This window comes from Henckelia pumila, unplaced genomic scaffold, assembly GCF_033568475.1.
Source record: "Henckelia pumila isolate YLH828 unplaced genomic scaffold, ASM3356847v2 CTG_461:::fragment_3, whole genome shotgun sequence".
Lineage (NCBI taxonomy): Eukaryota > Viridiplantae > Streptophyta > Magnoliopsida > Lamiales > Gesneriaceae > Henckelia > Henckelia pumila.
The window spans coordinates 8,088,430-8,160,518 of NW_027331831.1; the positions used below are offsets into that span (position 1 = coordinate 8,088,430).

General features: G+C 31.4%; 1 protein-coding gene across 1 annotated transcript; it reads left to right on the top strand.

Annotated features, from left to right (window-relative positions):
• The first annotated feature begins 25,659 nt into the window (after positions 1-25,659).
• Positions 25,660-34,353, top strand: LOC140872299 (uncharacterized). Its single transcript, XM_073275121.1, has 4 exons — positions 25,660-26,832; positions 26,971-27,021; positions 27,163-27,235; positions 33,892-34,353. Exons 1-4 carry the CDS (start codon positions 26,015-26,017, stop codon positions 34,054-34,056), a joined length of 1,107 nt encoding a protein of 368 aa, XP_073131222.1. The 5' UTR covers positions 25,660-26,014; the 3' UTR covers positions 34,057-34,353.
• Positions 34,354-72,089: the final 37,736 nt, after the last annotated feature.

Here is a 72,089-nt window from a genome sequence, read left to right on the forward strand (position 1 = left end):
CATTCGACATCCATAAATCATCCAAACATCATGCATAATCCAATACAAAGTATTTCTAGAGTTATACAATCTCGAACTATTAGAACATGCTTCAGTCTAGCTTATTCAATGCAATACAATACAAGTTCGAATACAATCTAAGTTCGATTACATATTCGACTTCTGAAACACCAAGGCCTCACTCTATCAACTCGTCCACCTAGCCATGTGATCTCCGACTCGGTCTTGCCCCACCTGCTACCAAGCACACATACAAAGACAATACAACAGCCGGATAATCCGGTGAGAATAATATTCCCAGTAAAAGAGACTGACATGCAATCAAATAAACATATCAAGTCATGATATGAATTCATTCCTCATATAATCAATTAATCCATTCAAGTACTGAATTAAAATGATATGCATGTTTTTAAAACTTCTGGATTATCAGACTCAGATAATCAAATGGAATTCTTCTTTCTTTCTTCGATTTGGGATCCCAAGGTTAAAATATCCAACAATCACACCGAACTCCCCTTTCGAGGTGGACGAGATATATTTTAATCCTCTAGACCCCAGAGCATTATAGAGAGTTAATCGATACTTGTAGTAATTCGCCTACCAAGGCCACTCAACTATAATCTTCAGATCGTCTAATTCAAAACGAATAATCATTCAGCTCAATATGAATGTATATGTCATCTCATACATTCAATCATATTTTCAATCATCAATTCAAATAAACATTCAATCATGATTTCAAATAAGCATTCAATCATGATGTCAAATAAGCATTCAATCATGAAAGTATGTAAATTTCTTCGGAACACACGAATAAATTCGGATTTGAGTTAATCGTTCCATTCAAGTCTAAGTCATATTTTACCTTATTCGCTTCGAAGGTACTTCAATCTGAAAAATCAATAATAAGGATAATAATCAATATCCAATCAAATTCATTCAAAACTCAATCAAACTTCTTCGATCGATAAATAAGAAAATCGATACTGTACCGACTTCAATCTTCCAAACTGTCCAAAGCTGCTATCTCGTAACTCTGCTGACTTCAATTCAATCTATCAGAAGGAGTCATAAGGATCAATATCGACACCAAAAGCTCACTCAAACTCGATACGATCAAAACATATAAACGATATCCAAAACTCAAACTGATGGCATAACGACTATAAACTGATCAAACCGAAAACGCACATAGCAATTCAACACTCCAATAAACTCATTTCAATCAATACATATCATTTCCAATCAAATCCCAACACATCTCAAATTTAAAGATTTCGAAAATCACTAAGAAAATCATAACAATTCCGATCGTCGTTAGATCTTCGAACCGTCTTAGATATACTATCACAGCAACCTCAAGAACATCCTCTCCGAATATCAATCAATTCTAAAGACATTCAAAAATTCAAACCTCCTATAAATAATAGAAACTTACTTCCAAACGGAGCACTCGACGCTGTGATCGCAGATATCTACTCGAGATTGAATTCCAACGGACGGATCGAGCTAAAATCAAAATCACACAAGCTTGGGAAAGCTTTTGTCGCTTCAATGGAGGGAGAGGCGGTTGGAAGGGAGAAGATGGAGTGGAAAGAAAGATTCAAAGCCTCTTAAATATTTAACAATTCCCAAATTTACGTTTTAGTCCCTGAAAATTCTGAAAATTGCATTCTAGTCCCTGATCCAAATCGAATCGGCCCCCGACTTCTAAAATATCTGATTATCTCAAATAAAGTCCATTAAGATAATTTTGGTGCGTTACAAAAGGACTCATTTTGGATATTAGAAATGGATAGAGAACTAACTAAAGATGTGTGGATGGTTATAGTCCTATTTTTTTAATTTAATTTCAATAGATAAATGTCCAAAGTCGATCAAATAATAAATAATTATAACAATAATAAGTGTTTTCATAATCGAATTGGTCATCCATCAAACTGATAATTTTTTCTAAAAGGGTTCAGCACTTAATTAATTCAAAATAAGTATTTTTTTTAAAAGCTCATATATATACTATACTACCTATATAAAAGAGTGAATAAAATGCCAATATTACCTATATAAAAGAGTGAATAAAATGTCAAAATTTTACCATTGTAAAATAACAACGTTGTCCTTTATTTACACTATAAGTAAAATCACATAAAAATATATAGGGTTATAAAAGTAAAAACAACACTTTAGTTATAGGATATAAACGTAAATTAATATTATATTATATGTAAAATAAATTATTATGATAAAGTCAAAATTGACAAAGTGTGTGCAAATTAGATAATGATTCAGTTTACAAAAAGATTGAAATACTTAAATACTTTGTTTTTTTATTTTCTTGTAGATAAAGTGATCAATAATTATAAGTAAAATCGATTATCATGATAAGATCAAAATTGAAAAAAATATGTGCATATTATATAGAAATTCATTTTTCAAAAAAATTGAAATATCAAAAGAATTTATTTTTTTATTTTCTTGTAGATAAAGTGAATATATTTTTTCCACAAATATTTTTAAAAATATTCACAAAAATATTAATTAAATACTATTCAGTTTCTTAAAATATTGAAACACCAAATTCTTGATTTTTATTTGTTTTTATATTGAATAAACATATTTTTTTAAAAAATCATATATATTTTAATTTGTGTAAGGACCTATTGAAGTAAAAAATTATATCATGAGTTCATATTTAAATATATACAAATATTAGATTTGAAAAAGTTATTAATATATATATATATATTAATTAAATAATATACAGATGCTGAAATAAATCAATTTAAATATAGTCAAGTTTTAATATAAAATAATAAATAAAAAAATACATCAACACACACATATCATATATATAAAAGTTGAAATTAAAAATTTAATTAATTTTCCTTCACATAAAAGCTAAAACCATTTAAAAAATTATGAGATGGTCTTGCAATTAAAAATATCATATTTCTAATCTTTTATAAAGTATTATTTATAAAGTCACGTGAAATACCAATTGTAGGACCCATGTAGATCCTTGCAATCAATGATAATCGAACTCATAACCTTGATTCTGATACCAATTGTAGGATCAAGCTCTTGCCGTTTTATCAATAGTTATAGATGATGGTAATGAAATACCAATTGTAGGACCCATTTGGATCCTTGCAATCAATGATAATCAAACTTATGACCTTGATTTTGATACCAATTGTAGGATCGAGCTCTTGCCGTTTTATCAATAGTTATAGATGATAGTAATGATGTAACATAAAGTTTTACCATTGTGAAATAATAACGTTGTCCTTTATTTATACTATAAGTAAAATCATATAAAAATATATAGGGTTATAAAACTAAAAAACAACACTTTAGTTATAGGACATAAACGTAAATCAATATTATATTATATGTAAAATAGATTATTATGATAATGTCACACTACAAGAAAAAAGCTAAAAGACAACGGATTTTATCCGTTGTCGTAGGGGGTCTAAAACCGTTGTAACTGATGGTGTTGTTAAAACTGCGCACCTACGACAACGGATAAAATCCGTTGTCTTTTCCCTCAAAGACAACGGATTTGTGTCTACGACAACGGATAAAATCCGTTGTCGTTTCCCTCAAAGACAACGGATTTTATCCGTTGTCTTTGAGGGCAACAACAACGGATTTTATCCGTTGTCGTAGGGGCGCAGTTTTGACAACACCATTAGTTACAACGGTTTTAGACCCCCTACAACAACGGATTTTATCCGTTGTCGTTTTTTATATAAAAAACAAAAAATAAATAAATTTTTTTATATAAATTCTAATATTATAAATGATCCAAAATTTAAAATTTCATAAATAAAATTTAATATACAATTTTTTTAGTATTACAAATCACTCGAAATTAAAATTCTAATTCAATACACAATGCAAATAGAAGTATCCGACGTCTTTCCTCATTACAGCCTTCAAACCTCTTGTTCTCAATCTCTGGAACAACACAAATCCAAGAAAAAGACAAAAAAAAATTTGTCAGCTTAGCCACAAATGTATTGAAAATCTAGAAACAATGAAACTAATTAACGTCACTGTAAAGAAGAATTTTTTTTGACATATATTTAGCATCTCGCAATATCCCAGAATACAGTAGAGAATTAACTTGAATAAGTACTTAATTTGTACCAATTAACTAAATAACAAGGAGACACTAAAATCTTGGTCCACCCCTTGGTAAAAACTTCAAATCCTAAAGACAAAATCTAAATCCACTATGCAAAGCAAATAAAGGTTTTACCACCATGCAACTATGCAAGTTACCATCTTTCTCAACTCAACTTAATGTTTAAGAGTGATTAACCATTAAATAAGGGCAGAGGGGCCAGGCATAACATAAACATATAAAACTTACAGTATTCAACCACACATTGTAGAAGACACAAAGGTTTAAGAGATGAAATATTTAAAGTTAGCCTACCATTAAATCGGACAGCGGAACCTTGACTTTTGTCAGCATGATTTCACAATTGTATGCCCTTCGTATCTCAATCTGGAAGAAAACATATGCTTTAGAAATTAAAATGATAAAAAAAACTACAGCTTTTCTAAAAAAAGGAAAGAAAAATTCTAGTAAATGCATCAGCTATAGCTAATGAAATAAATAATCAGATGAAATATAAACAAACCAGAAAAGAAGCCAAATGAATAAAAATCGAAATTAGCCACTTTACCAGATGGACTTTCTCAGATTTGAAACCTGAGGCACGTCCACTTTGTTTCCATTGGCGCCTCCAAGATCTAAATTTGATATATCGGCTTAAAAAAGGCTCTCGAGTTCCGACATGTCTAATTCAGGAGCTCTAAGATGGATGATACAAGAGAAGACCAAGTCATGACACATGCATATAATGCGTTCTCAAAACAATAAATCCTTAAATCACACATATCTCGTAATGCCACACACAAAAAATCAGGTCCACTTTATTGTCCTTGTAACTTGAGTTTCCTCATTGTTGTTCTCATCTGCAACCAAAAGTAAAAGCAGCTAGCCATTCAATAAAATATATACATATTTCGTAAAATATTTGTTATAAAAAGAAGGTAAAATTTGGATACAGACCGCCTCAGACATGAAAGCTTGCTCGGGGTCATTGACAATGGGGGAAAGGGTTCCATCGTAGTCCAAAAACATAACTATTTGCTTTCCCTTTGAGGTTTTTGTTATCTGCTCGAACATGTCCAAAGCCGATGGATGCTTCACCTGCAATTTTATTTATTAATTTTTTATTATTATTATTATTATTATTATTATTATTATTATTGTTATTATTATTATTAGTTTTGGACAGCCAAAATTAGTACATGTATTCCCAAATAAGCCAAGTACTCACACGTGTATGCATGACAACAAACAACCAAAAAATGTTCACATGTCATAGTTTCTGCCCATGCATATCCCATCCAAACTCACTGAGGCGGTGAATACTAACTTGGGTATCATCAGGTCCACTTTATTGTCCTTGTAAGGCTCAAAAACTACAGATCCAAAAATTACAGTTAACATAGTGTTTGATTAGTCAATAAATCACATAGCAGTAAAATAAGAATAAGAAGCAATTGATTTATGAAACCTTACTTTTGTCTAAGAACATGGAACTTATAGTATATAGACAAAAGGATGACATGCTAAAACACTAAGCTAACAATAAAACCTACCGTGGTACACACAGATTGCAGCAGAAAAGATCACAATGACAATAAAACAGCAAAATTAAAGATGCAGAGTTAATCCCACATGCTTAAAACTTGCAGAATAAGCATGAGCATTAAAAGACACTTCTACTCATAGTTCATTCAGATAAGCGTACATCAAGTACTGATTAAGAACCAAAACAACTTCTCAACAAAATATCTACACGGCTCAAATCTTACAATTGTAAACATCACAAATGACTTCATCAAATACACAAGCACAAACATCAATGAACACTAGAAAATAAAAAATAAAGCTATGAACTAATTTTTATAAATAAACTTGGAACTCTTTTTTCATCAATCATCATTGCTTCTTCACATCCACCTATGAATCTGAAAAAAAAAAAAAGAATTTCTTATTTCTCTCTTCTATATATTCATAGGAAAAACCTAGCAAAAATACAAATAATGACAGTAAATACAGTAAATACAGAACAAATATGCACATATTATAAGCAGGAAAATTGAAAAAAAAAATACCAAATATTTCGAAATTTTGATTGGTATAAGCAGGAAAATTGAATAATCTTGCCTATGACCAGGTGTAGCACGAACCTGTGAAAGAGAAGATAAATTCATGCATCCAACATGAGGATAATCGAATGCATCCTACAGAACTGCAAATTCAGGATATCACAAGGACATAATCGACCTAATTAAACAGGTTACATTAACAGGTTGATGAATTCATACCTCAACTTATTCTATTTAGTAGCATGATTGGTAAATCTAATTTGTGCACCGAATTCAAAGGAAGAAATTAACCCATATATCACATAATTTTTCATTCACGAAAATAAATAAACAAGATCATGTTTTCCTCTTTGTTTACATGTCATCACCATAAATATCTGGAAAAAAAATAACAGGGAGTAAAATCTGAGCTGTCACAAAAGCAGCTCACAACAGCAACTCAATGCTATGATGCAAAAGAAAATATAGCAGGAAGCAGCCAAATTAATTTTTATTCTTTAAGTCGACAAGCCAATGTTTCGATTCTTCAACAGAATTTTTCCTTTGTTAGTGAAAAAATTAATAGCTGTATTAATATTTGAAAAGGTACATGAGAAATGGCAACATAGCGAGCTAGACCCCAAAGATGCTTCTTTAACAGCCAAAGCTGATGGACTGCATGGTACTTCCCTGATCTTGCTGAATCAAAAGAACTAACATTGAATCTAGAAGCAACATAAGCAAACGAGAAATCAAAATTCAAGAATAAATGCTACAGAGTCAACTTAGTTGTTAAAAGCCAAAGTCATATATAACACTAACCGATCCATGACCTTCATCTCGACACACAGTGCCGAAAGACCCTGCCAAAATAATAAGAAATTTATTATTCTCCTCCAACACAAGAAGCTTGAGCTGAATCTTACCCTTGAAATCATGCTCCAATATATCATTATTGGGTTTTCGAGTCACGCCGACCATTCACTGACCTGAATCGAATCCCTTGCTCGAGTCCATAACAACTTTTTTGGTCACTTGATTTTGTAGTCACTTGAGTTGTACGAACATCTAATAAAAATCACCTCAATTGTAACAATCATCGAGTGAAACAGAGCAATTACTTTTTTTATCAAACAAATTTGATGATTGAGCAAAGACAAACAACGAACCATTTGAAAACTACTGATTGTTAGACATTACTTGTAATATGGAGCCTAGATTTTTTTTAGAGAAGGGTGGAGACAGATCGTACATATACCCAATACTAGAATAACGAAAACAGTGGGTAGGTGAGGATGCGAACGAGATCTTGAACGAATAGAAGACGCAAATGGAGCTGCTATACTTTCTGATGTGCGTCTGGATGAATTTATTGGCCTCCTCGCCATCGACATCGCCATTTTTTTTAAGAAATAACTTCGATCATGAGAGACTATCGGAGAACAACTGCAGCGGCGGCGAGGTGGTGGTGTTTACTCGGCTGGAGTATTGTGCCGGCGAGGTGGTAAGCGAAGCGAGCGGCTAGGGTTTGATAAATACATGCGAGAGAGAAGGAAAGAAGCCTGCGATTTGTTCTCTTCAATTTTAAGCGTTTAGGTTGTAATATATATTTTTAAAATTTTAAATATTAATTTTATTACACAAAATAATAAATACGACAACGATTTTAAAATCCGTTGTCGTAGGCCATAAAAAACATGCTCATAGACAACGGATTTTAAAATTCGTTGTCGTAGGCCATAATCTGTTGTAGTTGTTTATCAAAATAAAGCAAACAACAACACTTTTTAATAAATCTGTTGTGAAAGGTCAAGAGACAACGATTTTTTCACAAAACCGTTGTCTTTTATATGTTGTTGAAGCTAAAACTTGTTGTAGTGTCAAAATTGACAAAGTGTGTACAAATTAGATAAGGATTCAGTTTCCAAAAACATTGAAATACTTAAATACTTTATTTTTTTTATTTTTTTGTAGATAAAGTGATCAATATTTATAAGTAAAATTGATTATCATGATAAGATCAAAATTGAAAAAAAATATGTGCATATTATATAAAAATTCAGTTTTTAAAAAAATTGAAATATCAGAAGACTTTATTTTTTTATTTTCTTATAGATAAAGTAAATATATATTTTCCACAAATATTTTTAAAAAAAAATTCACAAAAATCTTAATTAAATACTATTCAGTTTTTAAAATATTGAAACACCAAATTCTTGATTTTCATTTGTTTGTATACTGAATAAACATATTTTTTTTAAAAAAATCTTACATAGTTTATTTGAGAACCTCGATTCTAATCGGCTAATATCGAATAATCAATAATTAAACATCATTAATCAAAATCCAAAAAAAAATAAAATAATTTTTTTTTATGAATAGTGTTTCCGAATGAAAAGTGCCGCGCTCGATCCTACGAGTTCGTAGGATCGAGCGCACCATTTTTGCAAAGTTACTGCCTCAACAAAAATAAGGGCCGCGCTCGATCCTATGAACTCGTGCGATCGAGCGCGTCCTCTGCCCAGAAAAACATCAGAACAGAGCAGGCTTTCTACAATTCCAACACAATTCAAAAACTTCAATCTAAAACACGCATCAACACATCTAACATGCATATTACAACACAAGATAGTTCTAAAGTTGTACATCCAATCCAAACTAAAAGAACATGCTTTCAATCTAAGTTTACAATCCAAAATACAAATCGAGTTTGAAATAAATTCAACTCCTAAACTGATCCTCACTTCTACATCATCTCCCATCTATCCATAAGTTCTCTGGCTCGTTCATGCCCCACCTGTTGCCAAGTACACATATAAACAAAGACAACAGCCGGATAATCCGATGAGAATAATATTTCCAGTAAAAGAAACTAGCATACAATATCACATAATATATCAAAACATGATATATAATCAAATTCCACATATTACTCAAGTAATTCATTCAACTACGGAATTAAAATGATATGCATGACTTTAAAACTTCTGGATTATCAGACTCAGATAATCAAAAGGAATTTTTCTTTTTTTCTTTCTTCGGTTTGGGATCCCGAAGTTAAAATATCACACAACACACCGACTCTCCCGATCGAGGTGGAAGGTGCCTATTTTGATCCTCTAGACTCTGGGTCATTCAATAGAGAGTTGATCGACAAATGGTAGTAAATCGCCCACCAATGCCACTCGACTATAATCCCCAGAACGTCTAATTCAAAATGAATAATCAATCGGCTCAATATGAATGCATATGAAATCTCATGCATTAAAATATAAATTCAATCATAACTTCAATTAAGCATTTAAACATGCAAGTATGTGATTTTCTTCTAGGACACTCGAATCAATCCGAATTCGAGTTAATCGTCCTATTTCATTTCAAAGTCGTCTTATACCTCTTCTTTGGTTCGAAGTATCTTCCAATTAATCTCGATCAAGCTACAACAAATAAGAATTCCAAATCAAAATTCCATTCCAAAAAATAATCGACGAAGAAGGTAACTCAATACCAAACCTCAATCCACTCTTCGACGATTCGAATACTACAAATTCTGAACTCCAAAATCTCCAGTCAAATCTGTACGGATACATAAGAACATTCAATATCAATTAATCCAATTTAAGTCCATTCAAATACTTAGTTTCAACTCCTAAAATCCGAAAATTCAAAAACCTGGAAATGCAGACATTATAATATCAATCAAAACAACTCCAAACAACCATAATTCATCCATTTCCATCAAATCCCAAAAACACCAATTTCGAAATATACTTCCAAAAAATCACAACGCTCTTTTTCAATTTCGTCTGAGAATAAACGATCAAACTTAGCTCAAGAACAACATATCCAAATTTCATTCGATTCTAACAAGATCCAAAAATTGAAGTATACTGGATCGGAGAAAAACTTACTGCATAATGGAACTCTCGCTGCCGTGATCGCTAATCTGCCTTCAGAAATAAATTACAACGGATGGATCGAGCTCGAGAAGAATTCTAAAAGTTTGGGAGCTCATGTTAATGGAGGTTGGAGGCGTGAGAGAGGGAGGGAGGAAGAAGAAAATGGAGTGGAGAAGTCAACTCCCCAAATAAGTATCTAACAATTTCCATTTTTGCATTTTAGTCCCTGAAATTTCTGAAAAATGCAAAATAGTCCCTGATAAATAAAAAGTCGGCCCTCGAATTCTGAAATCACTGATTATCTCAAATAAATTCAATTAAGATAAAACGGGGCGTTACAATTATATTCGTGTAAGGACCTTATATATATATATATTTGTGTGTGTGTTAATTAAATAATATACAGATGTTGAAATAAATCAATTCAAATATAGTCAAGTTTTAATATAAAATAATAAATAAAAAAAATACATCAACACACACATATCATATATATAAAATTTGAAATTAAAAATTTAATTAATTTTCTTCACATAAAAGCTAAAACTATTTAAAAAAATTATGAGATGGTCGTGCAATTAAAAATATCATATTTCTAATCTTTTATAAAGTATTTTTTATAAAGTCACGTGAAATACCAATTGTAGGACCCATGTGGATCTTTGCATTCAATGATAATCGAACTCATGACCTTGATTCTGATATCAATTGTAGGACTGAGCTCTTGCCGTTTTATCAATAGTTATAGATGATGATAATGAAATACCAATTGTAGGACCCATGTGGATCCTTGCAATCAATGATAATCAAACTTATGACCTTGATTTTGATACCAATTGTAGAACCGAGCTCTTGCCGTTTTATCAATAGTTATAGATGATAGTAATGATGTAACACAAAGTTTTACCATTGTAAAATAACAACGTTGTCCTTTATTTACACTATAAGTAAAATCATATAAATATATATAGGGTTATAAAAGTAAAAACAACACTTTAGTTATATGACATAAACGTAAATCAATATTATATTATATGTAAAATAGATTATTATGATAATGTCAAAATTGACAAGGTGTGTGCAAATTAGATAAAGATTCAGTTTCCAAAAAGATTGAAATACTTAAAAACTTTATTTTTTTATTTTCTTGTAGATAAAGTGATCAATATTTATAAGTAAAATCGATTATCATGATAAGATCAAAATTGAAAAAATATGTGCATATTATATAAAAATTTAGTTTTCAAAAAAATTGAAATATCAAAAGACTTTATTTTTTTATTTTCTTGTAGATAAAGTGAATATATATTTTCTACAAATATTTTTAAAAACAATTCACAAAAATCTTAATTAAATACTATTCAGTTTTTAAAATATTGAAACACCAAATTCTTGATTTTCATTTGTTTGTATACTGAATAAACATATTTTTTTAAAAAAATCTTATATATTTTAATTCGTGTAAGGACCTATTGAAGTAAAAAATTATATCATGAGTTCATATTTAAATATATACAAATATTAGATTTGGAAAAGTTATTAATATATTTATATATATATATATATATATATATTTGTGTGTGTGTTAATTAAATAATATACAGATGTTGAAATAAATCAATTCAAATATAGTTTAGTTTTAATATAAAATAATAAATAAAAAAATACATCAACACACACATATCATATATATAAAAGTTCAAATTAAAAATTTAATTAATTTTCTTCACATAAAAGCTAAAACCATTAAAAAAATTTATGAGATGGTCATGCAATTAAAAATATTATATTTCTAATCTTTTATAAAATATTATTTATAAAATCACGTGAAATACCAATTGTAGGACTCATGTGTATCCTTGCAATCAATGATAATCTAACTCATGACATTGATTCTGATATCGACCAAGCTCTTGCCATTTTATCAATAGTTATAGATAATGGTAATAAAATACCAATTGTAGGACCCATGTTGATCCTTGCAATCAATGATAATCAAACTTATGACCTTGATTTTGATACCATTTGTAGGACCGAGCTCTTGCCGTTTTAACAATAGTTATAGATGATAGTAATGATGTAACACAAAGTTTTACAATTGTGAAATAACAACGTTGTTCTTTATTTACACTATAAGTAAAATCATATAAAAATATATAGGGTTATAAAAGTAAAAACAACACTTTAGTTATAGGACATAAACGTAAATCAATATTATATTATATGTAAAATAGATTATTATAATAAGGTCAAAATTGACAAAGTGTGTGCAAATTAGATAAAGATTCAGTTTCCAAAAAGATTGAAATACTTAAATACTTTGTTTTTTTTATTTTCTTGTAGATAAAGTGATCAATATTTATAAGTAAAATCGATTATCATGATAAGATCAAAATTGAAAAAATATGTTCATATTATATAAAAATTTAGTTTTCAAAAAAATTGAAATATCAAAAGACTTTATTTTTTTTATTTTCTTGTAGATAAAGTGAATATATATTTTTCACAAATATTTTTAAAAAAAATCACAAAAATCTTAATTAAATACTATTCATTTTCTTAAAGTATTGAAACACCAAATTCTTGATTTTTATTTGTTTTTATACTGAATAAACATATTTTTTTAAAAGAATCTTATATATTTTAATTCGTGTAAGGACCTATTGAAGTAAAAAATTATATCATGAGTTCATATTTAAATATATACAAATATTATATTTGAAAAAGTTATTAATATATATTTATATATATATATATGTTAATTAAATAATATACAGATGTTAAATCAATTCAAATATAGTCAAGTTTTAATATAAAATAATAAATAAAAAAATACATCAACACACATATCATATATTACCAGAACGACAACACTTCAATAAAAGTGATGATAATGAACGGGTCTAAACGTAATCTTGTATTAAATCCGTCCCGGGGAAACGAGTTTAGACTCGTCCAAACATGTATACAAACAAGTTCAAGTGGGTCTTCGCGTTTGGTCAGACCCACCATATAAATTGTTGTTAATAAAGAAGATAAGAATATTGATTTTTTCATAGAGAAAAAATAATGCATGATAAATGAAAAAAAAAATTGTGAAATAGATAAAAATTCATTATATAAAGGAAAATATTTATTAATAATTTAAATTAAGATTTAAAATGTATTATATATGTTATTATTTTTATTACATAAATTAATATTTGTAAAACAAGTAATTAACACATAAATTAGAACATTACACATAACACAGACCTATCCCAGACTATTTATCCAACCGATGTGGGACAAACTAAACACACCAACATTTATCTACACATAAAATTATTACAGCTTTTACTTGAAAAAATAATTTTAAAAATTGATTTATAAATTATAATGTTTTTGTATCCAACCGGACTAATTAACAAACCGAATAACACATGTTCTCGCACGAGAAGCTTTTGTGTTATCATCTAGTGTACAATGATATAATGGAGAAATTTCATCTTTTATTAACTCTACTGGATTGCAAGACCTTATGAAGTAATGCAATCATTTAATTTTTTTTCAAAAAAAACTAAAGGGCCAACGATTACTAAATGAATATTAATTTCCATTATCTCAACATCTCATGTGAGATAATAAGATCCTACCATGGTATAATTAATTTCATAATTTCGTCGAAACATGTTTGTACTTAAATTAAAACGAAAAATAATGGGAAAAGTTCATATTTAAGATAAATCATACATAAGTAAGATATAATTATTTTTTAAATATTTTTCGTTGAGCTTAATTATTAATTAGCTAGTTCTCCTCTGGAATGGACCGAATGGCAACGAAGTTGCACTAAACTTACAAAAGATCAAGCAGCCCGTAGAGATTACCAAAGTCCAAATATAAAGCCAACGGCCCAATCAGCCCGTAGAGATTACCAAATTCCCCAATTGTGAAACAAAGCCTTTCACTTTAGATTTGTAGTGTTAAATTTGAACCATATTCATATAAATTTTGAAGCATGGTAAAAAAGCAACGTCACAAACTGATCATAAACGGCCAAATAGTTGGTAAAGACACTTTAAACCATTCAAAGTATATAAGAAAAATAATAAAAAAAAATTCCTACAGCTCTCTCGGATTTACTAAAAATTTTTATCAGCGCCGATCGTATTAGTTTTTTGGCTTGAGTCTAACTTAAAAAGGCCCTTGTAAACACTCATAATACTTCATAACAATTTTATTAAATTAAATCAACAAAACTAAATACAATATTTATCACAATGCAATATTTCTATTATAACTAAACAATCCAAACATATTGGAAATGGTCACTTAAACACAACTCGCCTAACAGTTTTGGTAGCAAAAATATTAATCAAATCTGTATAATCAAGTTTTTCAATAACTTCATTTTCAATTGATAACATAACCAACTCATTCAATCTTTTTGTGACATAGTCGATCCGTTTTGATAAGCTTCAACTTTGAAAAACCTCTTTCTACACAAGATTTCTCCACTAATCTTGATAAATTATGATAAATAACTTAAAGTTGCAAGCCTCCAAAGCAGAGAAATATTTTTCTCAGAGAAACAAAAGGCAGAAAAGAAACTCCTCAGTCTATCCTTCACGTAAAATGACAATGATTGAATGAGAAAGAATCTTGGCCGATTGAATTGGGACTACAATTTATTTTAATATAATTGAGTCTTTTCACAATCACAAAATTGATGGACTTGTATTTATTATTATTATTACTACTATATACCTATATAAACCCAAAAAAATGGGCCCTAAAAAAATTTTAAATTTTGGGGCCTGAGTCCATTGACTCTTCAGCCTAATGGAAGGATCGGCCCTGATTTTTATCCTAGCGACCTCGCGATCCAACGAACAATTTTAATATAATAAAAATTCAAAATCCAAATTCAAGCTTGGATTCTTTCGATGATATGAGTTTGTATTTTGGCAGGTGGGAAGGGTGATTACACTCAATGCTCTCAATTTAGTCTTATCTCTAGTATGTTAGCTTTCAAATTTACAATATCAATGATATCCAAAAAATTGTTCAATCTAAGGTACAAGTCCAACTTAAGCTCAAATCTTCAAATGTGGAATAAACCTGAAACCAATCAAAGAGTGTAGAGAGAATAAGATAATATCTTGGCGTAGTCCCTCCAATACTCAAGTCAGAGTCGAAAAATAAATACGTGGAGAAAAGAGCTTGGGCATCTATAAAAAATGAAAGTAACCAGCACAAATAAAATGAACAAACTCGATATTTATAAAAGTGAATGCAGGGGACCACACCTTTGGTACAATGCCACGCACATGTAGTTTGCACACTTCCTCATATGCAGCTCGCCCTTCTCAGACGGTCCAAAATATGTGAGAAAGACTAGGGCCTTGAGGCTCGCCCCCTTGGAGCTTACTTTCCTGGGGCGAGCTCCTCCTCTGCTTTCTTCCTCCACACCCCAAAATTTCAACTTTTTCTACACTCTCCCCTTCATTCTTACAATTCAACTTTTCAACTCTTGGCTCACCTTCAACTCTTACGACTTGATGTGTCTCTTCCTCATGTCTTGGAAATCAACATGCTTTTCCCCCAACACTTATCTTATGGGCCGACCCTATCTTTTAGAATGAGACTTTAGCTAATTTAGTCCTTGGTTTATGAACCTCCATTGAGTTCAAGCCTGTGATGGGCCAACTCGTGAATTATTAAATAATTTTTTTTCCTACATGCATGATTTACCTACACTAGATTCCTCATTTAATAAAAAATCATTTTCACCCCTTTCCCTCAATTTCCTTGCTCCGTTAACGTCAATGGATCTTTCCATGAGCTGAATGATTTCGGAGTTGCCCTATACGCAAGATGGAGCATCAGTACTTCAAAGATTGTACCACCATGCATGTGATTAAACAATAATAATAAATCTATAGAATGGCCCCTATCACTCTATAATATTATTGCTTTCGAAAACATTTCAATCATAACATAAAAAAATAATCATAATATGCACACTAATACTTAAGATTTCTCATTACTTTTTTGAAAATTTTGGATCCCACAATTTTTTCCATCAGAGCAAATGATTCACTATATAATATAGTCATCTTTTCCATTTTATACTTGTGCTTTTTGTCACCCATCACACCACTCTCTTATAAAATGGTCAATTAATAAATATTCTTTATTTTGTTAATAATTCGATTGCGTCGCGTGAAAATGAGAACTTGAGATAAATAGATCTGAGTCAGTTCCCTTTTTTTTTTTTTTTTTTTTTATATCTTACTATATTATCATAGTAAAGATTATCTAATAAACTAACTTTCAATTAATTGGTGAATATTGATTTGAAATTATCTTTATATCCTAATTTAATTTTTAATAAAATCAAAATTATTAGATAAATTAAACATTTTATATGAATTTTTCTTTTTTGGCCATTAGATGCTTTGTTATTTACCAAAATGACACTCATTTTGTTGCCTTCGATTTTTTTATTTACAAAAATGTCACACATTTTATAAAATTGATATATCTATTGCGTTTTTGTGAATATTTCTATAGGAAAAACGCTATATTTTTTGTATTTTTTTAAAATTTTAAAATTTATTTTTATTTTTTGTTCTTTAAAAAACAGATTGTACGAACACACAATACAAATAAGTTATAACGGAATACTAGTATTTTAGTAAGCATGCCACGACTCAACCGTGAAAAACCCATTTTCATATTTCTTAAATATTTCACTTTACCATCAACGTTAAAACATAAAGAAATTAAAACAAACACAATCATGATTGTTATCTATGTATTCTTTTATTATCTGGAAAATCGTATTTTCAGTTTTGTACCTTTCATCTTTCGTGATGTTGCTTATTTATGTTGTCAAATTTAATCTAGTTACGTGTTTTTCAATATTCGATAATTTTAATAATTTTTATCGAAAGTGTTAATATGACATTATACATGTCAATTTCATATCAATTACACATTGATGTCATATCAACATCACATCGAAAAAAAAAAATAAAATTACTACAAAAACAAAAATAACAAACTAAAAAAGCTATAATTTTTTACGTTTTCTGGACAAGCAACGAATGTTGGATGTTGGATGGAAACCCCACCACAGAAAGGAACAAAAACATAAAATAAAATACAGAAAGGTGTAGTTGTTTAACTCCAAACTCCTGCCAAAATTCTCATCTTGTGAATATAATATCATTAAATGAACAGTAAAAGTGCTGAAAACTATGAATAAAGCATTTGATAATAGAAAATTAATAGCGTAATTGGACATATATAAGAGCAGGGCCCACAGAATAGAGCCCCCATGAAAAGCGGGCTCGCACGCGTGTTCAGAGAATGGGGGCCCACAAAGAAGCCCAGACCACGCATATCCATGCAGGCGTGGAAGTTCATGGCCCCCCTGCATTGTCGGGAATTTATAGGTTTGTGCCGTACGCCGCTATTTATATTCTCCCGCATGACGACTCCTTCGACTTTTTACGAGGACGCCATATGCTAAATAAATTTTAAAATTGGTGATTATATGTAGATGCCAAAATTTTAAATTTGAAATGAAATTTCGAGCATAAATATATACATATATGTGTGACTAAGTGACTTGACGGAATCTTCTAACAAGAATTGAGAAGTCGACGGACCATCGCCATCGGGAAATCGTGTCCGTTTGATTTGGAACGAACAGTTTCCGATTTACGGGTTTCATAAAAAAATATGTGGGGAGGTAGTAAAATGAAGGATCCAATTAAGTATTAATTAGTAACTTATGAGTTGAGGTATGGTTATTCTTGATTATTATGAGAAAAAGTGTAGCTAATATATATAAACAAAGGGATGGAATAGCTGAGAAAATAATGATGGGGACAGAAAAGAGAGGAATATTTAGGGGTTGGTGGCATGCAAATAAAAGGCACTGGCCTTGAGCATAATGCGTTACTGCTTGTTCCATGGTTCCCTCCCTAATTATATATTGGCACGTACGCATATCAAGGGATTCATAAATATTATTTTTATTGTGGAGGAGTGTGTTGTGTTTCAGTACGTTCGACGATCCAACCATTTTTTTTATTTTTTTTGGGAACGGATTAATTTAAAATTTTCATGCCCAAGTTTGCCATGCATGTTTTTCAATGGATGCAAATTAAGATTCTGTCATGCTAGTTGTAGTTTGCACGAGATCGATCGATCGTAAATTTACCAGGCTAGTTGAGGGAGAATATTGTTATAGTCTCATGGATATTTATACATGAAATGTGTCAGCTTGATCCATATACAAACTAAAAAATAATACGTTTAGCATAAAACTAATAATTTTTCATGGGTTAGGGTCGATTATGTAAGAACTCGAGTTCAGTTTTAACGTTAAAAAATGATTAAAAAGGTCATTAATTAAGAAAATGATCAGAGCAATTCGGTATAAATATGATCGGGACCACCGAAAAGAGTTCAGAAGCACCGAATAGATCAGATCATCAGAAGTTGCATGACCAAGAAGATCAATGAGGTGTCAAAAGCAGTGGCGGACCTACATGATCCCGAAAGAGTGCGACCCTGAAATTATAAAATTTTTTAGTACTATATACATAATATATCTTTTAAATACAAATTTAATTGTGCGACCGACCCTTTGAAAGTTTTTAAAAAACTTAGTACTATATATATAATATATTTTAGAATGTTGATTTAATTTTATATTGATTAGGATGATATTTGATGAATAAGATAAGAATAAATTTATTTTAAACTATAATAGATTTGACAGTATGCTTTGTATTGACACATATTTGTTTTTGGAAAACGAAATGTCTTTTATGCTTGAATGTGATATGAGAAATTTGATTCTGTTTAATTTTATCCACCTGATTTTTTATTGATGGATTTAATGCATCTTGAGTATCAACTTCATAACTTTATTTTTGACATGCAAAGTATCAATCAGTTCTCTAAGGCTGCGGGGATTAGCATTGTTATTACTTATTGCAACTGCTATCGTAGAGAGAGTGTTTTCAACAATAATAAAATAATCAAAATATCACCTCGTAATCGGTTGAGAGATGATGTGTTGAATATGAATATGCAGTATGAGTGATAAAAAAAATACATGAGGCATAAGATAAGTTATGTATGTAACTGATTATATGAAGCTTGGTGTATATGTTAAAATGCGAGTTATGCAATTAATGATTATTTTATCATTCACATCAAATAGTATATCAGGTTAAAAGAATTAGTGATCAGATTGTCACGAGATGTCTAATGATAGACCGAGATGATCATTAATTTTTCGTTTTTTTGTTTTCAAAAAATGATGACGTGTATATCTTAACTGGTATCTACTCATTGTCGGGAGTAAAAGAAGATTAAAATAAATTTTATAAGAGAAATATTTGAAATTTAGTTCAAATAAAACTGATGAAAATTGTTCTTCCGATTCTTGGGTTAATTAGTCCCTAACAATACTTAATTTGTATAAAATATTTTTTGTGTTGTTTCATGTCACGTGGGCACAAAATAATGTAACATTATAGTGATGCTAAAAAAAGACATGGGCACATAACAAAAGATATGTTATTGATGGATAGAATACCTACCCCACCGGCATGAATTATATAAACTTGATTTGAAAGAACAATAATATGTAAGTTGTGCGTGGACGTGAGGGCAACGTTCTTGTTGAGAATGCAACATGCAATGCAAAAGTGCAGCCCTGAAAAAGAAGGGGAGACTTATAGAAAGTTGGCTCTCTTTTGTGTTTGCTTTGAAATCATTTTAATTCCCACTATCTACAAACTCAAGAAACAAAAGTAATTCTACATTACTATGAGTGGGTTTGGTTGATTAAAATATTTAAATTTTTTTTGTTGAAATCAAGATACTAGAAAATTAATGTACGTCAAATGACATATCCCTCTCATCTTAATCTTTAAAAAGAAGAAAATTATTGTATCCAAACACAAAATTTCTTCTATTATTATTTTTGGAAAACTACAATTTTTTGTCCCTTTTTGTTATAATATTAGTTTTTTTTCATTGAAAGTGCTGATATAACACTGCACATATCAGCGTCATGTCGAAAAAAAGACTAAAATTACAATATTAAGAGTCCAAGTATGAAATTTAACAACATAGAAGATCAAAATTACGGATAGACAAATATACATGAAAATTATTTAAAATTTTCCATCATTTTTTTTATATAAACTAAAGCACTAAATGCAAAGCATCGTTTCATAAAATTTTCAATATTTAAATCTAATTTTTTTCCCCAAACTAATCCAACATCTCGGGTTCCATTATTTGTATGTGCATATTTATTAGACATAAGTGTTATTCGTTTATGGATAACACGTACATAAAACTTAACAAGTTGAAATAAGAAATGTGAATTGGCATCAAAGGCTTCTCCTATCCCTTTGTGTATATATTTCATTAATAATAATATATTCTATGCTGTCCATGCCACCCATAGAAGACATATCCCTCGCTTTCTCTTTAAGACTAGTCGATATCATAAGATATTTACCCCCTTTTTCTGAAAACAAAAAAAAACGACGTAGTATCAAGAATGCAATAATTTAATTATATGCATGATTGTAATTGGTAACCATTTTTGGTCCTACATATTATATTATATTTGAGAAAAATTACATTTGGATGATTGTAATAGGTAGAATTTTTTGGTCCTACAAATTATATTTGAGAAAAATTACCGAAACTTATATGTTTTTTTTTTATTTTTGTCACGTTCTCGGTAAATTTGCAATCTTACTCCTCTAATTTGTATTTTTGTTTATTTTAGTCAATTTTCATCGGAATTATGCTGGAGTTTGTTGATATGTCAGATACCCATGTCAACACTTAAGGGAAAAATAACTAAAATTAAAAAAATGCTAGTATACTAAGACTGAACTAATGGATGAAAATGCGCAGGTTATAGAACGAAAAAATGTAATTTCCCAACATATTTGTATCTTTGAGATTTTAGTGTTTTATATTTTTAAATTTATGTTATAGTATGTTATCTTTGCATTTTTTTTGGTCATTTTAGTCTTTTTTTCGACGCGGTGTTTACTGACACCGACAGACATTTACGTGTGTAGTGACACATGATCACTCCTGATAAAAATTACTAAAATTACTATATATTGAAATATATAAGACCAAAAGTCAATTTCGACACTATCAAGGATCAAAGTTACAACGAGAAAAAAATATATGAGGAAAATTATAATTTACAAAAATATGCTTGATTAGCGTGAACTTAGGCTCCGCTTGAATAGAAATATTTTAAATCCATGGCTTTCAAATGCATTTTTATTGTTTAGAGAAGCAACACCACAAACATCAAATCCACTTCTTTTATGTTTATATGGTAATTCATGCTAGTTAGGATGAATTTTAAGTTAATCTAATAAAGTGATGATTTAGAATCCATTTTAATCCATCTAAATAATGTGTAAATAATTAAGTTATAAATTTGAGATTCCTCTATGTTTCATTGTTAACACTAACATTATAATCGAAATCCATGGATTTGAAATACTTCAATCCAAGCGCAACCTTAATACATTTGATAATTGCATGCCGGCACCTGACCACATATGACGTATATATATACCACATGCAATGCTTTATTGATCTTTTCGATCTTTCTAGTTTATGATTATGAACTAAACTCTTCCCTCGATAATAACATAATGTCCCAATTAATTAAGCACATATTTCATCTATCCCAAGCACTACATCACGCAACCTTCAATTATTCAATGAAGTATATATATATATATATATATATATATATATATATATATATATATATTTCTCAATCTTTATGCAAGTTACCGATATTTTTTTTTACCAATGAATACTTGAGACCTCCGTCACCCACACAATGAAAACGATACGTAAAATATAAAGTCACGAAGGTGATGATTGTATATTATTGTTGTATATAAAGTTTATCATGAAATATAGCAAGAGAGAAAAAATTTGCTGGGATCGCACTAAAAAATAAATATGGAGGAGCTATGATGATGGCACTCATGATATCATCATGACGAGATATTAAATTAGGGCCATCCCTTTCCTTATTCCATTGCTTTCAACTGTAGAAAAGTGCGAACCACTTTTTCTCCAATGCGCCCAAACATGCAAATTGGCCCATTTAATCCCTTCTCGATGCAATAAATATCTCGTTTTGGGAAAAAAATATCATTGCAAAAATAATAAAGAAAGAAGATAATGAATTCCTTTCTAAAGTATATTAGAGATCGAGTAGATTACAGATCGAATGCGCCCCTCATTAATTCAAACACAAACGGATGATATATGATGAAAAAGTGACGATATATAATTAAAGCATCCCATGCATGCATCTACGCTCCTCTCATCATTATTCGTGCCATTTAATTTGTTTGTGCTCTCTGCCACGTATACAGGACGAGGGAATCTTAATTGTCGTCTCAATTATTATTATTATTTTTTTAAGGTTGTGAGTTTGTGTAAGAACGAACACATATCATTTAACCAAAACTTATAGTAGTGGATGGTAACGTACATGGAACTTAAATTTTTTATATCGTACAACTCAAATAACATGTTTTGATAGTTTTACTCAACATGAACAATTCGGTTATTTGTCGGTTTTAGTGCAAAAATTTTGATCTTTTGTTCACTTTTCGTCCTTAATCTGGCAAAATGGTGATGTATGTATTGATCAATACATCAATAATATTCGATGTCATTTCAATACTCGGACGAAAAAATTAATAAAAGAAAAGCAAAAAAAAAAAAAACAGAAGACACGTACAGCTCACGCTCTGTCGCCCCCTCCAAATTGCACCCATATGTTTAGGGCTACCTGTCTGTACTTATAAAATAATAATACATATGTGCAGCACAATTTCTATTGGGGTGGAATAAGTTCAGATGGTTTTTCAGGTAGATGGCTCACGCTCTGCCTCCCTCCACTCCAAAGATCGTGAATATCTCGTAAGAATTTAATATTTTTTTTATAAGTTTTTCGCGTTAATATTTATTTCGTGTCTATGATTTTAATTATGACGGATTTTTAAGAACAATATTGCAAAAAAAATTTCTTCAACCACATTATAATGTGTAAATAGATAAAATAAAAAGTTGTAAATTTTTTGATACATATAGACGTTAATAATTACAAATATAATTGTGGTATTTGAATATTATAATTTTATATTTGGTAATCGAGAAGGAACAATCGACAGTTAAATCAAGTGTAGAATGTGGGAGTACCGAGGGGTGGGTAGCACATGTAATTAGTATATTATACAAATTAGATCGAATGCCATACATATATAATATAAGGCCACGTCGCTAGCTAGATATATCTATAATATTATTTTGTTTATGGGAAACATAATCATGCATGCCAAAAACCCCATCATTTCTTTATAATTCTTCATTATAAACTCAATTATATAAATTTGACATTATATGTTGATTAGTTAATGTTTTCTAACTATCCTAAAACACGGATGCCTAGAATAATGTTATTTATATTAGCATGGATGATAATGCGTTAATTTGGTGATTTATCTCTAAAATTTCGAAGATCACCGTTACACAATTCATTATCATAAAAAAATGATTAATACGATTTATCGTGACCACCACACGTAGGCTATTCTCTCTGTACATATTAAATGTAATATCTGGCAATATTAATTGGCATGAGGATATGGAGAAAAGCATGCCAGAGAATGTCGGGAAAGCGTCCCCAATCTCAAGTTAAAATAGAGAACGAAATAATCTATAAAAAAATATGTCGTCTTAATTCGTATGAATTATAATTGGCCGGCCTTTAAAAGTTTGACCTACCACTATTTATGCATATAGAATATGATAGATACATAATTTTGAATCCATAAACAATATTCGGATATAAATTCAATTTACAATAAAAAAAAGATTTATATGATCTGGAGTGATATGTATCATCATCCGTCTTCCCTGTCGAGAAGGAGACAAGACGAGATAAATAGTAACATTATATAGGAGCGTTTGGGTGAGACAGTCTCTCAAAATTTTTTGTAATACCATATATATATATATATAAAGTTATGTAACGGTCTCATTATATCATACCTTAGAAGTCAGATTAGATATTGGAGAAATCGAGCCTCAAGAGTGGCAAGATTGTCATTAATGATACGATGTCATGAATTATACAACCAATGATTGAGTGCCACATAAATGATGTGCACAGAGGTGAGTACGGTTAGTGTGCAGCATAAAAAAATTATATATATATATATGTATATATTCATATATAAATACATATTTATTTATTCATATATTAGATGATAGTGAGGTTGGTGGAAATTAAGCTGGCATTCATGAGTTTCATGCATTTCGTCAAAGTATCCGAACTTGGAAAATGAATAGAAAACAAATAGACATTTCTAAGACGTGATAACTTATAATTAAATCTGACTAGGGTCGTCCCATATATAATATGGCTTCCTTCACCATGAGATTTTGATGATGCTTCGTATCTATTATATACATACAATAATTTTTACTTTGTATAACAATTTAATTAAATAATTAATATAGTTAAAATAAGGAAATTTGACCGAGTAATTACGGTTGGACAAACCTTGATTTGGCAATCGTATATTTCTCTATACATTTATTTTTTTGTACCTCGCATGAGATATTGCACGTATATGGGTCATAGTTGTGCTTAGTTATTGACTTGTAACATAGATTTCCTAATTGGTCGGGTCCTATGCATTATGATAAATGTTACTTTTAGGGAGAAATGTGTGCCTCGTAAGAAAAAAAGTGGCTTGTCTTTAATCTTTTCAGCTCCAATTTGCAAACCGTTAAAGATTGAAAAAATTACCCACTTTTCTCAAAAAGAAAAATAGACCTAACATTAATACCAAGAATACTATATATCTTCACAGATGGAAACAAATAAAAATATTTTAATTTGATACATGGCCCTCGTCTCTAATTCCCAAACCTTATGGATTGATTTGTTTCCGGAAATGTATTTAAGACTAATATGAAAATCACTCCACGTTTAATTGAATATTGTACTTAAGTTCTGTCATTTTCCTAACGCTATAAATACTTGATTTGTAAGGCAACACACATGATTCATGGGGAATTTGGGATGTATATAATAAATTCTAAAAGAATAATGTGTAATTAATTATTTCCAAGCATCCGATGAACCAAAAGACCCTAAAAAGGACCTTTTGTGATATCCAAAAAGAAAGTAGCTGAAATTGTAAATTTTGGTTTCTTGGAAATGGCCCTAAAAGTTTGAGCCCTCCCTCCACTCCACCTTAATTCATGAAAAATGAAAAGTGGCTACGTGTATATTTCTACCTTATTAATCAAGCCAACAATGTTAAAAAACAATAAAATAAAATAATATGTGTGTGTGTATTATTCTCATGACATTACAGCAATATAAAATAAAATTTAAACGACTGACCACCATATCTCTCTATGTATCCCTTCGAAGACTACTTCGTAATCCTTCAAAACAATTAAAGAGATGGTTTTTGGCAAGTTTTGTTCCTTTCTTGTATGTATAGTCCACTGATTCATTTTTCCCACCATACACATGAACTGCAAATATAATTGATATATATGGTCATATATATATATTATATATATAGACATTGATATATAATTGTAATTATCTGCTGGTCAATGGGTATATTCAACCGATTTGATTCCCCTGCAGCAGCAGCACTATGCACCAGTCGTTCATGGAAATAACAGATCTCTATTATTTCCAAATCACGACCAAGTTTCGAAGAAGCAGATCATCATCCCCACCATTTAATGGCTTGTCCTGAAATCAACAACCTCGAATCTCTTCCTTTGGGGGTTTGTTGGTTTCTGGGGTTGTCGAGATGACCATGTTTTCGGCTCAAAAACGGGGGTTTTCTTGCTGTTATGTCGGCGGCGGCGGCGGATATGCTCACGGTTTCGGTACTGCTATGAACCAGCTACAGGCTTATGATCATCATCATAATCATTGCAATCATATTGAAGCTTGCGTAGGAGGATCTGATCCAATATCTGTGATGGCGGAGGAAGAAGAATCAAGAATCGACAACGAAGGCTCCACCTCCAAGGATAATACTACTGCCAAAGAAGAAGGAGACGACGACGGCGGCTGGTTACGGCTCGGTATCGGTATCGGTAGCCATAGTCATGAAACCAAGCAAGATGAAGAAGATCAAAAACGGAGAGAGCCGGGACCGATCGAGCTCGAGCTCATGCCTAGCAACACTAGTACTAGTATTCCACCACAATCACAAAATATGATGAGATTGCCTGAATTTAGAACCCCAAGGACATTGATGAATTTCGGAAGTGGCTCAGGGTTAAATATTGTAAGTCCCTTGCAAAACACTAGCACTTCAAGTTTGCCTCAACAATATCAAGAAACAAACACATGGACAAATAGGAACTTTCCCATCAACACAACATCAGCAGCAGCAGCTTCCATTTCTATTTTGTCTTCTTCTCCTAGTTTACTACAGCCTCCGTTAATGCCGTCGGGGACGTCCTACGTCGTCTCCCGGCCATTTCAACAATACATGACCGAAGCAGCGCCAGGCGGAGTAGATATAACTCGGAGGCCGGCTATAGATTTCAGAGTTATTCAACCTCCCATGAGACCATCTTCTGGTTTATGGCTCATGTTACAAGCTTCTCAAAACCAGTAAGTGATCAAAATACACCCTATATATTGCACACAGAAAACATACAGTTTTTTTTTTTATGTTTCGAATTAAAGCATGAACTTTTTTGTCATTCATGTGTCCCCACGACTAATGTCGTCTTTTTTTTGGCTGCACAGAGAAAGAGAACCATTTTTGCCGCAGCTATCCAAGAGCTACCTGAGAATCAGGTAATTTAATTTCTTTTTCTCAACCTATATAAATATATATATTTCATTGAACAACGAACGTAACATATATAATCAGTCCATTATTGGTCTAGGGTAAGCATTTTTTCAATATTTGTTTGATTAATATTTGGTTTCATTTAGGGATGGCATGATGACAATTCGACTGGTTATCAAGTACTTGGTTATCAAGCTAAGACTCGAAAGCGAAACCGAGGTATGTAAAACTCATCTGTTAACTCTCACAATATTCTTCTTCTTGATCTTCTTCTTGTTGTGTTTTAATTTTAGTTTTTGGCCAAATTATAAACACGTATTCTATCGTTCCATTTCGCGGTCTGGTAATGCTGAATTATTCTCTAGTAGACACAACGGAATTAAACGCGAAAGAAATGGAAGAAGACAAGACAATCAACTAATTAATCCCATTATTGAAGAAATGGTTGGTAAAAGAAAGATGATGGTAACAGCAGAACTATAAAAACTTCCTTTAGTAATATATATAACTTAAGAAAACTTGAGATAACAACACAAGTAGGTACGATGTATATTTCTAGGTAGCCATCTTAAGTAGGATATCTTTTTTGTCTCATTAGCTTAATCCATCATACTTAATTGTGGATAAAACAAGGTTTTGGTCTTATTCAGGAAATGATTTGGTCATTATGCGTTTTAAATATGGTGTTTATAGTTAGTTATTGGTAGAAGAATTGGGATTAAGGTTTAGGGTTAATGCAACGAGCAAAAACAACGTGCTACCTTAATATAATATCAATAATTATCAGCAACAAAAAATCAAATCAATGGCTTATAATTTCATCACTTGCATTTAATTTGTTTTGTTGTTCAAAAAACTATTATTTAATATAATGAGAGACTAGCTAGTTCGATCTATAAAATGTATGCGGGATTTAATGAATGTACAATCACAAATAGGTAGATGGTGTAAAATATAATTATTGTGTGTTTAAAAATTAAGAGCTACAATTGGAAAACAAAAAAAAAAAAGGAATTAAGAAGATACTATATATATACGATATTTTTTAGAGAGGTCAATCCATTATTACATTCCCAATTTCCTTAATTGTAACTTGTACCCAGCCAAAATTTAAGCATCACATCGTACTAATATTCTTGCTGTATTTTTATAATCATATTGGCCTGCGATTAAGACAACTAACTATTTACAATTAATGTATATATACTAATGATCGCTTAAAACTTAGATTCTGATTTAAAAAATAAATCCTTCAACATTTATATACTTGGAAAGTATTAATTCTTTATGCATGGTACATTTGGATTGACAAGTTTGAAAATGTCAGTAGGGAGGGACATTAAGGAAAACATGTTTTGATTTGTCTGTTTTGAAGAAAATGTAATAAAAAAAATTAAAAGTCCAAAGCATATATTAAATGGATTCTTTCTGGCTTAAGTTAATTTAAGTAGTTTTTTTGGTATAATGTACATCTGTACTTGGATAGATATTTATATTTATAGATATAGATGGTGTAATCCTGATTTTAATTTTCTTGAAATTAGAAATAACAATTAATCTAGCAATAATTTAATATGACAATAGTATTAGAAGATTTTGTCAACCAAAAGAGTTTAATATTCCGACTCTTCATGTATTATATGCTAAAATACATATGAGTAATGTTTGACGTACCGGAAGGATACACAGAGTTATATGTTATATTTCAAATTACAAAATTATTTCAAATGCAATGATGAAAAGATATCTTATTATGATAGTTTTGTAATTTCAAAAATAATATATAACTGTTCGTGTAACCTTCATTGTACGTATAGTGCTTTCAAAACATATATGATATTTAATTTATCCTACATAGAATTTCTCATTTGCTCCATAAAGTTGTCGAATATAATTAAATTAATTAAATACTTAAAGTCTTCGAACCATTCCCTTCAATGTAGTATACAATATGTTCCATAATTAAATAACTCTTGGAAAGATAATCTGAAATAAATAGAATATGTATATTAATATTACCTCCAATAACCTGCGCCAAGAATCGTGGCATGGCCAACGACTACAACATTCTATTTGTTTCCTCTTAATCCTATGTTCCGAATTAATGGACATACTAATTTATTTATTTTTAGTTTCTGGAACTCTAAATTAGAATCTTGATGTCAGATGAAATATAAATAATCAGTATGGACGTATCAAAACTATTTTTGGGAATAAATCATGATACTTACAAGGACACTACTGCAATGATAGATTTAAGAATGATCATTCATCAATACATGCGAGATCCATTGAAAAAATAATGGACCCCACATATAGTGATAAATGTAAACCGTTTGATGTATTTTAAGACAGTGTCTTTATAGGTAACATCTACTTAGTCCCTATTTTTGTTAGGTCGCAATAATATAATTAAGGTCAACTCTTTGATCAGTAAATTTATATTTATGATTGGGGTGCCTGCAGATCATTCTCCCTATCTACCATAAAATATATAAATTAATTAACGTATACAATATTAAGAGTCAGACTTAATTACATAAAAATAATGCCATAAAAATTTCAGCCGTCACAATTTTATAAGTATAAAAGTGCATTTCATGGTTACGTGAACGTCAACCTCCCAAAGATACATGACAAAATTACATAAATCAACGCTTGATTAGCTTGCTCATTAAAACTATTCAAGCTAGTTTAATTACAACCCCTATCGTTCCATGCGGCCATGCCATTCCTAATTCAACCCTTTTTATTAATTATTTCTTTAATTATATATGTAGATATATATAGATAGATCTATGGCATGGTCAAACAATAATTGATCTAGAAGTCATGATGATTTAGACAAACATGCACGCACTCTTATGAAACTATATCACCGGTTAATTTTGTAAAATCGATCTCTTAATCGATCCGATCATAAAAAAAATATTATTTTTATTTTAAAAATATTACTTTTTATTATATATATAGATCGAGTCAACTTATCCCGCAAACAAATATCCATAAGACCGTCTCAATAACAAAGACCTACACAATGACATATATTAATATCTGGATTAGGAGGTAGCACAAGTTTTGCCATGTTCATATTGGCTTAATAATGCACATTTATTTATTTATTTATAAAACAAATAGCATGCAACAAAATTGGCCAATGATTGAGATTATGAGTGGGTAGGGGATATGATTAATTAGCTCACTTTTCAAAATTTGCATGTTAAATTGAGATTCTGATTAATCTTCTTTCGGTTTCAATATACGTATGTATATTCTCTAGTTCACACTCATCATGTCCATTAAAAAAGTAAAATAAAATCAATCAATCTTTTCCAGCTTATAAATATCTTTATTTATATATCTTGCATATATATCATGCTTGACGCATTAAGAATAGACTTTGTATCCTTTTAATTATGATTGTTATTCATAATACGTGACAACCATTGATATTATAGATCTGTCACATATATGCATACAATATATTAAAGTAGTAATTATTTTGATATACTTTCATTGACTTTTAATTCTTAAGTTGAAAGACTCTTCACCCCCATGAAATAAATCTTAAGTTATAAAGAGAAGAAAAAATACGAGGGTTTAAAATAAAAAATAAAAAAAGATAATATAACTCCATTAATTAAATTTCACACGTGGACCCGGTGGCTCTCGAAAGTAACTTATCTGCATGCGTTACGGTTTTATATCGTCATGCTTTCGAAGGTTTCAACTCAATAAATTGTAGGCCCTTAATTGTCTTTTTCTACGTTTTTGTGCTAAAAAAGACACATCAAATGGTGCACTTCCATGCTAATAAAAAGTCGCCTCTCCATCAAATTTTAATTTTGCTATCTTTTTTTTTTTTCTAAAAAAAATTGTAATTTTCCTGACCCAGCGTCGAATCGATGTCGATGCAGTGTTGAGACGTTTTTTGTGTCATTAGTATTTTCGTGAAAAAATAACTAAAATTGTAAAATAATATTGATTAGTAATTTTTATTATTTTTTCTTGATTTTATTTGATTTTTTTATTCATGAAATTCCTTCGCATATGTGTATATATATATATATATATATATATATATATATATATATATATATATATATATGCATTATTTTCTTTTTGGGTTTATATATGAAAGTTAGGAAGAATAGTTTTTTTGTCTATTAACTTGTTTATTTTTTAGTTTTGGTCCACTAACTTTTCAAAATTTGATTTTGGTAGACTAACTTTTAATTTTCGGCGATTTTGGTCTAACCGCTGATGTGGCACCAGAAAATTTTGATATGTCGAAAAATGATGACATGAAACCGAAAAATGCTGATATGTCAGGTTGTCACATCAATAATTAGATCAAAAAAACCGAAAATTAAAAATTAGTATAACAAAATCAAAATTTAAAAAGTTAATAGAGTAAAACCTAAAAATATGAAGTTAATAATCGAAAAAGCATTTTTCCTGAAAGATATTGGCCAAACACGCGTACATAATCGATCTTAAGCGTGCGTTACTAGAAAAGAGTCGAAAATGTCTTACGTTGGAGGATTAGAAAGCAACATTGCATGGTAGATAATGCATAGCAGCATCATTTCGTATAGATAAACAAGAAACAAACACGTACAAAAGTAATAATTAATTTTATTATTATATGAATTTTGTGTGAATGGAATGTCAATTCCTCATAATTAATAATTCCCATGTAAGTTAATTAGTTGATGCCTAGCCAGTTTTAATTATTATTTAAAATAATAATTGAGCATCGTTGAAGATATGGAATGTCAACATGGAGGGGGTCTTTTTTTTTTTTTTTTTTTTTTAGTTAGAAAAAAATAATTTGAGGCCGTGATAGATTAATAGTTTATATTAAATGTGTACTAATTAATAATTGTTGATTATTATATGTATGTATAGGTCTACAAATATATATAGATATTTACCTAACGGAGGGGGAGAAAGCAACGTGATCGGAGGAGACTTGCATTCAAAATGCACATAACGTCAAATACATGTTATGTAAGAGTTGGGTGAAGATCTATGCAAAAAGGATAAATATATAAATATAGGAAAAATAAGTTTTTTGGTTCAGTAATTTTATCCCCTTTGAGTTTTGGTCCATTAATTTTTTCGATGTGAGTTTTGGTACACTAACTTTGCATTTTAAGTGTTTTTTGGTCCAACTGCATATATGTCAGCTTCTGATTGGTCCACGTCATCATTTTGGATCAATAAAAAATTGACACGTATGCAGTTGGACCAAAAAACACTGAAAATGCAAAGTTAGTATACCAAAACCCACATCTGAAAAGTTAATGGACCAAAACCAAAACATGAACAAGTTAATGGACCAAAAAACTTATTTTCCCATATATATAATATAGTAAAATAAAAATGAGAGGTTCCAATAACATACCGAGTCCTATAATAAGATTCATGAATTTATATTCGGGAGACGGATCAATCCGACCCAGTACAACAAAAAGTTATATTTTTAACACAAAAACTAATATTTTTTCATGTATCGAGTCGAATAAAAAATCCGTCTTACAAAAATGGCCTGTAAGAACGTCCCCCTACTTAGTTCCCTTAGTTTGTATAATTATGACGTTAATTATTAACACATATATATATATATATATTACGGAATAAAATGAAGTCTAAAGTATAATGATTTAGGCTTAGGTGCAAAGTCTGAATGGGCCCCCAATTAAATTAATTAAAAAGATAAAAAGAGGAGTAGTTTTCCATCGTGTGATGGGCGGCCTCAATGGGTCGGTTTCAATGATTCTTTGATTGGATTAAATGTCTAAATATTGCACATCTTAAACATAGATATTTTTAATTGAGAGATTCCTTGTATTTAGACGTTAATGACAAGAAATTAACCTCAATTAATGAATTAATATATTTAGATAGTATTTGAGGGATAATTTCATCCTACCTTATATATGCACTACCCCAATGATTTATTTAAGGGTAGTGATTTAGCAATATTTGTGGTCCACTTAAAAAATAATAGGACGCACATATATTGATAGATCTCAATCCTTAAATCTACATTGAGGTAGTGTTATTTTTCTTTCTTCTAGTTTTAGGTAATAGTTAATTAACTTTGACTTCACCAAGGCACCGAATTAATTTGTGTTGGGCTAGCTCTTCCTTGATTATTTAAAGAATTACCACACCAATAAACAAAGTCTTATTGGAGCAATATCTCATTTGAATACTATTTAGTAGAAATCCAACAAATACATTTGATTATATAATATAGTCTTGAAGTTAATCATTTTTTTTCAAAAGCCGCCTGTTGTGGCAGGAGGTTAGGCGGACTCCTACCCATTTATTAGATAAAAAGAAGAAATACAAGAGAGGGGATGCCAAAGGCCCAAAACCTCTCAAGAAATTACAAGAATTCAAAACAATTACATAAAGAGAAAAAAAAAACAATAAGAACTAGCTAACTCGAAGATAAGGCAACCCGATCTGTCTAATCTGCAAATTCCTCTTAGCAACCCTTGAATATCCCCTGGCCATAAAATTGCTGAACCCTTGAAGTTAATCATTATAATTCCATATTTATAATATAAAAATATTCTTGAAGTTAATCACTATAGATCAATATATGAAAATCATGCCAAGATCTCGTGTGTTTGAATCATTGAATGTAATATTGCTAATTAAAGTTAGTATGCGATTCATCAATCATTAATTCCTTATATAATTTGCCTGCATGCATGAGCCCTAGACTAAAGGAAATCATGCATAATGATTCCAATTTTCCTTAATTTTGTATGTATGTATGTATGTATGTATGTATGTATGTATGTATGTATGTATCCATTGTCTTTAGTTTTATGTTAATATATGGTTAATTACAGATAGAGTTGACATGTAAAGGGCAACAACTTCAACCTTTCTTGACGTTGCAACATGTAAGAGATAACATATGGAGTAGTCCAAGAGATTTGATCACCTTGGTTCCCAATTCCTCAACTACAGATCACATCATGGTTCTTCACTATGCTAGGGCTGCACGCTTCTGATTGTGTTCCCCGCGCCGAGTTATATACCACATTTAGGGTTATATATTCGGCCACATTGCTAACGATTGTCATGTACTCACGATGTAGTTACAGACGATGTCCGGTCCATCGATGTGCATGCATGCATGTCGAAAATCAGGTCAATGCACATGACATGCACCAAAAAGTTTGGTGTAAGGTTGCCTTTTCCACTAATATTTTCTTCATTAATGTACTTTAATGTAGAGAGGCTTAGTTGTTATTGTGTTCTAAAATAAATATTTTTTTAAACATTTTTGTTGATTAATTTCTCTAATCGTGAAGAATAGCTTTGAGAAACGTTCCCATACATGTAAAATGGGCAATAACTTATGTAATATTTGCCTCATATTTATTTATTTGAAGTGTGATTATATAATTTGTTTGTGTCGATGAATGGACATGGACTCAGCCTTCGAAATTTGGGTTCATATATATGTGAGCAAATAAATGTATAATCTATAAGCAACTGCATGCTTTCACAGTTTCACTGTTGGTATATGTAAAACCCAATTATAACATTAATCACCTTCTTTTAGTGCTTGCACACTAATCTTTTTGCGAAAGGGGTGATAAATCCCCCATCCTGAGGGTTGCAGGGAAGCTCGTGTGACCGTCTTAGTTCATTTTGGGAAATGGTATTTTGAGTTACTTTACATACATGTGTTTGGTTGCTCTAATTAATTTTAATCAGAAAAAATTATAATTTCAATCATATATATATCTTTTCTGCAATTTCAGTGTTATTATTATGATTATTTTTGTAACTGTAATAATTTTTTCATGCGACACTGACATAAGCAGTATAACACCAACACTCACCATTCACGTAGAAAAATTACTAAAATTATAGAAAATTAAAATATACACAACAGAAAATTGAAACTTATAAATATGAAAGAGAAAAATTGCAAAGAGACGAACATTCAAGAAGGATTCAATTTGAAGTTTTCTCATTTTGTTATACTAGGTAATTTAACCATTTTAGAAGATTATGGTGACAATAATACATGATCAAGAATCTTATAACTATATATTGCTATGTGAAAATGGTATGGGGATTGATAATGAAAATTATAAATATAATATTATATGTCTTTTGTATTTGGATTTTTAATTTTATAATCGTTTTGTTGCTCAAGATTGGGAATTTAATCCGAACAATCACATCTTAACATAATTAAGTTTTCTTATTTTAAAAAAAGGTTGATACCGAAGGGGACCCAATCTCACTGTAGTCAGAGGCCCATTGGCTCAGGCGGGGTTAAATCGAGGGATTTGCACGAACGACAGGGACCTGAAAGAGGGAGCAACATGGCCAACCCCCAGAGCATACCCCACAATATTTCGGCAGGAAATATGTTCCACACGACGATCGAACCTGCAACGCTGAGGAATTTATTCCCGCGTCACCTCATGCCTTACCAATTCGCCTATGCCCCTGTGAGCATATAATTAAGTTTTCATATTATCAAAGGCGGATATCGGAAGGGTTTTGGGTGTAAGTAATTCATATCAACTAATGAGTACAGATTAATTTGGTTTGAAATTAAATTAATTTTATGTATTGTTATATCCATGACCAAATTTACGATATAATAAATAAAAATATATTTATATATTTATTTTATCCACTAGTGAAATTAAATTAAGGTTTTAAATATTTGATATTTGGTCGAATTTCGATTCCTGCCGTGTTTGTACAGTAAGTATTTTTTTATAATAAACTAGTAAAATTCACGTGCCATGCACGTGAGATAAACACGTTTTATTGTCGATAAGCTTGGTTAAATAAATGAGCTAAGATGAGAAGAAATTAACGTACAATTAATTAATGATTTTCATGGTATTTTAGTCAATAGTAAAATGTAATGTAATATAATATATACAACATTTATTGTAAAATTAGTTGTGTGTGCATATTATTTTGAAGTGAACTAAAATATCTTTTTCATATTTAATTTACATTAAATAATATATATATATATATATATATATTCAAAATATACTTAAAATTAGAAAAAAAATCAATGTAGATTGGACTAACCCAAAAAATTGTCAAAGTACATACTTCTGAATCCTTGAAACAAAATAATTAAGTCACGCCTCAACTGATATAATATTACAATATGACATAACATCTAACATATACAACCAAATTTAATCACACCATTAGATCATTAAATGCAGACTACAATTTTCACTCATTTCTCCAATAACATACCGTCAAATATTTCCTAAAAGAACTCGATCGTATCATCGTCATATAGCAAACATGTATTACCATTGCATAACTCTATAGCTGCACTTTCAAAACATAGACACCATATTCCCCTATGCGAGGAACGAATTATCTCATTTCATAATTTAATATTGATATGAACTCAATTGAATTTAAATATTTAATCAACACCAACCTTAACCCACGGCTAAATAGGAATCAAACTTGGAATGGATTGGGATGGAGAAATAGATGCTTCGTCCAATTCAACAACACCATTATCTGTTAGTATTTTTAAATCACATAAAATACATAACATAAATATGGAGGAAAAAAAAATCAAAACTACCTTTGAGAGCCTCTTGTATAGATGTGTGTTGTAGTGGAATTTTTATATTTTGTCGTTTCTCTGGTGGAGTCACAAAGTCCAAAAAATCATGTGATGCGGAAATATTCGCTTTCTCCAATTCAACAACACCATGATATGTTAGTATTCTTAAATTACGTAAAAATGAAATAACATACATATGGAAAAAAGAATCAAAACTACCTTGGGGGGTTTCTTGTACTGGTGCGTGCTCTAGTCCTCTAGTGGACTTTTCCCATATACTCCATCACTGTTAGCAAATTTTCTTCTAATTGTGAAAATCTTCCGTTAAAGTGGAGTTTCATCCGTTCAATAAGGGATCCAATCTTTTCTAATTTGAAGTCAATGTGCTGCATTGTTTCCATAATGTTAGTCTTTTTTCCAACACAATCATGGACTTTGGATGTACCATTTACAGTAGACTTGTGTTGAGGACATGGTTGGGTAGACGCACCATCATCTACACGTGACTGGCTACAGTAAACAACATTTCCCTGTAACATCAACTCAACATTAATATTCTCCACAACTGCATCTGGGGATGAATCTATAAATTCACCATTTATATAATACGAGGACAATAATTCATCCGCAGTTGGTGTCAACATACCAACAATATCTTGCACATTTAATTTAAATCTATAAATGTAAATTCAATATCATATAATATTAACTACATAAATCATACATAATTTAATACTTACCGTTTCAGATGAGTTTGCAGCTGCGACTATCTTCACATGTGTTGGTGCTGCCTTTTTATTCCATTTGTTAGTCACCCATCGACACATTTGAGAAAGTTGTAAGTCATTGCTCTCTTTTCGCTTAGCGAAGGTGCTTGAAATTTCGGGTATACATTTATAGACAAGTATCTAAATTAGTAAATAATAAGATAAGTTAATACACATATAAACCTTATATAAATCATACTAAACAAGACATTAAATTTCACTTACTTGTAATTGTTGGAGGAATCCACTGAGATTATAGCTCGCACCTTTAACATATTTTTTCTGATTTCTTTGATTTTATTATAATTTCATTTTCCTTTTCACACATATTTTTTTTTTATCAAACTCCTCAAAACTTCCTTAACTGCTACTGTACCCCATGGGTACTTACTAAAAATGTCTAGATCTAAATCTTCAACCAGTTACATCAACTTCTTATCTATAGGCAAATTTTTTTCCCTTATGGGCAAAAGAACACCAGCAACAAAAAACAAAAGCCAACTTCCACTACAAGAGAATCAACTTTTCGCAGCATGGTATCATTGCATACATTAAAAGCACACCATATATATTATTTTTTATGGCATGCACCAATGCGTGCACTATTAATATTGTCAAACCTTTTAAAAACGATGGCGTGCATTATGCGCATGTTGCGGATATTATTTTTTACAGCGTGCATTTAAATGTACGCTGTTGATAATATAAAATTAAGAGACACACATCTCTCCTCCCATTTTTTCTCAGCTTCCCGATTTTCTTCTTCCTTTCTTCTCACTATTTTCGCAACTTGAATTGGTCGTATATTCTTTTTTTGTGGCCGATTTTCAAAAGAGAAAGTATATTAGGAATACTCTCGACGAGATATATTCGGTGATACCCTCTTTCCTAAGTTTTAAGCACAGCTTGTCAGCCCGATTTCCGGCAGCCGCCCCTTGCTGTGCCCGACCACTGTCTATCTTATGAGAAATGTTGTCTAGTTGTACTTCACCAGAGAAGGGCCGACGACCACCTTGTCAGAAGATTTCAAATATGGCCGGAATCGGAACTTTCTCAACTCATTTGCCCTTCTCGAACCCTTGTCATGGGAGGCACTGTGTGAATTCTTTTATGCGAGATTTACAACCAATTTTTGTCATTTTATTTAGATTGCAGTTGAGGGTAGATAGTGCTCGAGTTAGGAGAATTTCTAACCTAACCAGCCATTTTCATTGCTCGAGTTAGGATAATTTCTAACCTAACCAGCCATTTTCAGAGCGATTTCAGTCAGTGATTTGGATTTTCTGGAGAGTGCAACCGCGTGATTTGTTTCTAACTTCTAGATATTTACTTGAGCAGCTTAAAGTCTCTGATTCTGGAGAGCAACAACCTTCCAAACCTGCTTCAGCATAAGGTCTAATCCTATAATATGGTGCTTTGATATGTGCTTTCGCGTACATTGATCCCAACATTTCTTGTTACTTTATTTTATTAGTTGTTATTATAGTGACGCTTGATAATTTTATTGGAAGTATTGAATCTTTTATGTATAAATATTCAGATTATTTAAGCTTGAAAATATCATAATCAACTTTTTAAGTATTTTCAAACCCTATCTGTATGTTGAAATTTTTTGTCGTTTGACATGTTACTCTAGTGACACTCAATTTCTGTACATGCTTTTGCTTAATCACATTTTTCTATACATTGTAGGAAAAACCTTGTGCAGTGATAGCCCAAGGATGTAAAAGAAAGTTTGTGAATTGAGCAGTTTAATTGGCTACCATTTGTTATTTCCCTTTATATCCCATGGAATAGTGGACCGAAATGCAATTTTCCCTTTCTATTGTTTTCAGGCGGTAAGAAATCGTCTGGAAATGGTCTATTCTAAGAATTTCTCTAGCAATATCCAATCGTCTTTTATCTATCTATCTATCTATCTATCTATCTATTACATTATATATTCATGGTGGTGCTGAAGGTGCTTTGGCAAATGTTGGTGACCTTAAACTGCTGATGACTTGTTTTATCACATTATATGAAGTGAGGGCTTTTGTTGAGTATCTTCTTCGACAAATGTTGGTGACCTTAAACTGCTGATGACTTGTTTTATCACAATATATGAAGTGAGGGCTTTTGTTGAGTATCTTCTTTGGCGAATGTTGGTGACCTTAAACTGCTGATGACTTGTTTTATCACAATATATGAAGTGAGGAATTTTGTTGAGTATCTTCATCTTCTTCTTATTCTTCTTCTTCTTTTATTTGTCCTCCAATATCTGTATTGTTCTTCATATTACAGTTATTTTTAAACATTTAATATTTTGGTGCTAGCTATTGATGATTTGGGACTAGCTTTATGTGAATATATCGATAATGTAATAATCCGCCGTCGTGATCCTCAAGATCAGAGGAGCAATGGCATGTCGGAACTGAAGTGCGATTTTGTGACATGAAGAGATGTGCAAAATGGAAGAGTTTCGCATACCACAAGGCACGTTTTACATCGGCCAACCATTTTTGTAATGTATCCAACCAAATCAAAACTGATTGTTTTTCTCCTCTCGTCTCCAATTGGATGGTTTTTAATTAGTCCTATTAAAATATCTTGAATTTTTCAAAGTCAAAATGCAAGAAATCAAACAATGGGGGAAGAATATGATTGCCCTGTTATTCTTTTAACCAGGTTGGTTATATATATATATATATATATATATATATATATATATATATAATTTTGTTGATTGTTGATTTTTTTACAATTTATTATTGATTATGTGACAATTTAATATTCATTTTTTAGAAGTCTAATTATTAAACTAAAGCATGTGTTGCATAGAGTACTATGATTTAAAATTATTGGCAGACCACCTACTTTTTTTTTCATTACAAGTAGACATTTTCAAACTATAAATATGGTTCGACGCTATACAATTACTTTGTATGTTTTTTTTTTGACAATTGGCCGCCATCTATGTCTCCTCAAATCATGTACTAAAAAGTTATTTATCTGTTCGAGCAGTGAAGGGTTCTAGCGAGTTCTTTGGCTTTGAAGGATCTCTAATTTTTCAGATTTAGCGATTGTTGGAGGAAGAAGGAAGATTTGGTCTTCTCCATGTGCGTCGGAAGGCCAACCGACTTGTTCAATGGTTGTTATAATTATTTCTTGCTTTCTGAAACTATAACATGTGTTGTTATAATTTTTTGTAGCTTGGTTGCAAGTAAGGGAAGGTGAGTCCCATATAAAAGCAGTTATCCAACCAAAACATAGCAATGTCAGTATTGTTATTGGCAGGGTCGAGGCTCGAGAAGGTTTGTTGGTCCATGCTCAAGGGTGGCGACTATTTTCTACTAATTTATTTATTTTTCAAATGATCATAGCGACCTTTAAATTTATGAAATATGGGGAGACAACATCTCATTTCAGCCATTCACGTATGAAGAATGGAGATCCCACAAATATTAAACCACCGAGAATGTGTAATATTTTTCTCACTAGATTTTCATACATGCATGATTATTATATATACATGCATGATTTGACTTGACGTCGCCTTTATTGTCTATGCACACTGAAAACCATTGAGATAAGAGGAAGTGGATTACCGATTAAAGATATTTGTTTTGCTGTTGTTTTTTGGGATGGTTCTGATTGTTCACAATTGTATTGGATTTTATTTTATTTCTTGTTAAGTAGTTGATTGCACCTCATTCACTGTTTTGTTAAACATAAGAGATATCCTTATTTTGTAGTTTATATTGAAACGAATATGTTCTAGTGGATTGTGTTTTATGTTTTGAGAAAAATCGAATTCATGGTACCGAGGATCATTTATTTTTGGTACCCAGCTCCAATATTGGTTGGATCTGCTTTATTAGTTTGATAACAGTTTTCATATATGATGGTAAAGTACAATTCCAATATGTATATTTGATGATGTGTATTGTTTCGTTATCTCTATTATAGTTGCAGGATTTAATATTCAAACAATCTCGACGCAATTCCGGTGTCTAAAAAACTCAATCTTGGGCCAAATCAAATCTGCAAGCAAAAAGTTTAGGTGAAGAAAACAGCTTCGGGACATGATGAAAGGTTCAAGGCTCAAGTAGGTGGATAGATTCGACAGCAATAGACTTCCAAGTATGTTGGGATTGATGAATAACTTTTTTCTAGTGTTAATTGAGTTAGAATTCGATTATTTTATTTTGTATTGTATTTTGGGTAGTATGATGAAGAAATTCGTGTGTTAACTCTGCGAGTGGATTAGAATTGAAATTGTGCTTAGTTTGTTGTAAAGACTTGGTTCTTTCGTTTTCATGAATGGAATTGAAAGGTTTTTTTAATTATTCGTTTTCATTTCTTCTGATGTTTTGTTATATTTGCATCATATGAAGCTATTTATGATCAAATAATGTGTTGTCGACATATTTTTTCGCGGCATGCGAACATGTGCTGTCAATAAACTTTTCACAACGTGCATTCGTGTGCTACCGCTGTCAGTAGTTTTTCACGGCTTGCATTGCGAGCTGTTGATACCTCTTTCCGCAGCGTGCATTGCGCGCTGCGGATGATACTTTCTGCAGCGTGCATTGCTCGTTGTCAATAACTTCTACTATCAACAGCTTTGAGCGCTGCAGAAAACAAATTTGAATGCTGCGAAAAGCAGTTTTTGTTGTAGTGTTCACCTTTTCTAGATTTACATCATCCGCATATTAATTACTAAGTTTTACTAATCGAGCCTTTACATCATTCAAAATCATTCGATTGAAATGTCTTTTATAAAATTTCATGTTATCCACAATCATCGAAAAATTATTAGAACAATCAAGTCCTGTTGTCAAACCATACTCCAACATCGAAAACCTTATCGGCCTCTTGCAGACCACCATCCAATATTCTTTTTTGTTTCTTATATACATCTGCTGGAGCATTAAATACCACAAAATTTGACTAGATATATTGAAATCTTCAGCACAGTTTATGAGATTCCCAAATTGAGTCCTAAAAATCATGAAATCAAGCTCGGCCTCTTTCAAAGTTTGCAATATAGTTTCTGATACTTCATTGTAACGCGATTGCACTGAAATTTTACAATCGAAATGTCTACTTCTTGATAATTGTATCTTTAGTTGTATCTGCATGCATATTGATAAACAAAAGAAATTATTAATCAAACATATCAATTGTCACCGAGAATTGATTTTAATTTTAGGTGGCTGAAAAATTCATTCACAGAAACTGAAATTAGGAATTAATATCTTGACCTTTTTTTCTGTTCAACAAGAAAACAAAACAAAATCTCCGTGATAAAATGATCCATGACAAAGCATAATCGGGAAATTAAAGATTCCACAAGCTTACCAAACTTATATCCAATTAAAAGTACTTCGTTAAAAAAAGTTGAAAATTTTGTTCAACCCCAGAAAAAAAATTCACATCATCCACATTATATTTCTCTAGACATTTATTTATAATCCATGAATACAAATCATGGGTAAATAAAATTCTATACTTTAAGACAAAACTGAATTAGGTGCCGATAACTTATATTTATTCTTGCCCAAAATTTTCTCCATTCTCAGTTTTCTTTGATTTATCTTTTCTTGTGACCGCTTCCAACGAAAAAACAAAAGTTATACACCAAAAGATAAGAACAACTCTGAAATAAAAAATCTCAAGTAAAGAGCTCAGTAAATAACAAGAAAATATTGTTTCCCTACATTACCTTCTTGTAAGCAACGGGTTTTTGAATGCAGAAAATAGAAAATGGTAGTCGTTGTTGGAAAGAAATTTTTTGAGGGTGAGAATAAAAAAGGGGTGCTTACTGCTGAGAGACAGAATAAGAGTATATAATCAATTTTAGCTGTTCAAAATCCCAATACACATTTTTACATCGACATTCTTCACACAAAATTGAATTCCAGGTTCTCACGCCAAATAAAACACAAAATCTGGATTGTAGAGCCACAAGCTCGTCCACAAACCATTTTTATAAAAAATTTGCCAAGAAATCTTAAAAGCAAAGGAAAACATCGCGAAAAAACGAAAAAAAATATAAAAAAGAACTTGCGAAAGAGAAAAACAGAAACGAAAGCAACCTGGTTACCAACGAACCATCCAATTCGGAGAGAGTGATGACTCTTGGAATCGAAATCTTAATGACCCGTTTCCTTTCTTTTCTTTTTTTTTTTAATTTTAAAAATGATCTCAAACACTACCTTATTGTAAACTAATCGTGGTACGTTTGCATCCATAAATTTCATAAAGCAATACACAAGTTTTGTGATTCCATATGTTTCATCATTTAAGGAAGAGTACACAAGAAACACGATAAAAAGAACAAATAAATCTCATCACATCACAACAAGAGCAAGGTCGGAACTTACATTGAGCTGAGCAACCCAATCGATCCAAGATACTGCCGAACATGTTCATGTCATAGAATGATAAAAATAATAATAATAATAATAATAATAATAATAATAATAACAATAAAACTCCCAAAAATAGCATCAACTGGTCAAAAACCTTGAAAACGACTATTGGTAAATATAATAGATGTTGAAGAATCTCACCATGAAAGTAGATGTAACATGAATGCCAACAAATATATATCAATGTTGGAATCAACGACAAATAACGAGTGAAACAAAGAACCTATACAAAAGGGAACCACCTCGTACAAGAGACATGAGCAGGTTTCCTTCCACGAGCCATCCAGACGGTAGGAGAAGTCAATGTAACCGAGATACAATACTATGCGTGCATATTAATGAATATATAATTAATTAATTATAATTAACTCATATGACCAAAACTCCAATCGGTGGTGATCAAGAAGTGGAACGGGTGCTGACCATTCAACACTCATTTAATGTCACATTCATCGATTTCAGTGTAAAAAGTTATTTCAATCTTTATAAAATTAATTTATTGTTTTTTGCAATCTACGTGAGTCGATAGACAAGTGTTTACAAGTTTTGAACTTGTGAGTTTGATATTTAAAATCACAAAGCATAAGCTATTCCATATTTTGAGTGAAAAAAATGAGTGTTTGAGTGAATTCATTTAGAGTGACTTGTGAGATTTTGGGTGATGAATATTTTATTACTAACTTTTTTCTTGCAGGTACAATGTTTGAAAGAAAATTCAATTGGTATAGGGAGAGTGAAAGAAGATTTGATTATGGGAGTAGGAGATAGAGAAAAATTGATGTGTATAGAGAGATGAAAAACCAATGTAACCAAGATATAATACTATGCGTGCATATTAATGATAATTAACCCATATGACCAAGACTCCAATCGGTGGTGATCAAGAAGGGGAACGGGTGTTGACCATTCAACACTCATTTAATGTCACATTCATCGATTTCAGTAGTTAGAATAAATTTCGTAGGTTGACCAATCGAGCTAGAGATTGGAATAAACAAGGAGAATTGAGTGAACAAAGGAAGGTAAGGGACCATTGAGTGTCAAAGGCCAATTAAGTAAATTCACACATAAACTTGTATATTTATAGGGGTTATAGATTATAGAATGATAGATTATAGATTATAGATTATAGATAGATTATAGATTATAGATAGAATATATATATATACAATTAAATATTTTTTTTAGGCCATTGGTTCAAGAAAGGTCAATGTGAATGCTTGAAGTGACGATCAACATGTGCTTGAAGGTGCAACAATGGACGAAAATTTGACTAATGCTGCTTCTGCAAGTGGCAGTACCGGAGCTATGTCATCTGTCGGCGATGAAGACGATGACTTGGAAAAGTTTTTGAAGGAGTTTTTGGATGATGATGTTTTTGATTTACCAAAACTGTAAATTACTGTTAATTATTTGGATAAATGAAGATTCAGTATTTGCCAAAGAAAATTGACGAAATTTACATATGTAGAGTTACAAGAAACAAATTGTGCAATCAAAGTGCAAAAACTACAATACTAGTATTTTACTTACTAAAGAATAAAATTTTCAGTCCGACGATCGAAAGTGACAACTGCTACTATAACACAAAAAATGTAAATCAATTATAATCTTGTGCTCATGTTGTGTAACAATAAAAATTTCTAAAAAAATATTTATTTGTGTACAAAAATTTTTGGAATCAAGTAATTTTTGTGAAAACACAATTAAGTGCTTTGGATATATATAAGAATTTTTAATGATCAATTGAAATAATATTTTTGAGTACGATAATTTTTTATTATTTAAAATTTTTGGTGTTTTATCTATATATATATATATATAATAATAATAATAATAATAATAATAATAATAATAATAATAATATTGTAAGATATGTTATTTTTAATATTAGAATCATATTTTTATGGTAAAAATGTTGCATAAAAACAGTTATCGCAAACCTCTCATAATAATATACTTTTGATAGTACAATATGTATATATTGGTACAGTGAATCAGTGATTAGTGAATAAACAATATTAAAAAGCATCATTGCATCATAAAACGAACATGTGTTGCAGCCCCAATTCTCAAAAATAATAATAATATAAAAATAAAAAATATTCCACTATACTGAATTCTTTAATTTATTCACCCATGCATCTGAATTCTTTATTCTTTATGCACGGAGCATATATATATAGACTACATCCATGTGATACACGACATTTAATTTGAGAATATCACTCATCCTTCTAAATCTAAACTTGTTCCAGTTATAACACATAATAATTAAAGAACGTACAAAATCTACGGATAAGGCTCTTCTAAATTATCAATTAATTAATATATAACAAAAAGGGGAATTTCAAATGCACATATAATTATTTAGGGAACACAAAAGAAAAGGAAGAAACTTCAAATACACAGATGGTATTTTGCACTACTTTACAAAAATATATACAGGGACTAAACCTGCTACAACAAAAATAGTAGAAAAAATTTCAGGACAGAGAAAAAAAAAATAGTAAATCTTGCTAGCTCCTAAGAGATGGCACCTTTTACTCTTTTATTAGGCATTGCAAAGCTAACCATAACTTCCATTTAAAAAAAATGTACGTAAATGACAATCACTGCGATAATGATGAAGATGGCGGTGTATCGAGGAGGGAAAAGGCGAAAATGAGGTAGGAAACTCTCAGACAGAAGAGAAAAGAGAGGGAGAGGGATGGGGTGGTGCCGACCGCTGCACCTAAGCGGCAGTGGCTTCGTCCTCCCGTGCCTTCTCTTCTACCTCCGCGATAGGGTGGGTATATATATGCGTGTAGAGCTCTTTGGAATATTCTGCATGCACAAGCAATTTACGGGATATTCTATGCTACACCGGGAGAGATACACCTCCTTTAGTATTTTTTTCAGATATTTGCGCGAACATCACGCTAAAAAACACTAGATGCATGTTCGCGTGAACATCTCACTGAGAAAAAAATGTGGACCTCAATAATAACTTTTTTGGTTTTTTAACATAATGTTCGCGCGAACATCTAGAAAAAAATGAGGTGTACCTCTCCTTGTGTAGCATATACCAACCTGCAATTTACAGTGATCCCAATTTTGATTGAAGGACTTAATTGTAGTCCACTTGTATATGGATATATATTTAAATAGGAAAAGGAGTACTATTACTTTTGACTGAAAAGCAATCAAATAATCAAGTGGCTACGTTGGCTTAAAACAAAGGAGTAAAAGTTTAAGGTAGAATTTTATTTTTCAAGGTGAATGTTTTATCCATTTTATTTCTGTTTTTGAACTTACTTTATGCCCCCAAAGAATCGGGAATTTAGGCCTAATCGAATAGATCAGACGACAAATTTAGAATAATTAGCGATCTGTCTAAAATCTATATTAATATGACTATAAGGCGAAGATTTTATCTGCCAAATTAAAATCCATATGAATCAATGTTTATATAAATCGACAAAATGATTTGCTCGATATTTATCTACGTATCGACAAGTTTGACATTTTTCGCTTGCGACAAAATGATTTATTCGATATTTATCTACGCCTGTATCGACAAGTTTGACATTTTTTCGCTTGCAACAAAATTATAGATTTTTTTTATATATATAATACAAAATTAAACATTCTTAATCATGACTCAAGAAGTTGATATGTCTGCCTTGAAATTCCTCTTCGAGAAAAGATTAAAGCATAGCGATGTAAAAGATAGAGGGCGAGTAGTCCCAAAGGTTTATTCTTCATTAATTTTTCCATAATTCCTTATTGTATATATTTGATGTTAATTATATTAAATGGCATTTACTAATCGATATAATATGCGACATGTTTTCTTACTTCTCTTTGCGTAGGAATTTGCACTCAAGCATTTCCCACAACTTGATCCAAGGAAGGCATCTTTATGTCCATGGATGATGTGACCACACCTAAATTATGGACAGTCAGACGAGGGTATAACGTCTATTATCTTAGTGGAAAATATATACTTATTTTGGTCTTCTATATTATGAAATTTCAGTCTTCATCAATTTTGACAATTTTAGTCATTTTTTATCGACGATGTTAATGTGACACTACACACGTCTGTGTCACATCAGTGCCACATTTGTGCAACACCAGTGCTACATCAAAAAAATGGATAAAATTGCTAAAAAAATATATAACATACTAAAACTAAGTTTGACATGCATCATATATATATATTACTATAATCTCAAAAAGACAAACTTACGGGGCCATACGTGAAACTTTCCCTTAAATATTTCCCATAATTTATAACATGAAAGAAGCATAATTATTAACAATTTTGAGTAACTTTCAATGTTCTTAGCATTTGCTAGTAGATCACATGCATTACGGTTTAAGTTATTATGATATACATCTTACTTGCGCAGGTTCTGGTCCAACAATAAGGGAAGAATTCATGTGCTTGAACATGCATGTAAGAGTATATCTATTCACGTGAATTCTTTGCAATGTACGGTGTGCAAAACGGAGATTTCATAATGTTTTATGCTAATCGTCAATTGGAAAGATTTGTAAGCATGCATATATTTCACATATGTCATCAATTATATAATTATACTTATATATACAATATTATTATTATTATTATTATTTTTATTTTTTCGCACTTGAATTCTTAGTCCATTGGTTCAAGAGAGGCCAATGTGCATGTTGTAAGGGATGATCACCGCGCGCTTGAAGTTGCAATAGTGGACAACAATTTGTCTGAAGTACTGCTTCTGCAAGCGGTACCCAAGCCGTGTCATCCGTCGGCGAAGAAGACGATGATTTGGAGTATATTTTTTCAACGAGTTAAGTTGGACGATGATATTATTTAGGGAAATTATTTTTTTTGGTCTATTAATTTTTTAAATTTTGCTTTTGGTATGCTAACTTTTAATTTTCAGTGATTTTGATCCAATTGCACACATGTCAGTTAGACATTGACACACGTCACCATTTTCCAGGTGACGTGTGAAGGGCTGGGATATCGAATTTTTTTTCGGTATATATACGGTATTAGTATGGATTTTTTCCATACCAAAATTTCGGAATTTCGATATCGGTATCGGTATGAATTTTTTTCATACCCAAATTTTTTATACGGTATACCGAAAATCCACCCCTCGGTGTTACAATGTCTAGCTGACACGTATGCAGTTGGACCAAAATCACGGAAAATTAAAAGTTAGTGTACCAAAACCAAAATTTGAAAAGTTAATGGACCAAAACCAAAACATGGACAAGTTAATGGAACAAAAAAAATATTTCTTCTATTTTTTATTTGGGAAAATAATTTTTTTGTCTATTAACTTGTCCATGTTTTGGTTTTGGTCCATTAACTTTTCCGATGTGTATTTTGGTACACTAAATTTGCATTTTCAGTGTTTTGTGGTCCAACTGCATACGTGTCAATTTTTGATTGGTGCAAAATGTTGACGTGGACCAATCAAAAGCTGACACGTATGCCGTGGACCAAAAAACACTGAAAATGCAAAGTTAGTATACCAAAACCCACATCGAAAAAGTTAATGGACCAAAACCCAAAGGAGAAAGTTACTGGACTAAAAACTTATTTTTCCTTTTTTATTTACCAAAATTGTAAATTATTTGGATGATGTTCGACTCCTTTTCATGCTAACTGAATCAGTGAAAATTCAGTATTTGCAAATGAAAAATGACGAAATTTACATCTATAAAGTTAGAAGAAACATATTGTGCAACTAAAGTGCAAAAACTACCATTTTATTTTGTTATTTTCTAAAGAAGAAAAAATTATTCTAATGGATTTAATATACAAGTGCGACTGTACGTAGCCCAAAAAAGTTAAATCAATAATCCTGTGCACATGTTGTGCACATATAAAATATTTAGAAAATTGTTTTTTTGATCTCGTACGTTTGTTTTTTTTGCAATTTTGGTCCATAATGTTTTCAGATTTTATTTTTAGTTCGCTATCATTATTTGTTTAGTTTTTTGACAATTTTAGTCCTTTTGTGACATATAGCTCTTACATAGAATCAATGTATCACTGATGTAGAACTGAATGTGTAGTTCCAAATCAGCATTTTCGACAAAAAAATGACTAAAATTTCCAAAAATCAAAATATACAAGATTAAAATTAAAATCTGAAAACATAAGAATCAAAATCACAAAGACAAATAATTACTGGACCAAAATTGTAATTTTTCCTAAAATATTAATATGTTACTTTCATAAAAAAATTATTTATTTGTGTACAAAAATTTTTAGAATCAAGTCAGTAATTTTCGTGAAGCCACAAGTGCTTTAAATATAATAATTTTTTATAACTAATTAAAATAATATTTCAAGTACGAATATAATTTGTATTATTTTACCTAGTTCCACACTCCTTAGACCGACAACGCTTCCGAGCATAGCAAAAAACATAAATAAGGATTAAGGGGATAATGAATTTATGGTGTTTTATTAATACTAGTAAAGTAAACGTGCGGTGCACGTTTGAAAATAATTGTATTATATATAAATATTATTTAAATTGATTAGTTGAAATAGACTAATTTGTAACTAATTGATGATTTGGTTTGATAAAATATGCCGAAAAGATTTTTGTTTTGAAAATGTTAGTAATCTTGTAATTTTGTAAATTAGACATTGAGATAATTTTGAAAATTGATGGGTGAAGAAAATCGACCATGACAGATTCATTGCAAGAGAACGTTGGATTTTGATGTAGAAAATGTTGATTACATATTAAGGAAAGAAGGTATTTGATTGAATTTGAAGGTCTTGTAAATTGTTTAAGTAGCGTTTATCAACAATAAAATATTTGTTTCACAAAATTGTCTCGTGTTGTGTTAAAATTATGGGTAAATAAATTTAAAAGAAGTTAGATTTAACATATATATATATATATATATATGATAAATTAGAGAGAGATTTTGAAATCACTAAAAAAAGGATTATTCTATGCTACACCTGAAGTACTTCTCCCCCCATGATGTGGTTAAATTACAACCATTGGATCATCAACACACATGTCAGTTTTCATAAAAATATAAGGATCCCACGTGATCTAATGGTATTAAATTAGGGGGAAAAACACTCCCGGTGTATCATAGACTAATCCCTAAAAAAAAATCACATTTTTAAAATCTACATATCAAATATGATATTGTTAGGTATATATTTAAAAAAATAGTGATAATTCGTACCAAATATTTTTTAAAATTATTATTATCATTAGAAGGAAAAAATTATAAATTTTGCGTAAAGTATGATGAATATGATATGATTCGTACTGAATTGTTGGTAAGTGAGGAGCATGTCAATTGCGTAAAGGAAAAAAATTAGAACGAAATTTCATTATGTTGTATCAGTTCGGAGTTATCCAATACACATACATAAAAATTACGAATACGGATTCTCACATTTTTAATAATAACAACGATAATGATGGGTCATCAGTTTGCTCCGCCAACAATAGAAATATAGCATATATAAGTATATATATAAATATATATATATATATATATATATTATTAAATTAAAACTTAAAAAACGTGCACGTTATTGATAATAAAAACTAAAAATATAACATTCTTAAAAAAATATAACTAAAAGAACTAAAACCATAATATAAATATTGAATTGTAAAATTTAAATCAAATAAGTGAGTTATATCTTTTTTTGCTTTATACTGTGGACTTGTTTCTCTTTCCAAGACTTACCTTTTGTCATCCGCTTTTTATTCTTTATGAGAGAAGCAATATTTTCATCATCTTGAATACCAATTGTCTTTGTGTTGTCTTCATCAATAATCTGCAATTCCACATGGTTACTCTTTGATGATTCTTTTTTTGGACGACCTCTCTTTCGTTCATTTTGTTTATGGTGACAAGCATTGCTTGCAAAAGTAGCAATAACTTCATCGTCTCCAATTTTGATTGTTGTGTTGTTCTCTTCTTCTTTCTATTGCATGTCAATATTTTCAATGATCGGCACATTCATTGGACGTCCTCTTTTCCTTTTAATCTTGTGTTGGTCAAAATCTGCCGAACTCTTTTTGGTTGCAATACTTTCTTTGTTGAAATTTGGGTTTGTTTTTTGAATGCCTTCAACGACAAGTGATAATTTTCCTTCTTTTATTTCAATGGACTTGTCTATTTTGATAAGAAATGTATATTCTCCACTATTTGGTGTCTCCAAAAACTTGTAATATATCGAAGTATTGTCATCCTGTATATAAAGAAGGTTTAATTAGTAATTAGTAATAATATGTAATATCTTTGTAAGAAAAAAAATCATTTGCATACCTTAGTTATGGAAGCGATATAATCTTCAACGCGATATCCAATAAAAAGATTTCCAGCATTTCCAAACATTGTAACTTTTACAGTTTCAGTGGCATCATTTACGGTCATCCTTATTCTATATCTATATTAACAATTTAATATAATAAATTATTATAAACTCATTTGAATTTATAGATATAATATTTAAAGTAGATTTTACCTTGACACGATATTGATATCGAAGTCTATGCAGTTATTACAGCTCCTTTTTTTCCATTGGATTGATAACGGTTTTCGAGCAATTACTGCATCCTTCGTACCATGGATTCGCCTTATTCTCTATCTCATGTATGTATGCCTTGAACCAATAGAATTTGTTCTATATTTGATAATAAATGAGATATGTTAAATGATTAAAATATGAGTTTATAGTTCGTGATCTCATGTATTATAAATGTCATTATAAAATATTTGGCCGATTTATGAAATATTGAAAAATTGTGTAGTGAAGTAAAAAAAATAGAATGTGTTATAAATTATATGTACCTTTGGTAGTATATTAATTTGAGTAATAATTTGCATCAACGTAATTTCTTCAGCATCTCTAATTTGATGTGTCATCCATAATTCCTCTAGACTTCTTTCCTTGAAATTGTTACCTAACCTGTAGATAATGATTAAGATGAAGATATTTACAAACTTGAGCAATTAAAATAAATACTATCAATCTTATAGATTTGCCCAAAAAAAAACGAAGACAATCATATCATATGTTTAGTGCTTCTTTCTCTATGCAAGATGTGTTTGTGAATGTTGTTGTTATTGTTGACTTGAGCTGAATCTTTCCTATTTCATGAGATGAAGTAATGAATAATGATAATGAATAAATTTTGTAAATATTATTATAAAATTTGAAAAAAAAAAATTTACCTTCAAAGTTGTTTCTTTTCAAATTACAAAAAGCTATTACCGGTTTATTCATCTCTATCTCTTGTAAAAATAGTCCTTCGTTAATCGCAAGATCATCCCATAAAGTAATTGTTATAGTTTCAAGCCTTTAGTAAGAGAAAAAAATAGTTAAAAATCACTAAAACTATATTTATTCACTAATATTTAATACCAAAATAAGGCTTTGCAAAATATTAGTTTTGTTTTATATATTAAAAAAAGATATATAGATAGATTAATACTCACGAAAAATTTATAAGGACAATCTCTCTTCTATATACGGTGATGTTTGTATCCTTTTTTGAGATTTAATTAGTTGTCGTACCTCCTTCAAGACCAATTATATCTGCAAAAATTTTACAAGGTCTGATAATTTGACTACATAAATTTACAAATTTTTTATTGTTCACATAAATTGTTACCTATATCTTCAACAACATGTGATTCTGTCATCGCATCATCGAACATTGTAAATCCAGAAGTGACATTGGAACAAGCGAATTGATCTTGTAGTTCGTCAATCCTTGTCTTTGTTTGGAAAACCAGTTCTATCCGTTTGTTGACATTTGGATAATCATTGTTGACTTCTTGAATATTCGGACTGGAGATGATGTAATTCCTATTTATCTTCAACTGATCTTGAAAGGAATCTACTGTGTTTGAGAACATTATTCCATGTATTTTTGTTCCCTTCAATTAGCACGAAATATGTATTTTTTTAATATTAAAATAACGATTTAAAATATGCATTAGTATGAATAAGAAGAAATTTACCTCTTCGTCGACGAAGATAAGTTTTCTACTAGGCTTCAAATTTTTTTTGGCCAGCACTTGGCTTCCTTGTCGTACCACTTTTACCTTTACGACAACATTGTTTTGCCTCGGTTGCAGGGAGTTAATAGGACATATGTTCAAGGTATCCATTCGAACTATGTGATTTTCTACACGCAAATTTTTTGATAATACAATAGATTAATTAAACAGTAATAAAAATTGAAATATATAATAAACATGCGTGTCTACGAACACAGAAAGCTTAAAGAGTACCTGAGAAATTTGATTCAAAAATATTTTCTTTGAACGTGTGAAAATTGATTCAAATATTTTTGAACTTTGAATGATATGTGCTGGTTGTACGTTCAGCATTCTTGCATATTTGAAGGGTTACATCTTTAATAGAGGGAAAATCATTTATTCTGTGCAACAATTCAGCATATGGATTTTTTTTCATGACATCCACTAATACCTTCATAGTATCTTTATAAATATCAGCATTGTCAAATACACTCATCCTATTAGCCAATTCGTTGTCGTTATCCCAAAAATACAATTTGAAATGAGACGGTTTCCCCTCACGAGGAGTCAAGGGTGGAAGTGTATGGAACACTTGTCCTAACACTCTAAATGTATAGATTCCACGATTCGAAGAAGCAAGATTATTATCCACTTTAACACCAAAAGAAGTGAATGAAAATACACTATTATATACTCTGATTCTCTTTCGGAAATTCTTTTCTTCTGGAGATTGTGTGTCAGTAAATAATACAAACAATTCACGCGGTATAATTGTGTCGGCTAATCTGATTTTACCATTATCACAGCAAAATGTAGGGCTTTCAAATTCAAACTTTTTTGCCCCACAATGACGACAGTTAGCCATTGAAATGATGACACGTAACTCTATCGTTCCTTGAAATCATCATCATGAGAAAATTATATATATGTTATTCAAGAATTCAGAGAGCATAAAAAAATCTAAAAATATATTGGACTGCATATGTATGGCTAAAGATAAATTTTTTTTACCTTCATGTTTAACAGCATTAAGCAAGGTACGAAAATCTTTCTGTTTTCCTTTTTTCGTTCCATCCGTTGAGGACTTCTTTGATTAATCAAGGTTGAAGAACTTGATACCAAGTTGGATTCCTCTAAAGTAATTTCTACAAATACATATAGTTAATATAATTGAGACTTCTTTGATCAATCAAGGTTGAAGAACTTGATACCAAGTTGGATTCCTTAATTTCTACAAATACATATAGTTAATATAATTGAGACGGAAAATTTTTATGATAATGGAACTGATTATTTTTAAAAAATATATAAGTTTAATATTATACCTTGGGACGTTGAATTTGTTTGCATACCATCGACAAGTGAGGAACTATCCCCCTCCAATAAAACATCATAGATAAAGTTAATAACATGACATTGAAACATAAGCTATGAACATTAATATCATATAATCTCCAAAAAATAAATTAGAATGAAATGAAATAAATGTTAACAAAATTGTGGAACATGCTAATTTAAATACTATTATTATTTGTTTATTTGTTATATAAAAAAGTCTTCCATGAAAACAAAGTTCACCGTTTTCTTTTATTCCTAGACTCCGATGCATTCTGAATCCGTTGACGACGTTTTTCAATCTGCAGCTTTGAATAATTTGAAACCGAATTCTTTGCTTCCAGGGTAATTCCTATAGATGCTCCTAAAAATTATATACTTGAGAAATTTGACTAAAAAATAACTATACAACATATGAGATATATACCCGAAGATGGAGAATTTTCGGCAAAATTTATGGATTCTGGGGTACTTCCTACCAATGCTCCTGAAATTAAAATAATTTAGAAATCGAATAAAATACCATAAACCAATTATTTATTCTAAAATATATGTGATACATCCTAACTTGTAGAAATAGACCTTGAGATGGAGAATTTCCGTGTATATCATCGAGATCCATAGCACTGTTGCCATTGAACAATAATCTGTAACAAGAAATATATATTCAAAAAAACACATGATAGAGCTTTTTACATAGTTAACTGATATCCGCAGAAAGTTCAACCGTTTTCCCCTTCAAAGTGAGAAGTAGAACAAGTAATCCAAGTTAATCATGCCTTATGGTTTTAACAATAAGAAGAAAAAAAGATGCTAACATGAGAAGAAAAAATATCATAAAAAAAAAAAACAAATTGGCACACATAATTTAACTTTGCTAGTTCTAATATCAACTTTCTTACTATCTATCAGTTAAAATACTTTTAAATTAATTCATAGGCACATAAAGGCTTTCACAGGCAGCTTTCTCGTGAGGTTGGCATGTCTATTCAAGCTATGCAATGTGTATGTATTGTAAAAAGAGAGAGATGTCAGGAGAATGTGAAAAATAATCAATCAAGCTCCTCCCGAAAGTTTCAAGATTCACAAAAGACTAAGATAACACAAATTATGTGCTAGTTGCACGACACAGTTGGAGGGCCTGAAGTCAAATCAACACATGAGCATCAACTATCAATTCTGGATCGAAGCTGAACATTGAGCTTGTAGAGCTTGTAGACAAATTCTAGAGATTAAACTAAAAACAAAACAATCGTGAGGAAATCAATATCAGAGACCAAAACCAGTAATTTACAAGCAAAAGGTGCAAAACAATGTTAACAATTTAAACCGAAAATACATATGTAAGAGAATGATTCTAAATCCTAAAGGTAACTGATGCTACGATAAGAAAGAAGCAAAACCCCAACACGATGTGCACACAATTATTTTGGAAGGAAAAAAATTCTGAATAATTAGCAAAATCCCCATACGCCGTACATATCAATTTTTTGGAAGAAAAACGCGGTCTTCAAACCTTTTGTGAGAGAAAAGTTATGGTTTTCGACCCATCTAAATCTGTAATTTTCTTTTTGGACGAACTTTTCAAGGACGTGAGATTGTTCGGTGTGAATAGGTGGCCGGTGGGCATCTGTGCAATTCGTCGTTCTTGGTACTGGATCTGCCGCAAGCAAAAGCAATAATCGAGAGGGTGATGTAATGGATTGGGCCGACACACACTAATCTTGGAATCAGTGGAAAAAGTCATTATAAGCTTTGCTGGACCATTTATCTAAACTTAATCACGGTTTGAGATCAAGCCCATTAATTAATATTATCTCAACTCAAAAAAAATGTTTATTCCGTTTATAAAAAAAATATGTTTAATTAGTATTTAATTAAGATTTTTTGGAATGGTATTTCAATTATTTTAAAAATTGAATCCTTATCTAATATGCACACACTTTGTAAATTTTGACTTTATCATAATAATTGATTTCACATATATAATAAAAATATTGATTTACGTTTATGCCCTAACTAAAATGTTGTTTTTACTTTTATAACCCTATATATTTTTATATGATTTTACTTATGGTATAAAGAAAAAGACAAAGTTGTTATTTCACAATTGTAAAACTTTGACATTTTATTCACTTTTTTATATAGGTATAGATATAGTAATATTTTATTAATATAAATAAATGATAAATGCAAGTTGAATTGGAAATCAGAAAGTGTTCGATCCCTTCAACTTCAAACGATTAGTTTAGGGAGAAATAGATTTTCGGTCATGTAATACACATTTTTTTTTTTCACTTTTGATCCTGTTAATGATGAATTTTTATTTTCAGTCATGTAAAAAATATTCTATGTTTTATTTTTCATTTTTGGTCATGTTACGATAAAATTTAAATTTTAGTCATTTAACTTGTGTCTTATTTTCATTTTTTATCATTTAAGTTGTATTTGCTTTCATTTTCGATCTTTTTATGATCTAAAACACGATATATAGATCTACTTCGATTAAAAAAAGATCAAAAATGAAAATATCAAACAAGTTAAAGGACAAAAGATGAAAACAATATACAATTTATAAGTGGAATAAAATTGAAAATTTAACGTAACAAGAATACATGATCAAAATGCAAAAAAAAATGCATGCAAGTAACAAGACTGAAAATATAAAATCGTAATTCTATGTAAATAGTTTAATTTCATTATAAAATATTTTGCTATGATGAGTCAAGAATTGTCCTTTTAAATTTGATTTGGAGATTGGGACAACATATGTGTTGGGCTTTGGCCCAACTTACCCTATTCTCCCAGCCAATTTTTCAGCACCTTATATTAAATCCACTTAGTGCCCTATTAGATGAGTGTGTGCCTCATCTCATTTCTGTGCGCCTCCATCTCCATCGGCTGAGTGCGTGAAGAGCTGAAAGAACGAAGGCTGCTCGGTGCTCCTTCTTTGGTGACTTTGTGTCGTCTCCTTTTTCCTCTTTGCTTTGTGCTAGTCTTAGTTTTGATGTCTGCTATCTCTTCCTCGTTCTTGCTTGGGCTCTGTTCTGTGTGAACAGATTTGGTTGGGTCTAGGAGAAATCTCTTGGTCTTCGTCTTGGTTCTTGGTTAAAGTGGAGAGTCTAGCGTCTGAGTCCCGGAACGTTTACATCCATTCTTGTTGTTCTTGTTTTTGTAAGTTTCCATTTGTTCCAGCCTACTGCTTCCTTTCTTTTGTTTTATTTTGCAGGAACAGATTCAAGAAGGAGGATGGCGGATCGAACGAGGTCGAAGAATACCTAACACTGGTATCAGAGCCACTGGTCCGCCGCCGAGCCGCCGCGGCCTACAGGACAGCAGCTACCGTCGCTGCTGGGCTTTGCAGCCATGTCGCTAGGTCTGTTCGGCCATCGCACTTGCTTCTCTGTCGTGTCGCTGATTTTTGCTCTGCTGGTCAGCCGCGACTTTGAGTTGTCTAGTTGGTATTACTGGTTCGTGGGATCGAAACTCTTACTTAGAGTTTCGCTCTGGTAAATTGGCTTGAACCTCTTTTATTGCTTTAGTAGTAGCCGCTGTCCGCGGTTTAGGTACTGGGATTAAGTGCTGGTAGAAACCTAGGAATTTCGTGCTTACTTGTTGCTTCCGCTGTGTTTGCTGAAATCTCTGTGATTTACTGCCAATCTGTGTGAAAATTTGCTGGTCCTCTTTCTGTGTCTTTTCTGTGTGAAAAAATGGCATTCACTGGTTTTAACCTTGAACTTTTTAATGGAAAAATGGATTTCTCAATTTGGCAGCAAAAAATGAAAGGAATTTTAATACAACAAAAAGTTTTTAAAGCTATAGATTTGTCGTACCCTGCTGGCGAAACAGCTGAGAAAAAAGCTGAAATGGATGAATTTGCTTACTCCTCTATTATCTTGAATATATCTCATTCTGTGCTAAGAAAAGTGGGTAAACTGAAATCGGCCAAAGAACTTTGGGAAAAATTAGAAGAGCTCTATACAGAGACTTCACTGCCGAGTAAATTGTTTTTACTTGAAAAATTTTTCCGTTTCAAACTCGATTTGAACAAGGACATTGATGAAAATATTGATGTGTTTACCAAACTAATTCAAGATATTAAGCAAACAGGAGATAAACACATTGATGAATACACACCTATTGTTCTCTTGAATACTATTCCTGATTCTTACAGTGATGTTAAATCTGCTATTAAGTATGGTAGAGACAATATAACATTAGAAACTGTTGTGAATGGTCTTAAAAGCAAAGAGATCGATTTGAAAGCCAATAGGAGTTTTAATAATTCTGGTGAGGCTATGTTTGTTAGGGGAAGGTATAAAACTCGTTTTCAAAGACACTCAAACAACCATAACCAATCTTCTGTGAAAAATAGAGGTAAGAGTAAGCAAAGATCTCAGTCGAGGCCTAAAAACAGAAAATGTTTTAATCGTGGTGAAACAGGTCATTACATTAAAGATTGTTCAAGGCCTAAACAAAAACAAAACCAGAATTACAAAAATCAGCATGATGATATTGCTAATATGGCTTCTTCTAGTGAAAACATGGGTGATGTTTTTTTGGTGACTGAAGTATGTGATGTGCCTACTGTGAATTTTGTGCATTCAAGTGCTTTGTGTGAAAATGAATGGCTTGTAGATTCTGCGTGCATTTTTCACATGTCTCCATTCAAAATTCTGTTTTCTACTTATAAAAAAGTGAATCATGGGTCTGTTTCTATGGCTAATGAAAAGATGTGCCAAGTTGCTGGTCTTGGTGATGTATGTTTGAAATTTGATTCAGGTTATGTGCTGACTTTGAAAAATGTTAGGCATGTTCCTGATTTAAGTCATAATTTGATTTTCTATGCTGCTTTGGAAGATGACGGTCTACAAGGTAGATGGGGTAATGGGGTCATGAAAATCCTGAAAAGTTCTTTGGTGATTTTCAAAGCTGAAAAATTGAGAAACTTGTATGTTTGTTGACCGGCTAAATCGGTGTAATATAAATCTACTGGCAAGCGTACCAGGTCAAGTAATAGTAAAGTGGACAGAGAGTCCAAGTATCGATCCCACATGGACTGCAGTCAATTCTCAAGAATTAATTATTTATCTTAATCTAGACAAAATCATAAAAAGCAATTTGATTTAAATAAAATAAGAATTTATAATAAAAACTGCTTAAGAAATAAGAATTAAAAAATTTGAAAATAAAATTTAATTAAAACGAGACAACCAAGACACACGTAGGTACCGAACAAATCATGTAACATGTAGTCGATTCAGGACTCAGATTTAATCTTAGATTACGGAAATTCTCCTAATTTATTCAAAGGTCTATTTCTAGAACAATCAAACCTATTAAAATATTGACGGATTAATCTTTCGTAATTCTAATCAAATTTGAATGCATTAAATATTTGTAAAAATTCAGTTTTCACCTAAACCGCACACTGAAATCAAATTCTATTTCTAGTCGGTTTTACCATGTGTTGATTATCAAAGTGATCGAAATCAATACCTCCTATGTCGACTTGGAATCGATTAACATGCAAGCAAATAGTTGATCAGACTATTCACAAAACAAATATAAATATGACAATCAATAAAATAAAATCAAGTCTGAAAAATCCCAAACAAACATCCAAGTTTTCTACATGAATTTGTTCGGCCCAATCACGCCGTCTTGGTTGAAAACAAACTACTCAATAGTTGAAACTATAATTCTATAAATAAAAATAAAGAAGAACAGAAGAAGAAAAAGTGTAGAAATCTTCTCCCAAGCTTTGAAGCCGTCTTTCTTGTGTTGTCTGTGTTCGGAACCCTTTAATCTGATGCAAAAATCGGTATTTAAGTGTCCAAGGATCTCTAAAAAATAGCCTCCTTTTCGACCAAGAGTTTTCAAATATATGGAATCTGCACGCCACGCTCGCTCGAGCGAGCAAAAATCTCGCTCAAGCGAGCAACTCTCTGTCCCGGAAGATTTTTGGCAAGTCTTGCTCGCTCGAGCGAGCATAGACTCTCGCTCGAGCGAGTAGATTTTTCTGCTCCGAGCGACGATTTCAAAAAATTAATATCTCTATATCTAGCCGTCAAATCAAGCTGAAATTTGGACAGCAGCTTCAAAACATCTTGATCTTTAATCTGAACGGTGTAGATCGGATTTGGATCTCTCTAAAATTAAATTTGATTTTTCGACCAAAGCTACTCCGTAATTCACTCTTCAACAATTCATTTTCCTACAAAATTAACCCGAGGAGTGAAATACATACACATAAACTAAAACACATAAAGACACACATAAAACAATATGAATGCACACAAAATAGACATAAAAATAACATGAAATAATGCACACAAAATGCACTTATCAACACCCCCATACTTAAACCTTGCTCGCCCTCGAGCAATACATGCAAAAACAATATGCAAACAAAAACATAAGTGAGGACGAATCATGAATGTACGTGCACAGCCTCCGAGAAGTTCAATCACAAAACAAAATCACACACGCTCTCAATTTTTCATAATACACCTTCGGTTTAACGTGAATGTGTGTGTGTGTGAACTGTCATTCCAGTTTCATAAAACTTAGACCGAATTCGTTTCAAAACTGCTTAGCGACCTATGACAAATCAGTGCAAGTTTCACTCTTCAAGTGTCCATTCCTTCCAAGGACCTCTAGACTAAACCCATCTCCCTTGAGATAATGAATTACACACCTCCGGATTTTTCACCCGGTATTGATTTTGCCCCAATAATTACCCGCTGACTCAGCTATAACTGGCTAGGATACAAAAAATCTTTCTCTTTTTTTTTTTCTAATCCCCTCGTCTATAGTCCTGATGGAGCATCAACCCCATTTTACCCGCTAACTTAGCTATGGAACAATGATTAGGATTTCAATCATTGTCCAAGCCCGGATGGAGTTGTAAAAATTTTTTTTTAGGTGCGCCCAAGATCATAAGTGTAAACTAAAGCCTCATCAAAATTCATAGAACACAATCAAGATCCATAAACCACCTATTGCCGTGCAATGGTCAAACAAACAGAAATTTCATCAAATCTTTCGTTACAGTCCACTGGTCTAACACAAGTGCTTATAAATATTCACGGTTCAACCTACAGTTTCTCATGTCAAGTCAAGAGCAATTTTTTTTCAAAAAACCAATTTTTTCAAATAAACTTCATCATCATTGACTATTATGACTCATCCTACTCATAACAATGCAAACAACAACAAAAACAAACTAAATGCAAACAAACACAAAACATGACATATGCACCACAAACATAACAAACAATGCAATATACTAGTCTACCCCCCATACTTATCCAAAGCATTGTCCTCAATGCTTCAGAACAATGAACAGAATGCATAACAAACACACAAATGCAAAGACGAACAAAAACACAATGAGAACAAAAATAACACTCCCCTGGTTTTCGATTCATCCTCTTCCTTCTTGACAGTATCAGCTGGGACAGCAGCAGTAGACTGTGTATATCGGCAGGCTCGGCAAACTGGAATGAGAAAGAAATAAAAATTAAATAAAAAAAACAAAAACCAAAAATAAAATAAAAAACAAGGGAAAGAACATTGGGTTGCCTCCCAGTCAGCGCTAAATTTATAGTCTAATGCCCGACTATGCAGAAGCAACCATCAAAGAGCGGCTGCCGCCCATAGTAAGAATCATGCGACTCTACGTATGGGTCTTGATTTCCTTCGCCCTCAAGCTTGGCGTGATATTGACATGGAAAGCTTGTCGGTCCAGCAATACTCGGTATGAATTTTTTCTTTTGGAAGGAGACTCCGAATCTAGGCTGAAGCTCATAGAGGATGGAATATGCTGGAGGTGGCGTCAATGGCAAGAAAGAATCTTCTAACGATGTACATGGAACGACCATTGACGAGGTAAAATATGTAGCCTTGTATGTTTCTTCCTCCTCCAAGTCCACTATTGTCTCTTCTTCACAAGAAAATTCCTCAATAATTATTTCTTCATGCGCTGGCTCAGTTACTTAACTCTCTTGGCTGATCTCAAAATTTGGTTCTCTAAGAAGCGCAATCTGTTCATCCAAAAGACTCCAAGACTTGATACGGCTTTCTAAGAATTGATTTGTCTCTGTCTGTTGCCGCAAAAGATTCTCCAACTGAGCCATATAATCTTCAGAACACCCTACATACTCTTTTTTACTCTACGAGGGTTGGTTTGTAAAATTTTTAGAGTTGATATCTGAAGGATATTTGTGACTCCAACCTTGCAATGAAGGATCACAATGCCAATGGTAGTCGAAATCTTCCATATCATTTAACAAGTGCATCGCATTGTCTTCATCTCTTCTAAACAATTGGCTGCCAGTGGCCAAAGCTCCAGAATCTACCCAACTTCTTGTAATCTCATCCAGACCACCATAAAAAATTTTAGTGAGGGTGTAAGTCGAAAACTGATGACATTGAAATATGTTCGCCAAATCATTGAATCTCCCCCAAGCAGCATAGAAAGGCTCCAAGTATTGCAGGCCAAATCTTGTGAACACCTGTCGATGGTCCATCTCCAAGTACCTCACAAGCAAGAAAAAAATAAAATAAAAATTAAAAAATAAACAAATGCAGGAAAAAAAAATTGTCTAGTCTCAAGCAAATAATCTATCCTAATATTAACTAAACACTCCCCGGCAACGGCGCCAAAAACTTGACCGACTAAATCGGTGTGATATAAATCTATTGACAAGCATACCAGGTCAAGTAATAGTAAAGTGGACAGAGAGTCCAAGTATCGATCCCACAGAGACTACAGTTAATTCTTAAGAATTAATTATTTATCTTAATCTAGACAAAATCATAAAAAAAATTTTGATTTAAATAAAAGAATTTATAATAAAAACTGCTTAAGAAATAAGAATCAAAAAATTTGAAAATAAAATTTAATTAAGACGAGACAACCAAGACACACATAGGTACCGAACAAATCATGTAACATGTAGTCGATTCAGGATTCAGATTTAATCTTAGATTACGGGAATTCTCCTAATTTATTCAAAGGTCTATTTTTAGAACAATCAAACCTAATCAAATATTGACGGATTAATTTTTCGTAATTCTAATCAAATTTGAATGCATTAAATATTTGTGAAAATTTAGTTTTCACCTAAACCGCACACTGAAACCGAATTCTATTTCTAGTCGGTTTTACCATGTGTTGATTATCAAAGTGATCAAAATCAATACCTCCTCTGTCGACTTGGAATCGATTAACATGCAAGCAAACAGTTGATCAGGCTATTCACAAGACAAATATAAATATGACAATCAATAAAATAAAATCATGTCTGAAAAATCCCAAACAAACATCCAAGTTTTCTACATGAATTTGTTCGGCCCAATCACGCCGTCTTTGTTGAAAACAAATTACTCAATAATTAAAACTATAATTCAATAAATAAAAATAAAGAAGAACAGAAGAAGAAAAATTGTAGAAATCGTCTCCCAAGCTTTGAAGCCGCCTCCTTTGTGTTGTCTGCATTCGGAACCCTTTAATCTGATGCAAAAATCGGTATTTAAGTGTCCAAGGATCTCTAAAAAATAGCCTCCTTTTCGACCAAGAGTTTCCAAATATATGGAATCTGCACGCCACGCTCACTCGAGCGAGCACAAATCTCGCTCGAGCGAGCAACTCTCTGTCCCGGAAGATTTTTGGCAAGTCTGGCTCGCTCGAGCGAGCATAGACTCTCGCTCGAGCGATTAGATTTTTCTGCTCCGAGCGACGATTTTTAAAAATTCATATCTCGATATCTAGCCGTCGGATCGAGCTGAAATTTGGACAGCAACTTCAAAACATCTTGAAATATAATCTGAACTGTGGAGATTGGATTTGAGCTCTGTAAAAGTAAATTTGATTTTTCGACCAAAGCTGCTCCGTAATTCACTCTTCAAAAATTTATTTTCCTACAAAATTAATCCGAGGAGTGAAATACACACACATAAACTAAAACACATAAACACACACATAAAACAATATGAATGCACACAAAATAGACATAAAAAAACACGAAATAATGCACACAAAATGCACTTATCATTTGCCATGCTGAACCTGAATCTTGTATGCAAAACTTTGTGAATGCTGTCTTGAGTGATAAAACTGATTTGTGGCACAAAAGACTAGGTCACATGAGTTCTAAAGGTTTAGAAATTTTGCATAAAGATGGGTAATTTGGTACTGAAAAGTTGTCTTGTGTGCCATTTTGTGATGCATGTGTTCTTGGCAAACAATCTAGAGTCAAGTTTCCACATTCCCCAAGTCCCAAACAATATGTCACTTCTGAAATTCTTGAATATTTGCATGCTGATGTTTGGGGTTCTGCTAGTATGCCCACGCATGGTGGAAATCAATATTTCTTATCTGTTATTGATGATTTTTCGAGGAAATTTTGGGTGTTTTTATTGAAAAACAAATCTGATGTTTTTGAAAAGTTTAAAAACTGGAAAAACTTGATTGAAAATCAAACTGGTAAGAAAATTAAAATTCTAAGAACCGATAATGGTCTTGAATTTTGTAACAAATTGTTTGACAACCTGTGTGCTGAATCTGGTATTCAAAGACACAAGACTGTCCCTTATATGCCTCAGCAAAATGGTGTTGCTGAACGTATGAATAGAACTTTACTTGAAAGGGTGAGGTGTATGCTTGCATGTTCTGGACTTTCAAAAAAGTTCTGGGGTGAAGCTGTTTGTACAGCTGCTTATTTGATAAATAGATCCCCTCTGTTCCTTTGAATGGTAAGTGTCCAGAATTTGTATGGTCTGGTACGCAAACTGATTTGTCAAACTTGAAAGTTTTTGGTTGTTCTGCTTTTGTGCATCAAAAATAAGATAAACTTGAACCTAGATCAGTAAAATGTGTTTTTCTTGGCTATCCTGATGGGGTTAAGGGTTATAGATTGTGGTTAAGGGATCAAGCTGGTTTTAAAGTGCTAATCAGTAGAGATGTTGTTTTCAATGAATCTGATTTTCCATGTTTATCTGCTCCCTTACCCATTCCCCAAGCTGCCACTGCTTCAAACAAGGTGGAGCATTTGCCTGGTCCAAGTCTTGTTTCTGAAAATGTGCAGAATGTGCCTGTTGTGGATGAAGTGTTTGATAATCTGTCTGAAAATGCTATTGATGAATCTGATGTGCATGAGGAAACTGCTGAAAATGTGCATGAAAATGACTTGAATGATTATCAATTAGCTAGAGATAGATATAGAAGGAATATTAGGCCTCCACAACACTTTGATAACTTTCACATGACTTCTTATGCATTCAGTGTATTTGAATCTATTGATAATGTTGAACCTAAGTCGTATGACGAAGCTTTAAAATCTGAAAATTCTGGAAAATGGTTAAATGCGATGAAAGAAGAAGTTAATTCTTTGCATGTTAACAATACTTGGATTCTTGTGCCTAAACCTGAAAATTGTTCTGTTGTGAACTGTAAGTGGTTGTTCAAGCTCAAGAATGAGTGTGAATCTGTCAGATTTAAAGCTAGGTTAGTAGCAAAGGGTTTTACTCAAAAAGAAGGGATAGATTATACCAAAATATTTTCTCATGTTGTTAAATTCACTACTGTGAAAATTATGCTTACCCTTGTTGCTCAATTTGATTCGGAGTTAAAACAATTAGATGTTAAAACTGCTTTTTTACATGGTGAACTTAATGAGAAAATTTTTATGAGGCAACCTGATGGTTTTGTGAACACTAAGTATCCTGATCATGTGTGCTTGCTTAAAAAATCTTTGTATGGCTTGAAGCAATCTCCTAGGCAATGGAATAAAAATTTTGATGAGTGCATGCTTTCTTTGGGTTTTACTAGAAGTAATTATGAACATTGCTTGTATTTCAAACAAAATTCCAAAGTTCCAGTTTTCTTGCTTATCTATGTGGATGATTTGCTATTGATTAGTTCTTGTGTGAAAACTGTTGAACATGTCAAAAATTGTTTGAGTGCTAATTTTGATATGAAATTTCTAGGAGATACTAAAAGGATTCTTGGCATGAATATTTATAGGGATAGAAAACGGTCTATCATTCTGCTAAATCAAGATACTTATGTTAAGAAAGTTTTGAGTAAATTTTCAATGTCAAATGCCAAGCCTGTTAATGTGCCTCTTGCTGGTCATTTCATTTTAAGTAAAGAGCAAGCTCCTAAAACTGAATATGATGTTAAATGCATGAAGAATGTGCTTTTTTTAAATGCTATTGGTTCTGTCATGTATTTAATGGTTAGCACAAGGCCTGATATTGCATATTCTGTGAGTTGTTTGAGTCGCTATATGTCTGATCCCGGAGTTTACCATTGGGAAGCTCTTAAATTTCTGTTGAGATATTTGAATGGCTCTATTAATTATGGTTTAAAATTTTGCAGATCTGAAACTGGTGTTAAATTGGTAGAATATGTGGATTCTAACTATGCCAATGATAGGGACAATAGAAAATCTACAACTTCTTATGTGTTTACATTGTGTGGTGCTTGTATTAGCTGGAAATCTCAATTACAACACATTGTAACCCTTTCAACCACTAAATCTGAGTATGTAGCTGTCACTGAAGCATTAAAAGAAGCTATTTGTTTGAAAGGCCTCATTTATGAAATTGGTTTTCTTGAAGGTGAAGTTGTTGTTTTTTCTGATAGTCAATCTGGCATCCAACTGTGTAAGAATCCTGTTTTTAATGATAAAACTAAACATATTGATGTTAGGTTCCACTATATTCGTGATGTGGTTGCAAAAGGTATAGTTTATCTTGAAAAGATTCCTTCTGAATTTTATCCTGCTGATATGGGAACTAAGTGCTTATCTGTTGAAAAGTTTAGATCGTGTTTGAAAATTTTAAACTTTGATACTCGTGATTGATTGGCTATGTATATGTGTGATGTTGTAGCTTAATTTGTGTTTGCTACATTTTTTTGATGTGAGTACTAACTTTGTGTGTGTTGTGGGACGATGATGATGCTTTAGGTGACTCTCCATTGTCAGTGAACCGACGTTGGGCCAAAAGGTAGAGATTTGTTGGGCTTTGGCCCAACTTACCCTATTCTCCCAGCTCATTTTTCAGCCCCTTATATTAAACCCACTTAGTGCCCTATCAGATGAGTGCGTGCCTCATCTCATTTCTGTGTGCCTTCACCTCCATCGGCTGAGTGCGTGAAGAGCTGGAAGAACGAAGGCTGCTCGGTGCTCCTTCTTTAGTGACTTTGTGTCGTCTCCTTTTTCCTCTTTGCTTTGTGCTAGTCTTAGTTTTGATGTCTGCTATCTCTTCCTCGTTCTTGCTTGGCCTCTGTACTGTGTGAACAGATTTGGTTGGGTCTAGGAGAAATTTCTTGGTCTTCGTCTTGGTTCTTGGTTAAAGTGGAGAGTCTAGCGTCTGAGTCCCGGAACGTTTACATCCATTCTTGTTGTTCTTGTTTCTGTCAGTTTCCATTTGTTCCAGCCTATTGCTTCCTTTATTTTTTTTTATTTTGCAGGAACAGATTCAAGAAGGAGGATGGCGGATCGAACGAGGTCGATGAATACCTAACAATATGGTTAAAGCCTGCAAAAAAAATTTCCACCCAAATTTTTGGGATTTTTCCCGTCTCGAAATAATATTGTAATATATTTTATTACTAGTTTTATTAATATATCGGGATAAATATTATTGGGATTCAAATCATATAACAATTATTTGTAGACTTAATTCGTATAATTGTTTATTGTTGAAACGATCGAATAATAGAATCACGAAATCACATTGTTTTGTGTATTTTTTTAAAAAATAAATCAATAATTTAATTAATTCAGATTTATAATTATCTAATCAGAACAACTACTTAGAATAAGAGATGAAATTTGACAATGTATTTAACAAAATTTATCTAGTAATCTATATCCGAACATTTTATTAAAAATTATCCGATTCACAATTTGATGTACTTTTCTTGACAAAACCTTGAAACATTATAACTTGAATATTTATTTTTACTTTAAAAATATAAGTTCTAAATAGTTTTTTTTTTTAAAAAAAAATCAATTTTTTATTGTTTGTTAAACAAAATTTTGAACATGAAAAATAATTTCGTGATTTCTCTCCTTGCTGACGGGATCCCAAATATTCGGGATCCCGAAAATTCGAGTCCCAAAATGTTTCAGGTACGGGAACAGAAAAAAAAAGTTTCTTGATTTTTTTCTTGACGAAAATTGGATTTGGGACGGGTCGCGACCCTATAATGGTCGACCTATATATATATATATATATATATATATATATATATATATATATATATATATATATATAGAGTTATTTTATGGTGCCCAACACTATATGCCCATTTCATGCCCAACATGTACAAGTCAACTCATCTATTGTACCAGTCAACTCATCTATTGTACATGATGGACATGAAGTGGGCATATAGTGTTGGGCACCATAAAAGAACTCATATATATATATATATATATACTTCTTGTGCATCTATATACATATTTTTCTACACAACAAGTATATATAAAAAAGAACACTTCAAAAAAAAATTTTGAAGCACTGTGTATTTTTTTTAAAAAAATTAAACTTTTGTAATTAACCAAACTCTAGATATTTGTTAAAAATGAACCGAGCATCGAAAGATTATATCGAGTTTGGTTACAAAATCAAACCGAAGACACTCAACATAATCCTCTAAAACCGATTAAGAATTTTAGAAATCGTTTGAAAAGATTGCAAGTTGAGATAATAAAAATATTTTGATTGAAACATTTTATCAAACACTTTGTATGCAATATTTTGACACCTTAAAGAACATATAAAATGCTTCAACAAATCATCCAAAAACAACAACAAGAAGTAAATGCGATAAAGTAAAGATGCACGAATTTTTTTATGGATGTTCGGAGCTCAATCTCCTGCGTCACCCCTTCTTCCTCCTCGAAAGGACCCACTAGAAGACTTTGATTAGTACACAACTTTATACAAACCCATTTCGACTTAGGACTTATCACTTGCCTAATCGAAACTCCTAGCACACTCTCGATTGTAGGCCTCAATCTCACAAGATGCATAATGTTTAACGTCTCTTATTCCAAGACTGCAAACACAATCTTTAATGTCTTTGTGTGAAGACTCTCACTCAACTAATCTTTACAAATCATCTCTCATATGTGAGTGAAGAACTTGAGTTTGAAGGCTCAAGAATTATGTTGTGTTCTTCACACCAAGGACAAGCTCTCAACTAGCTGATGAATCTATTTAGACGCCTTTTTTTCTCTTTTGAATTTCTGAATGATGTTGTATTTATAGCATCCAAGAGAGATATATATGTTAGACACGAAAATATGACCATTAGTAATGGTTGTACTGTTTTTGATATTGAAACGATCATATTCACGCTTCTGGCAACTTTCTTCATCTTCTGCTGATTTTGGGCTCTACTGGTGGAGTAGCTACTCGTCTTCTATTGGTTTCATCCGCTACTGGTTTTCAGCGGCTACTGGTTCGAACTTTGCTGCATTTCGGAATCTACTGTTTTTCTTCACTTTTGTTTTCCGAACCGCTATTTTCAGTAGCAGGTTCTCTTGCTTATATATCTTGTTTCATTAACTTTTGAGCAAAGTGATGGACATGAAAGTTGTATTTCTTTTTCTTGCCTTTCTATATAATCAAGAATCACTTGATTTCAAGTACGTACAAGAGAGATATGCTCAAAAAACTCAGCTGTGTTAGAAATGCAACACAAAACTAGATTCTTGAGTGCAGTTTATCAGCTCTTTATGCTCCGATTCAGACTTTGCATTCTGAATATGATTTGTAGATCATTATCGTATCTTCGTAACGCATACTGAATTATTTCATTTGGATTATTGAGCTACAAGATATGTCCCAAATACCACAACTTCTCAGCGGCTATTGGTTTCTGTTTTATGCTCATCCGGTTAAGCTCCAGTAGCATCTTTAGACAGCAGTTTGATCTAGATAACATTCGATTTAGTCTGACTGGTCTGAAATATGGCTTGCAACTATTTGAGTTGTCTGTTCATTGGATTAAGCCGCTTGTCATTTGGATAATCGAGCTATGGATATCATCAAAACAATTCAACTCGTCAGAAACTAATATTAATTTGCTGGAATTTGTATGAGCAACCTATCACTTTCAAAATGAGATGTATGGCCTACACACCTAAGTAAAAATGTTAAAAAACACAAGAAGTTTTTTATCATCAAAATCAAGATTGCTTGCATTTTCAGACCCAACAGTACTCTTAATAAATAAATAAATATTATATATATATATATATATATATATATATATATATATATTCTGTTTTATTAAAGTTGAGCATTTGACTAAACTTATTATAAACAGCTTATAAGCAGGATCTTATAAGCTGTCAGATTTTATTCTAAAAATAGGTTGTTAAAGTGTTTGGATTAACTTATTTTAAACAACTTAAATATGTTGATGTGTTTAGTATTATAAGATCTTTTTATTGTCGAAATTACCAAAAAAGTTAAAATACTATGAAAGTGATTTAAATAGTAATATACATAAAAAAATAATTTTAAATTTATCATAAATGTTAAACTTATATTAAAAATAAATATATTTTTAATTTTATTTTAGAAAAAAATTTGATAAATTATGTACAAAAAATGGACAGATGGTGTGGTAAGAATTTAATAAAATATATAAGGATAATATAGAGAAGTAAAATATCAAAATAAGATCTTTTTTAAAAAAATAGGGGTGTCCTTATTTTTTAAAAAACAGCTTATTTTGTCAGCTTATAAGCTGTTTGACAAAAAAATTTGTCAAACAAATTTAAAGAGCTTATAAGCTCTGAAACAACTTATAAGATATTTTCAAGAGCTTATAAGCTCTCTCAAACACCCTCTTAGTATGTTTGTATGACTATATCCCTTTTAAT

Bases quoted from the DNA above. Each gene is read 5' to 3' on its own strand.
- LOC140872299 (XM_073275121.1), top strand. From the start codon at position 26,015: ATGACCATGTTTTCGGCTCAAAAACGGGGGTTTTCTTGCTGTTATGTC. The intron at 26,833-26,970 runs GTAAGTGATCAA...TTGGCTGCACAG, and splicing joins TTACAAGCTTCTCAAAACCA to AGAAAGAGAACCATTTTTGC. The intron at 27,236-33,891 runs GTATGTAAAACT...GGTTAATTACAG, and splicing joins GACTCGAAAGCGAAACCGAG to ATAGAGTTGACATGTAAAGG.